This window comes from Calliopsis andreniformis, chromosome 9 (assembly GCF_051401765.1).
Source record: "Calliopsis andreniformis isolate RMS-2024a chromosome 9, iyCalAndr_principal, whole genome shotgun sequence".
In the NCBI taxonomy this organism is placed as follows: Eukaryota; Metazoa; Arthropoda; class Insecta; order Hymenoptera; family Andrenidae; genus Calliopsis; species Calliopsis andreniformis.
The window spans coordinates 16,817,146-16,889,234 of NC_135070.1; the positions used below are offsets into that span (position 1 = coordinate 16,817,146).

A 72,089-nucleotide genomic window follows, 5' to 3' on the forward strand; every position below is an offset into this window, starting at 1 on the left:
ACAATTTGAACGCTCTATCTTCCCTTCGAATCATGTTGAACAACCGCTTGTCAGCCTCTAAATGCTCAGAAACTGAAATCATTTGGATTAAATCGTTTTTAATTACTCCTTACTCCTTGATTCAATTTCTACTTATTCCTCTTTACTTTTCCCACCTAGGATAATTCAATTAGTCATTGCGCATTTCTCAGATCATTAGGACAACAAAATTCAGAGAATCGATCACACTATTCGAACCCTTCAGCGAAGTAGCATAAATATATGGACTTTAATAAAATAATCAAGCTTCGTCATAAACACCCCAGTCTTTCGACATCGTTAGCACGTAACCCGATTTCCATAAGAATTCCATCAGACATGTAGGCACTCTCCTCAACGAGTTAACGTAACATGGCTCCTTTCATCTCATTATGTCAGCCTCGTGATCCAAACAATTTCATCAATATTAATGCACAAATACCTTGTTCCGAGGGATACCCACTGTAATGACACGTTCTTCTCGCGGTCATTAATGCAGACCTGTGATCATCGCGACCCAGCTGCCACTTTGTCCAGAAACGAATTTGCGGCGTTGCCCTGTGTCTTTTTGCCACCTCGATCCACCCTGCTCTTCCTCGGTGCATCGTGGACGAACAAGCCTCTTTTTCGTCCTTGCGAACACAGGCATCAAAGGCACCATGCGTCAGCCTACCACAGAAGACGTTCTCGAGGACAACCAATTTGCTCGGCAAAAACGAATCGCATCTTTCAAAAACATACTTGAGAGACAGAAAAAGCGTGGCCAATTTCGAAAGGACGAAACGACGACGCGTTCTGCACGTGAACGCGGTGTCCTGTCCGACTGGACATTTAACACCCCCTCCCTTTGATCGGCGGCCGAGCAATGGGAAGGTGTCCTATAAATCAAGGGGTAAACCGCGGTTAAAGGGGCCGAAACACAACTGCTGAGTTCGTTGACTTCTTGGATACCTGCCTCACGATTCGCCGAAAAATTTGATAACTTTCTGTAGTTTTTGCTGTTAGGCGAGTGTTTGGCGATGGTTTAGAGTTTGACGGGATAATAGTTTTTGATCTCTTCTTTAGGTGACGAGAGAAGGCGATGTTGCTAATAGATATATGTGTACATAAGAAAAGTAGGGGAAATTAATATTTTTTATTGGAAAATCCTACCTCCAAAGATAAAACGAAGGTTGCTATTAAACTCTAAACCCTATTGATACCACTTTACCAATCTTCAATTCTTCCTCTCAGAACTCAACACAAAAGAGAAGACGGAAGAAAACCTCGGCCGAAGATACATAAGTGGTTAATTCACATGAACCACTTACTCCATACCCCGGTAATTTCATGTAATGAATCAAGAATGAATGAACCTATTGAACGATCCCCCCATTGCGCAAAACAAACTTCTGGCAGCAAGTACTCGAGGCTTATTCTCGATTATGATCGTCTAAATGAACGAAGCGTAATTCCAGGAACATTCAATCACGCGATCGATTCCTCAGACAGACCAGCCTGCAATTTCTGCGCCTCAAAGTGGGCAACTTCGACACCTGCCATCTAAACGCAGACTCTACGATTCTCATGCAAAGTTGAACATTCTCAGGTAGCAAAAAATCTCTCGATACAGGCTTACGTGGCTCATTGCTGCGCTTGGAGGGGTCTGCTCGTGCCTGAGCTGCAAGTCGATGATGAAGGCGATAGAAAAGAAGGAGATAGTGCGTGGCAAAAAAGGGGCGGGCAGAATAGGAGCAGCCAGGATTCGGTAAACGCCAGTTTGTACCATCCTGCACGCTGATCTGGCCGGAAAGGCATCGACGGGGGAAAGATGATTACATGTGTCTTTTTAACACAAAAGGCTCGAAAACCAACACCGTAATACGGCGGGGTTGAGGGCGCCCTGTAATTCTCCGCGTCGATGCCGAGGCCTGCTTTCGTGATGAGACAACCATTCTGAAAATTGCGGATAGTCGCCCTGAAAATAAGGCAAGATTGGGTCCGATGGTGGACGCTAACCAACGGTGCCCCCTCCTGTCCGAGTTATTATTTGTTTTTGCCCTGGGCGACTATCACGGTGCTTATGGAGTCACCGTTTGCCTTGGCTGCATGGCTGCGTCACGCCCTATCCCCTCGGAGAAACAAGAACAGAGGGTACTGATCCCTGGAAACGCGTGGATGCTGCGATAGGACCCACTTTCGAGCTGTGGGTGATGGACACGTGATTTGGGAAGAGATGTGGCGATAACACTTGGAATTTTAAAGTCAAGTTAGATGGAAGAGGATTTTGTATAAGAAGATGAAATTTGCGAGATTCTTGGTATCCTGGATATTCTAGGATCTAGGGTCTACGGATCTACGTATGTAAATCGGAAATGAATAAGTTATTTTCACATTCTATAATATTTCACCCCTCTCAAAGTTCTGAAGTCCAATAGCGTCATGAAAGTCAACTGTGTCGACAGATGAATATCAAAGAATAGCTTCGTTTGCCAGCATCCGCTGAATGGAGCATCCATGATTCATTGAATGGCTCGAGCAGGCTAGAGAAGCCCGCAAAAAAAGTAGGCGAAGGCGCGAATCGAGTAAATTGTTAGGGCCAAAGCTGAAGCCCTACTGCAATTTTGGCCCGGGGGCAGCGGCGCCTCTCGAACGATAATTGATATCACCTGCCATGTAAATATCGGTTATCGGCGTGGTCGGTGCCTGTCGGAGGAAAAAGAGAGCCGCCAGGATAAAAATTACCGAATAACTGGCGGCGAGATAATTACGTGTTGGTTTTAGAAAAGGGAGAAGCACCGGTTAATTCCACACTCGACGACCCACGCGAAAGGCCGCCCTTGCTGGTGGTTCCTGCCCCTCTTTTTCGCTGGAATCACCCAGGCGATCACGGGAGGAATCTTCATTCGCTTTGGTTGTTATAGCATGGCTGCAAACTACTTGACAGATTGGGCAGACCTTGGCGAATTTAGTGAAGGGACTTATATCACGAGCCTGAATCTTTGAAGTGAAAAAATGAAATATTAAAAATACAGAAGGGACTGTATCGATACAGAATTAGCTCAATGGAAGCTAGTAAATTAACTAAACAACTGATACATTAATCAATGCTAAAAACGTCTTGAACCGCAAAGTCTTCACAGTGAATAAGCCCAAGATAAATATTCCTCTAGCTTAAAGTTACTTTGATAGGCTTTATAAAGTGACTCTCCAGAGTCAGAGAATCCTTTCAAACGACGCCACCGATAATCATCAAGCTAGCCGATCATCTACTACTCCGAACATACACGCCACACATCTCAAACGCATTACGTGATTGCTGGCAGTGAAATAATCATAGGCTAGAGCCTCTACTCCTATCTGTCCCGAGCCTACGCCACTTGGCATCATCGAATCAGACGAGATCATCTCAAGATCCTCGACTGGTACGTACAGTCTGACGTATCGCGATGATTTGTGCCTGGTCGATAAAGAAAACCGTGTATTACGAACGCCTACCGTTACGTTTCCTCTCGTGGAACGCCTATTCATAACGCGGTGCCGCTTAACACCTCGCAATCGTTGGTATCTTCGAGACAGCTCGCAGCTCGTTCGCGCTCTCAACACCTTCCTTATCGATGCTCCCTTTTACGCGTCTATAATGACACGTTTCTGGATCGCTGCAGGCAGTAGGCTGCACTGGAGAAGTAGACTGGGAACATGCCGTTTGTTTAGTAGACGAGATCGATTCTGTCGGCAACCAAGGGTTTAGGCGGACACCTACTAACAGCGTGAGAGTCTGAATTGGAGAATGGAGATGGAATCTACTGTGTGTTTAACGTGGAACTAACTTGTGTTCTTTTTTATAGTAGGGTGTGCAGTTTTGTAGGAGATACATATTTTTCTGTTCGGTTGTTACAGTTCTTTTAAATGGATACCTCGTTTAATCTTTTGACTTTGTTTTGGGAATCCATAACTGAAGGAGTACTTATAGGATACTGTATATGGTCAGACATGGTCTACTATCGTAGATACTTGTGATTCGCAATATCCATTATGCACATTTTTAGTGTCTCCCCTTCAGTGTTCAATAAATGCATCAGCAGGTAATTTGCTGTTACGAAAATGAATTTCCTGATAACTTAATCGCGAGACTCCGTACAATTTCCCCTTCAGCCTCTATCTAGCAAACCAGTTGACACTTTAATAATACAGCAAGTGCTTTGTAACGATGTAACACGTAATTAAAAACAGAGGGAGTAAGTTTTGCTTTATTACTTTTTCCGAAGAAGATCCATCAGGATAATGCTGAGCAAACTTCGTTGATCCGTAAAGCAGGCAATCGATGGGTATCTCTTGGAGCGTGCATGATCCAATGCAATAGGTGGAAAAGATCTCCTGGCGTTAGCTTTGATTTGGGTCGACCGAGTCGATACGAAGGCTCGATAACGAAAGTGCTCGAACGGTAGCCTATAATTAACAGCGTTATGGAAAGAATTTTCGTCCGAGTCGCAAAGGTAGCCAGCAGCTGCATTGTGCGTTCTCACGCGCCTTTCCACCGTACGTGATAAGCTGCAATTAAATTGATTGGCTCGCAGAATTGAACTGCGGTGAGCGCCTGCTGGAATATGCATTTATGGCGGGTTAAAGGTGACCACGAAAGGAAACCGTGATCGCTGGCAACGTAAAAAAAGAGGTTGAAGCCTTGAGTAAGAGCATATGTACTCCAAAACAACCAATCGTTGCATACCAGTACTTGCTACGTACTCATTTTTCCTTCGAATGATAAATAGCTGCGAGACTTTCTCTGCAAATTCTGAATCAACTCTGTAATTTTGAAACAGTGGCAAAGGGAAGTAATTTTTTAAAAAATCGTGATGTATCTTTATAATACCTCAGTACCTGTCAAGTGTTAACCGTAAGGCGTTTATGGGACACACTTCCTTGCGGAGCTTTTCAATAAGAACTGCTCGAGAAGGACTTGCAATCTTCGATCAGCCAAGCAGTACTACATCCATTTAGTGGGTTCAGTAGGTGGAGCAGGTTAATGCAAACTTTCGATGGTCCAAGCCTTTCTGAACGGTTACTTGCAGATTGACCAGGAAATCGGTAGAGGGATTGGTTCGCGAATGGAGACCGAGAAGGGAGGACCGTTAATATATTCATTGGTTCGTTACGGCGTTGGAATATATTCAAGCGCGCGTTACGTTACATCGTGAAGTGTCAAAAATCCTCTTTCAACAAACACGCCTCCGCGCGATGTCCCGCAGGAGAGGGAGGGATCGCCCGAAAGGATCGTCCCCATAAAAAACCGGGAGACCGCTATTTATGGCAGTCTAATTAATTCCTATGTATTCCCGGCCACTTCGCATGCAAAACATCCCCCTTCCGCGCGTGTCTTTATGGCTCTTCATGAGATATAAATGATCCGATAAAATGTTTAAGCGGCGACGAACACCGTGCCGGGGGATTCGTGCTGCCAGGACGCTATTATTATAGAAGAATAAAACTGTCGTGAGGCCGCGGGAGACACGTTATAGCCGCCTCTGCCCCGACCTCATGAATATTCATATCGAAAGGAACATTCTTAGAAGCATGGACCGATTCGCTGTTTATTTTACCAAACTCCTGGGTCCAGGAGGCGCCTCTCACCTCTCCTCCCACCTGATATCACGATCCTGTAACTTAAAAGCGGGACCACTAAACGAACCAGCTTGACTCCTTATTTTTAATAAACACGTGGCTGTACCCCTTTCTAACTGAAATTTTGGGAAGATATTAAGGCGATGACGTTCGAACGTTAATCAGGGAAAAAATTGGCGCTGGTAGTTAGTGCTTGCTATGCTTCAACCGTGGATGCTGTTTTATATACGTTTTGCGTTCCCTGTAGAGATGGATGTAGCTTGGATTTAGGATGAAAGCCGCTAAGGGAAGACTATTTACCATTTAGTAGGCTATTCAAGAGGGATAGTATAGTCATTAAGTATTGACTATGAAATCTTAACGATTTCAGTCGTTAGGGTTGCACAGCAGAAGAAAAGAAGTAGGCAGTGAGACTGAGTTGGGAACTGGTCTTATTGATCAGAATGCAAAGTCAGAAAAACAGTGTCACCCGTAAGCTCTTGTCTCATGCATACGAATGACCAATAACGACGTGTTGCACAGAAATGCTTCCTCCATTTAAGAAGCAATCTTCCAAGCTCGTGGTATCTTACTGATACAAACTCAACTGTCCCCAATTGCCCCTTCGCGCAATCTCGAAACAGCCTTGCCCAAAATGTTCATATCACAATACGTCAAGCAGCTTATCATAATGTCAAACCCACCAACCCACCTTCTGGGTACCAGGAAATGTCAAGCACCACTTCTACCTTGAACATCTTTCTCTAACCTTTAGCGAGCACCATCAGGATCCACTGAAAGTGCGTTGGCAGCGGTAAGGATGAACCTCTGATCCCCGCCAAGATATTTGCCGCAAGTGGAGGGTTCCCTCGCGTACGTAAATCCCATTAGACGTTTCGCGATCAGTGGGCAGAAATTAAGGCCCCGTCCATTCAGTGATGGCGTCGTGTCACGCACAGGCTAGCGTGTCTCGTACGCGCGCAGCGTGTGTCACAAGTACATGCAATCGAGCGGAGAGCGTTCTCACAATTATTGCCGGTTTTATTGCGTAACCACGTTCCCCTGCGCGTGGAGCGGCGAAGGAATCGCATAAAATTAGCATTTCCATCGGCGTACGCCGCTTCCCACGGTGCGCGCGTACGTACAGGCCGCTTGCCTACATGGAATAATAAGGAGCATCCACGTTCCTTCCCTTCGCGAACCGAGAATTCACGGATCCGCGAGAGGATACGCGGACGTAGACGCAGGAGAAGGGAAATTTTGCATCCGTGTCAGTTCTGCATCGTGTTCCACGGATACGAGCGTGCATTTCTAACGGAGCTCATGTCTCGCCGATGAATTACAAGCTGCTAGGCCATTTATGGCGTTAAGTACCTTATACTCTTATGTTTGGGAGCATAATTTAGTATTACTTTCAAATATATCGTTAAGAAGTAGTTTGCTTCTTGTATTGAGTAGTTTGGTTCTCACAAAACGATGGAGGAAGTTGAATGCAGTATCTTAAAGCCAAAAAGTGGTATTGCAAATATTTGCAGAATGATGTCTGCCAGCATATGTTCATTTTCTACTGGGTTATAAAATATTCTATCGACCTGATAGTAGTAAAATAGATACTGGATATATCTCGGGGGTACTGTCTCTATGTTGATAACATACTTTTTAAGCAACACGTCGCCTACTCAAATTTCTTAAATTCTGCATCTCCAAGCTGTGCATATGATTATAGATTTGAGAAAGTTTATGGTATACCTGTTTCAAGATATCTATCTGCATTTTTAATGAAATTTTTCAATCGAAAATTGTGAGGGCAACCTGTTTCTCAGACACGCAACAAAATATGTTCAAGGAAAGCAGAAGAGGAAATTCTGCCACTTGAAAAACAAAATAAAATAACTCTTATCTTATCCACAGAAAGCACTTAATTTTCATCTTTTGTCCGAGTAGTGAGTCTCATACCACACAGCATATGCATCTTATTAGTGTCTACTGCATTCATTGGACCGTAACAGCGTCAAAGGTAAGACGAATACAAATTGGAGTCTCCCGCTGGGTGACTATAATTAAGGACACAATCAGAATTGTTCATTTTTCCGAGGAGCGAGGACGTTTGGTTGCACGTGAAGCCAGCCGCCGCGGCCGCTAATTTCGCAATAATTCGCGGCGCACTGCGATTTACGAGCATCCCCGCAACGTAGACGCGACGTATATTTACCTGAGGTTCCAGCCGCGCCGCTTACCTGTTACCTCTTGCCTGTTACCTCTCAGGAGGGACACGTGACACACGCGAGTGGCACGCGCGGCGCGCGCTCGCCTCTTCCAATGGTAGAACCAGTTCTCCGTGGAATAGAAATAACGTTCTCCCTCTTTCCACGGCGGCACTGTGTACCGATGACCCCGCTGGCCCTTGCAATCGGAATCCTAGGTACTTTAATTAAACGAATTCCCTGTTAGCGATTGCTATCGCGGTGCTGGATTATAAAGTGAAATAAGGGACGGGGAAAGGATATTACGAAATGCCTTGATCGAAATTGTACCGAGGATGTGAGTTCAGACAGGTGGGGGCTGAAGTTGGAACGAAAACACTTTGCTTAAGGGAATGGGGAAAGTTCTCTCGTTTGGACCGTAATATGTAAATGCTTCTGATTGCTGTTTTCTTATTTTTGGGAACTTTCGAGTTTATATTGTGATTGAGAGATAAAGTTAAGGAAGGATCAGATGTTGTTTTTAATTGTGGCTACTCTTTGGATACGGGATCGAAATAAACGAATATGACAACCCTTCAGTAATTATTAACTTTCACGTATTAAAATTCAACGTCAGTGTCTTAATAGTGAACGTTTCACCTCATTGCAAAGAGGAAAATAAAGCTATTGATGTAGCAGATATTCTTTTCTTAAACAGATTTCCCTTGGTGGTTCACGGAGGCCAAAGTCTGACGTCTGGAAACAAACGGCGCGGTCACCAAGTGGCCACCGAAAAGATTTTCATAAGAATACTCCTTATTGTTCCGTCGCTTAAGGAAACACAATGGCTTCAGGGTTTCCTCAATGGGATACTTTAGAGTAACTACAAAAAAGAAATCCCGCTTTCGGTCATTACATTTTCGTACATCGATGCTCCATGAATAAGATTCACGTGGCTCTGCCTCGGAAACTGTGAAGCTGCTGCTTGCATTTATCAGCGATCTTCGTTTCGAACAATACCATTGAGCATAGTCGGCTTACGCTTTTCTGTTTGCCACAAAAACCACGCACTATTTCCTTGTTTTTCCACTTTCCCGACATGTGGCACGCGATGCCCCGACCATCTCTAAATCTTGATTATTGTTCTTTTAGTTTAATAAGCAACTGTGCCACAGGGCTGCTAGCTGTTTTTGCGTTTACTGAGAGGATGTTTGGAAGTGTTCCAGAAAAGACAGAAATCAACCCCTGAAAATAATCTTGTCTTCCATGTCATGCTTCTTGTTTTGGATTATTGATTGCAATTTGGGTAGTGGAATTATAGAATGTATAAGTCTCCTCTGATCCTATTAGCGATACAAAGGAATAGTAATCATAGCAATCACTGATCAATTTTCTCGATTGATTTTTGATGGATATTCTGATTGGCTTAATCTTCAGTTGGAATTGATTTGTTTAAAACAATCTCCAGCTGAAATGAGTCTCCGAAGATTAGATCTCTCAAAATGGAAGATCTGTCGAGTCCTACATAGCACGCAGTGCATTGAAAAATGAAGAGTCAATTAAATATCTAAATTTAGAATTACTCAAGAACCTACTTCCACCTTAAGCTGGCTCATTGAACTCCTCATAATTTACATGATCCAGCGATTCAAATCATATTCAATGCATAGAAAATTACATACCAAGTTCTCGACAAAACTAACACCTCTGATTTCCTACGAAACGATCTACCTACTATCGATATTTTACAGCCAGCAGTAGAGCGTCTTCCTTAAAACGAGGAAAGGTTAGACTCTCGCGATTTCGTTGCCTGTGGGCGTGCAGGAACACAATGAACGCCCTCGAGGATCCTCAGGCAGCATTCTTGGAGATAAAACGCGATACAGGACTTTCTCTTCCCTCGTCGCCTGACACTTTCTATCGATAAAACGATTCGATTAGCGCCGGCGCGAATGGAAATGGATGACGGTGAAGGGGATCCCGCGGATCTCGATGGGAACATCACGATGCCTTTATCAGATACGATATTATTATACAGGAACAATAGCACCTCTTCGCGTTCGGCGATATTAACAAAGCAAACAGTGGAAGCGTAACGAGAGCACTGCTGTTATCTCATCGAACTAATTAACAGCGAACAGAAACGAAATTAAAGATGTGTATCGATCAGACGTCTGTTTAACACCCTCGAATTAACACTTTCTCGCGACGTCAATTAAACGATCCGGGGATAAGTTGATTGGCGAATTCAGCTCGAGAATGAGGGGCCAGTTTGTGAATCGATTCCATCCTATTTTATCTCGATGATTAGGCATATGTAATTATCGGGACATGATTATTTTCGTAGATAGGATAGACACGGATGAGCGTGCAATAAGCGGTCGGGATTGTCCGAGGGATGGTGAATTAGGTTCTCATGATGGGATGGATTTATTAATATTTCTTATTTAATAGTGTTGGATTGCCCTCCTGAATTATGAGTGACAGTGAAACTAATACAGAGCGAAGTTCTAGTATTTTACCTATAGTTGTGAAAAGTAAGATTCTTTCATTTCCAATCAAAGTGTCATTTGAATACACCGCAATGAATCTTGAACCACCTACGTTTCAGAGAGTAATTAGCCCAGAAATCTGAGAAAAAGTTTTTCCCGATCCGGGAATGCAGGTGAACGTGCAAATTAATTGAATGCACCAAGTAATCTAGCACAGGCTGTTCGCTTCCCTCTGAAATATTGCAAATGAAACTCCGTCCACGTCCAGGCCACTTGTTCCCATTTTAATTATTGGAAAATCGAATCTCGTTAGCGGAATTCGTCAAGGGACTGCGAAATACGTGGCCGCGTGTAAATTATTCGTCCAAGGCCGTGTGCACCTTCTTCAGCGTTTCTAATTGTCTCATATGCATACGTTTAATTAAGGACTCGGTCACGTACGCGCCTTTTGATGAATAGTCTCGGTGGCGAAGGTCCAAGACCCTGTGCATCGATTCATCTCTGGCAGGCAACAACCATCGCGGAATATAACCATTAATTTAAAGCTTCCGGCCGAAAGTCCCAATTACACGAATTGTCGAATACTGAGGGTCAGATTTTGATGGGGGTCGTCACCTTCGATTACGAGGCCGTTGTAGCTTGCGTGTTAACCCCATTTTCCACGCTCTCTCCTCGAACCATACTACACCTGATCTCTGACAATGTCGAACTGTCAATGGCAGCGTCGATCAATGTCTGATGGGAATATTTTATTGGTAGTCGAGAATGTAACGCCAATTTTTCTGTCCCTTATAACTTTAGCGTTGTTGGTGCTGCAGTAGAACATCACGTTTAATTTTCAAACTTTCAAACTTTCAAACTTTTAAATTTTCAAGTTTTCAAATTAACAAACGGTCAAATTTTCAAATCTTTGACATCTTTTTATGTATTTAGGCTATTCTTCAGCAAGTTTAAAAAGAGTCTTGCAGTAGGTTCAGCAACAGATCATTGCCAGTACAAGATCTCCCAATATTTTGGAGGACCTATGGCCCTCTGTCGGAATCCACGACAATCGCCAACACCTTTGACAAGAAACTCTCACGAATCAAGAAGAAATAGAGCACCATGTACGTTCTTCCCACAAGATGCAGGAGCATCATTTTTTTCGCAATAATATTAATCGAGACTCCGCTTCGTCAGAGGTAATCCTCAACGGCTGTCAATTTCGAGAGGGGTAAAACGGATCTGGAAGCACGTGGGAGTACCGAGTGCGCGACCCAATTCTGTATATCGGTAACTTAAGATCGATAAATCTCGATCTATCGGAGCTATCCGGTTACGGCAGCGTTGGGATTAAAAATATATAGCCATTCACGATAATCCCTTCTTGCCCGTGGAAATAATACGGAATCATCGGAACACGAGAGCCTCGATCGAATATTAAGTTTCCTGAATCGGCCCGAATGTGCTTGATATTCGATGAAAAAAGCCGAAGGTGGATTAAAAATATTATGTTCCGCGACATTATACCGCGGCTCCCTCGACCCGTCCGCCACTTTGCCAAGCAATCTTCCACGGTCCTCGCGGCGGATCCTCTCGCTCGGGTTAAGTTTGAAATCCTCTTTGCGAGCTTTTTCACGGTTTTACGTTTCATAAACACGACGCTGCCCGGCGGGGGGACGATCGACACGGTGGCCTGGGGCGGGGCGAGGCGGGAAGGGTGGACGTCCAGAAACGAAGGGCTTATCATATTTTCGTGCTACGGGACAAATCCCTAAATCTTGTTTACAAGCAAATTCCACAATACCCGGTATAAGGGATTTAATGCGACTCGTGGCCGATCTTCGCGAAAGCCTCCTTTAAAGTGTAATTTACTACGAAAGGATTATTCGCCGGCCAGGATCGGACACGGGAAACGCCTTTTGTTGCGGGACGACTGACAAACTCGTTCTTTACGCGCTCACGAAAGCGCGAATTATCCTAGACTCGGACGTATCGACTGCTGTTTGTCAGCTTCCGAAGTCGACCAGGTGAACTTACTTTATGAATGGCTAGTGTCTTGTTTCTGATTCTCTGGAACTACATTAAGCAACTGAATTTTGAGTCTACTATTTGAAATTTGGATGAATTTTACAAGCTCATGTATGCCGTATGGTGTACCCGATAAAGCAATATTATTATATTATCTCAAGTGTTCAGTATAGTCATTATCGAACTGCACTCCATGGAATACATGACTCGTAGGCCAACTCGATGCTAGTTACCGTTGGAAGTGAAGGAGAATCTATTTTGTGATAAATCGAGTTGGCTTGGTCGTGGGCTGAGATTGGTTGGAGCAGACTGAGAGATGGCACCCCCTTTTTCTGTTCCCAGCGGGGTGTATTCTGGCCAGCGAAGCGTCTCCTAACAGGATTACTATGACGCGATTGTATACGCGTCAAGGAAATAGAGCGGCATTGTGGATCTCGACGACTCAGATTGGATGCCGGCCAGACTGAAAATTAGGAATGTGGCCCTTTCAGTCCTGTATGTTAAATATTTCTTATGCCCCCGTCGTTTGTCGGAGGACATCTGCTCCTTACCTCACTAGACTCTAGATTATGTAACCCTGTAAAGAATATTTCCTAAACCCTGTTGTTCGTGGAGGAATGTGCAGATACGAAACAATTCTTGACCTCATGAACATCATTATCTCAATTTTGGAATACAGTGCCTTCAGCCTTTCAATTTTTTCCTAGACTGAATCCAGGTTTTTTAATTCGAGATAATTTCCCTTTAATTATTATTCTTCATAAGTGTATATAATTTATTTTTTAGCAGTGATTATTTCTCCTCGGATAAAGGCAATAAGTATCCTCATCCAAGAAATCTATAAATGCAAGAAATAAGAGGAAAAGGGGGTCCAAGGTGTGCAGCTAAGGTGCCTTAAAAGGCTCCCAGAATAATTTCTCCATTTTTCTTCTTGAGTTAGGCAATTTATCCTTTCGATTCGGAGCCTCGGCTTTCCGGTGCACGACGACAGCCAAAGACGACGCCACCGCAAGGAGACAAGCCGCATTTCAACGCCCACCACCGCTTAAGGAACATGCCTGATTTAGTCGCGTCAAGAGTGTCCCATGATAAAGCTGACGCGATTTTTCAGACTTGCCGCGCGTTGATAGGGGATGATAGGCTGCGAGGCGGGCCATAAGCGCGAACACGAGCGTGCCAGACGTTGCTCGATATAGCGGGTATCAACTACCCCATTTGTCGCGATCCCCCTCAAGCCATTTATAAAGAAGGGTTGGAGACGTCTTTCGGATATAAATACACCGGAAATTGCCAGCCGTTTGTCCGCCTCTCCGACACGTTCCTCGAACGAAGTCGCGTTAATGGGGGTAGTTTGCCGCCTATACTTGATATTTATGTGGTACACAAGGTGTTTCTTGATACGCGGGGACAACTGTGGGCGTAGATTTTGGAAGAGGAACTAGATGAAATGTGCGTATAAACAGAGGATGTAACCTGCCTTCAAGACATTACTCTTTCTATATTTTAGTAGATATACTTCTTTCTCCTGTTTTCCATGGAAAGAAACATGTGTAAATGATATAAATTTCATTCCCTCTGAGATATTGTCAAGGAAAGAGCACTACAACTGGTCATCCAGCTAATACTCGTATATCCATCCCCAGAAGATCAACATCGTCCATAGACCACAGTTCTCGCGGAGACCTCACAGAAGCATTGTCGATCCCTGTTACAAATATTTTTCTCAGAGCCAGCCGGGGTAAACATATTTTTCGCGAATTCCAGAGGAATTTAAGAAGCGTAAACAAATTCGAGAAATTTAACGAGGCGTGTTGCGACGTTGGGACGTCTTATTAGACCGGATTTGCTGCGCAGACGGCGTGTGACTCCTCCGCCACCCACGCATTCGATCTTCCCAAAAGCACGAATCCAACACCCCTCTTGTCCGCCAGTGGCCCTCGTTTCTCGCAGTTGCACAATGTCCCGGTATGAGGTCCAAGGTGTTCCTTCCACAATGGTGAAAACGCGCCACGAAGAAGGAACCCTGACGAGACGGCTTGCGAACGGTGATCCCATCGATTCACGGTTCACTTAGTTCGAGCCTTCGTTCGACATTTGTCGTACAACTCACTTCGATGTTGTTACATAACAATCACCGTGTCTCGCGCGAGCCATCCGACCAATGGACTTTCCGCGCTTTTCTTTGAGACTTTGCTGGTAGAAGTCTTCGTTCGCTAGTTTGTGTTACGCTTTCTGACCAAATGCTTGAAAAGGATTTCAAGCTGCAATTCTGAGTATTGATAACAGTTGTGGCAGAGATTGATGCTAGAGAAATTGTAATTCTTATTATTTGCAAAGTGATTAGTATTGAATTTAAAATTTCTAAATGCTAAATTTTGTAAGTTTAAAGTATTCCATACTATTGAGGGATTTAAAATTCGTTGATAACTTTGGAGAATACATAGTTCCCAGGAAATGTTTATTACCTGTGAAGTAACATGTGAGGACAGCGCAGGATGTCCAGCAATTGTGAAAACACAGAGACAGCTGTAACAACGAGAGGCCCTAACGAGATTTCGACAATTAAATTTCGATGATCATCAATCATCTCTCATTTCAGCGAGAGGGCAAAGTGTGAGTCATTAAGAAGGGTGAATTCCTCCTGATGAATTTAACACGCTACAGGTCTGTTTTCTTAGAAAGGCCTAAGGAAACATTTCGTGGCTGACTTCCTGAGGCAATTAATCAATCTCCTCCTACATCGAGGAAATCCTTGTTTAATTTTCGCTTTTTTTCGCCCGCAGGAACAACACTTGTCAGTAAGGAAAACTTACAAATTTCTACACTTCACATACCCTACTTGCACTAAAATAATTTCATTTATCATTCAGACAAACTCTTCGAGAATGGTTCTCCATCTAGTGCTAAGGTTACCCACTGAAGCAATCAAGGGAGATTCTCCTATAACTTAAAGGAGGGCAACATAGAAACACCTTAACGTCACGTAAATTTATACCTGTTCACGGTGAAACGAGAAGACCCTTTGAGTATAGGACAGCGCTAGCAACGACATGGAATCACATTTATTCTGAAACCGCCGTTCCTCCAGGACCCCAACGAAACACGTGCAGTCACACGGCAATAACTCTAAAATTTGATTGCACCAAGCATCTCCCGGGGTAGGTCCGCCACCCCTAAGGCAACGATGGTAATAGGCGCTCAACCCTTGCATCAACACCCACGTACCCACACAATGGCGGTGCGTGCCCGGTCCAACAGCACCCACCACGTCGTAAATAAAGCGAAAATTGTTGACCCGTTGCCTTTCGGCTTGGTTTAAGCGTTAAACAAAGGCCCCAACGGTGATGTCGGGCCCGTATCTTTGATCTCTGTTTGCCGAGGCATGCATCACCCGCGAGATAATCGGGAATAATTATTTGTTAGATAAATACGATCCCAGCCGGCGATAGGAAACCAAATTTATGATGGACCACTTGCCGCTTGTAAATGACGCAGTGAACTCCGTTCGCGACTAACTAGGATCTCAATGCGTGAAAGTTCTCCTAATGTATATTGAGTGATTGTTAATGGTAACACTTTGGAAGGGGCAAATAAAAAATCGTGTAATAAAAAAATTTGAAGAAGACTATCGGTGCTCCATATAGATTAATGATAATATGATTCGTGATAATATGAACATTGTAGCATGTACAGATTTCTAAAAAATTAAAGCTTGAGCATCCCGTATATACTTGGTCAATTTGACTTCGTATATTAGCATTTACCTGTGGGTCCAGCAGCCCGCGATCCTCGAATTCTTTATGGCGCCGCGGTCTATGACAATTTGAAATTCTAATTAATCTGCGCCCTGTTAATGATTGCTCCGGCGGATCCTGAACACGCGCATCTCAGAAAGAGGTTGGGGGCTCCATGTTGGAACCAAGTGTTTTATTTTAATTTCATGTTCAAATTTCTCCTCAGGTTTATTTTGTATGTTGAATGTAATTTTATATTTTTGGAGAAGATATATGAAACCTCGATTGCCATGGTAAACACGAAATCAGGAGGGGAAAAATTTATCTGCAATCTACCGAGTTAAACTCTTACCACCCATAATTAATAAGCGAACCTTCAAATTTATTAACTAGTATCATATAACCGCATAAATGAAAGTACTCGAGAAATCTGGAAAAAGTTGCAATGCAGTGGCAAGTATCAAAGAACGATTTCATAAACCAAGAAAAATTGCGCTCACTCCAAGTCCCACTTTCATTCGTCCTCCCCTCCCAGATCGATCAGAGTCACGGAGCGTAGAACGAGCAATTACGGAACACCCCGTAATTACGTTGTATCGAGGATCGTAACAGCGTATGAAATTCACAGCGATAGAGGCCCCATAAATACGTAAATCTGCGCGCGTGTAGGCGCTAGAAGCGTTGCGTGCCGCGGCTGACGCTTGCGTAACGACAGGCTAGCCTCGATCAGCACCCTCTCGATAATCGAGCCTCTCGCGAGAGGATCTCTAGATCTTCGCGCCGCGTTCTCGGCGTGCCGCGTGCAATCGGCCGTCTGGATCGCGTGCATCGTTCCATCGACGGGATATTTACGCGGCGTCCTTACGATCAAGCGCGGATGCGGCTCCCTCGCCACGTTATGAAATGTAAATTGTGAAAGGTGGAACGGGAGATGGTTGGTTTCTCACGGGACTAGGTAGCCTGGAGACTTCGTTTGAGTAATTGCTCTTTAAATCACCGGTCCCGCTTTCGATGTCCGCGTCTTAATTAACGAACCGAGGAGTACGCTCGCTTGAAACAGTTTACACTTTGTACATACCGGGGAACGCTGCTTAATCGCGCATCTAAGAAATTAAGAACGACCTTTTTGCAGAGCAGCAGAGCAGGGGAGCTCTCAATAGCGCGATCGAATGATTTAGATACGAGAGTTCGAGTGTGAGAACGGAAGAGATGGTTTTTAGTCGAACATCAAAAAAGTTCCTTTGCTCTGTGGATGTATTCGCAAGCTTTCTAGAAGATTCCTCTGCAGACTTCTCACACTGCTCGCCTGAAGCCTGCCACCATCCTCGCGTCGAGGTATCTCATTCTCCCAACGTCTCTCGCCCTCTGCAAACAAAACTCCTTGGAAGGCCGAAGGGAGAAGGGTATTTTAATTTTCAGCGTTTTACAGGTCGAAAACAATACACACGAATCGTCGAACTTTCACGCGCACGTCCGGCCCGGTGCACCGTGTCGTACATCAAGTTCCCGCAAAAGGTGGGCGGACGTCGCGTCAGCCGCTGACGCCCCGCGAAATTGAATCTAAGAGTCCCAGAGTCTGCCGTTCCTTCCTTCCTCCCTGCAGCCAGGTTCGCTCCGGGGAGGTCGCAAATCATCACCTCGCTACATTTACAACGTTAGATAGCCCAAGATTACGGTCGTTCGGTTTCAAGCCTGAGAAGAGACGAGGAATTCCATCCACCTTCTTCCCTCCTTCCCCCCTCGACGGTCCAGAGCGTGGCGGTTGTAACGCCTTTCGCGAAACCGATCCGTTCGGCACGCTGGATGTGGCCGCTTGCGCGAAACAATGTGGCTTTTGCCGGTTGCCTTCCACAGGAACGCCGTAATTCATCTGCAGCTTGAGACTAATGAGCCAGTGATTGCAGAGACCCGGCGAGAAGAACTTCCTGCGAACGTGTGCGAAGCCTGGCTGCGCGTGTCTTCGAGGATCGCTGGTTCGAATCATATTATCGCCGCCAGACGTCCACCCACCCGTGTGGCAAGAGACGCGAGGTTTCATTTGTACACGAGTATTGTTTCGCCTGGCTGGTTCGGCTTGATTGAGTGCTTAACGGTGACAGGGGTCGACAGAGCTGGGATCATTGAAATGCTGCGAAGGTGGCGGCGTACGTGGGGTGTACTAAATGTTGTGGACTTTTTCTGTGATTGAGATTTGTGGTGCAGAGAGTTTTCTGAGGGTTTGGGAATCTGGGAGAAAGATAAGTGAGGTAAAAGTACCGTTCAAGGATAATCTGTGGAAGAGAATAACTAATTGGGAGTAGTTTTCAGATAAGCTATAGTCTAAATTCATTGCTCCACATCGACATTTCCTGCTAAAATATGTTAGGTAATTTAATAAATCTGAATCGATCGACCTTAAAGATCTACTTCTTCTCATATCCCGAGGATTTTAGTGTCACAAAAAATTCCAACAGTTCTTCCCAGAAACCTCTTCTCGCCACCGATAAAGGACTCATACATATTTTCTCGCGCTTCCTCAAGCGGTTCCTGCGTTTTTACACTCTCGACGAAATCCTCGCGGATTTGTGCCCGGTTTATTACAGTCGCCGTCCAAATGATGTCATTAGATATACTTAGGTGGAACTTTATAGGCGTCCTTTATGCCCGTCGAACGGCTCCCGGTGAAACGGATTTCATGAGCGGAGAAGTTCACGAGTCATCGGTTATCATGCCGAAATATTCCCTTCTATCCCGCCTGGATCTCGCAGCCATGAGAGAACCAGCCATCTTTTTATTGCCCCCATACACTGGTTGGCCATTTTGCGGGAGCTTTCCGTGTGAAACTCGTCGTCCCCGCGGGCGTATACACGCTTTTATGGTAATCTGCCTTACGACCGCTCTGTGGCTTGAACTTTCCGAGAGGTGAAAGATCGGATTGACCTGTTTCGCTGATCGCATGGGACGTAACCGAGCTGGGAACTCTTATCGCGGAACTCCGCGTCGATTACTCTTTTATCAGTGTTATAGGCGGACGCACAGTGGTCTATGAAGCTGCTTCGAGCGATTTTGTTGATAAATTATTTTGATAATGAATGCAGCTTTGTTATTTTATTTAAGTAAATAGTATTATATTTTTAGATTATCGATTGGTGCAGAATTATAACACAGATTACTAGACACGGCGCTACATGAACTACTGTGACGAAGTTTCAAAACATTTTTCCATTTAAACTGAGAAATATTAAAATAAAATATTTTCGAGACTTTTTGCTTTTTTATCTGTGGCTCAATACGAAAATAAAATGAAAAAAAAAAAATTTGGCCCATGGGGGGATCGAACCCACGACCTTCGCGTTATTAGCACGACGCTCTAACCTACTGAGCTAATGGGCCGATGTTGTATGTTCTAAGTTACAGGTATTTCAACCAACAAAAATTTTTGTATATATAATTAATAAATAATTAAATTATTACTAAAAAATTATTTTAAAAATCTAGAAATGTGAAACATATAAACTATGAAAGGAAGAAAAAGAATTTAAGGTTTCAAAAGAATTTCTAAGAAAACAATTGACAGATTTTTTTAAAAAATGGACTTCTGATACCAAAAAAATTTTTTTCGTAGTCAAGATTTTCAAGTATAATTACGGAACAAAATGCCTTCTGCGCCACCACTTGATGATCTAAATGACCCTTTGAAAGAAATAGTTTTTAGGACAAAATATTCGGAGAGATTCAAGAGATTGGCACGTCACACCCATTTCAACGTAAGAGAAGTTGAAGGTTATATATTTATAATACCACTTTATTTAAAAAGAACTGTTTAATATATAAAAATTAACATATCGATATCTATACTTTCTCACAGCCTTATCAATTATTCATCGCAAATGCGTACAACTGTACGGTCCCATAAATAGAGCAAAATTGCGAGACATCTTTCAATCGGGTCTTGATTTCACAGAGAATATTCGTCACTTATTAATTGACAGAGTGTTTTCTGTAATTGACACAAAGAACGCACTACAGGTAATGATAGTAATAATATTCATAGAAAAAGTAATTACTGAGAGGTACAATTCCAGATACAACTTAATCAATGGATCGAAGGTCTATCAATAGTCCTTCGTGGCAACTTGGATGAAAAAATACACTTTGCCTATCAGGTATACTGACATTACTTTTCCCAATTGAAGTCACTGCATTTTTACATTTTTGGATATATAGGTCTACGACAACTTAAGGACTAATAAACTCAAAAGGGAGAATATATTTCCAATAATGCGTGGTTGTCTGATCAAGCTACAAAACGATGAAAATCCAGACGAATCTGTCAAAGTAAGAATTAAAAAAAGAAATGAATGTTTCTACAATTACCAAAGCTATGACTATAACGAAGCCTCTTGTTATTGACAGGACTTGATAGATATGTTAATAAAAAAGCTGGACGTAGATCGCGACGGGGTCATTTCGGAAGAGGATTTTAAGACAGCCGTGAAAGAGAGAGACGAACTCCTTTTGGAATCCTTTGGGCCTGTCTTTCCATCGAGAGAAGCTCGTCACGTCTTTCTGAGCACGTTCACGGATCGCCTCGGAAGATACTAATATTCCAGAGAAACGGGTGATCAAGAAACGATCACGAAAGAAGGGCGTCATTTCCCTCAAATTCGTGCCAGGAAGCGCGCGCGCCTGACGAACGTTGCCAAGAGCAGCGCTCATTGAGAAGCCAAAAGCGCGCTCTCGCCATGCCAATAGGGGAGGAAAATGTGCCAAATCAGACAGAAGAGATCCGCCTAGACCGATGAACGCTCCACTAAGTTTCGGAAGTTACCGATGAACCTGAGGCGCATTTCTTACGATTCATCGAACGACGAAGATCGACTCACTTCTCCTTACAAACAATCGCTAATGGACCGCGATAATACCATCGCCTAATCGCATCGGATGCAATCCGTGACGCAATCGTGAATGGAACGCGATCAACTGCTCAATTGAGCTTCGTGAGTGCAATAAAATGTGTCGTGCCCTTTTTTGGGGGTTGGAACTTATTGGAGAGGGCTCGTCGAAGGTCTCTCCTTTGCAGAGAATAGTGGACAAGTATTGCTTCATGGATTCTACAATGGCTCGAACCGCGAACCACTTATTCTGAAACCTGAAACAGTCCTAAGTTCATTTCTCAAAATTTTCCAAAAATTCCCAAATATGTGACACGTACGATAGAAGACATTTTATAATATTAATTATCTATCATTCTTAGAACCTCATTCTGAGTGTTCACATTTCACAGTCCTTGCGCACAATACCCTTCTAAGCCAGCCCAGCCCTCCGATTAATAGAGACGGTTAGCCGTATAGTAGTAGCAAATATAGACCTTAGACGCGAGTGCAGAGTAAACACAGAGCCGCGGAAAAGCCGCAATTCCGGCCTCGCGCGAGCCGCCATGGAATCGTCACAGTGGATGTGTTACGAAAAAACATAATGAATGTTTGAGGATCGGTAGGGTCGAGCGAATGGCCCGATCCGCGTCTCAAGCAGCTATAACAACAAATTAAACGAGAAAATCTCGAGGCTTTCGTCGAAACGTCCACCCTGCCTTAAAGGCTCGACCCACAATGCGTGGGCGTACACATATACGTACACGTATAGCGGCGTGTAACACCAACACGCGCATGCCGCTTGCTCCGAGTTCTTTTTTTCCGTTGGCCAAAGAGGGAGAGAAGGTGGAACGATATTCTGTAAAGAGTATAATAACGTGCGTATGAAAGGGCAGATCCTTTGTGGGTAGCCGACCGTGTCTTGAAAGGATCCACCAGGATCTGCCGTGTGGCAAGGGGGGGCAAGGAGGATCGTCGAGATCGAGAGTTAGGGCACCAGCTGAGAAAACATGCCCGTGGCGTGTCGACAGCGAGACGTTCGTATTTGTGTCTGTGGCCGTGGTGGAGATGCGGTACATGGAACGGGGAAGAAAAGATAGTGGTAGTCGTCCAGGATGTTCGTAAATTCGTAGATCGTGGCCGCGGGAAACAGCCACGTGCACCTTCCCTTCCCTCCGATCGACGGAAGAAGCAACATTAGCACTAGGGCACCCTTGGCTGGTGGTTCGAGTGGAAATTTGAGAAATGGAAACTGGAGGGGGAATAATTATATTCTGGAGCTACAAATTGGATGGTACATACACGTGACTTTTTTTAATAAAGCTATTCAGCTGACAGCAGGTGTTTCAAGTCTATTGGATTGGCATATATTAAATTGCCTTTGTATTTAAGAAAATTCAAATAACATTTTAATGAAACTGAGGTATACAAATAAAAAACGGAACTGTACAACTGTACAAATAGTACAAATATATCATCAATCTAACCAATTGCGCGCAGGTGGAAGATTCATTGGATTGGTGATGCGTCTGTGGTGGTATTGCATACATACGTTTACGTCGAGTGTACGAGGTAGGTGCCTCAGTAAATAGTAAAATACACCAAGAGAATATAACTCTGTCTGTTGCACGCGGAGCGCACTGAAATTGCACCTCGCAGTATATCATAGCGCGATCTTGAAGATAGAAGCTATTTCGCCGACGACGGAAGTGTTTCTACCAGAGCAGAATAAATTATAATCAACGTCGAGCGCACAGGGTAGCCCAGATTTCTATGAAATATCCTTACCACGAGTTGGATTACCTGCTACGATTCATTGCACCACCAAGAAGGATGATATTGTAAGAATCATGTGAAGAAGCAAAGTAGGGTTGCAAAATGATCCAGATAAAATATGACTTCAATTCGCTTATGAAATACAGACCAAATTTTATCGTAGTTGTGCCAAAATACAATTATTTAAATTCCTGACGAACTGAACTTTCTTTAGAATAAAAGAAGATTTATTTAAGCCGAGAATAGGTTAAGACTGAAATTCAGTTTTTCATTAATCCTACATTTTATTTATCCGTGATCGCTTGAAGACCACGAGGTCACGTACCACGCGTGCAAGGATCACGACATCTCGTTTCTCACCCTCCCTCACCTTTCATCCTTTCTAAGCTGCCTCAGCACGCGTGTTCACATGTATGAGCGCGATCTACACACTGGATCCCATATGAATCGCGCCCCTCCACCAATTACTCGGATTTATCGCTCGAGAAAAAGGCTGGTCGGATATTCTGGTAATCCTTTGCCATGGACCAAGGTGCCGGCCCCTTTGATGCGTGGGCGTGGGCCGCGCAAATCGAATCGGTCGGCGTCTCATCACGTTCCATCGAAATCACGACCATTCCCCGTGATCGAGTCTGATTATAATTTATGCCTTTGTAGACCAGGATGCCGCTTCCGTCGGCTGACGAATATTCCCGACCACCTAATAATCATTTAAACAATTGAGCCGTTATGTCACTGGTAGGAGCGAAGCCTGGTCCTAGCACCGAATAAAGCAATTTAGCCAAACCTTTGATAAAGATACTCGGTTACGTACTAAGACCATATAAGCAAGGCAAGTTCAGTTATAGTCGTCAGAACATCATTCGTCAGTAAACTCATCCATTGTAATCGCAGCCTCGTCGTACTTTAACCACTTAAGGTGATAAAACCGAAACGTGGTTAGTCACCTTACTATTTCTCTCACAGTTGCTATCTCCAAGAGGGTTTTCCAATCGCACAAATCGTTCTCGTAGCACGGTCCCCGTCTGACCACCGCACAGCCCACTTCCCTCACGAATTCCGATCGATCGACCGATTGCAGAATTTAATCGCGTCCATCTGGCCTCAATCATTCCCTCGCAGTGTCGAGACACCTACACGGTGTCAACCTGGCAATCGGTCGGCCGATAAATCAAGCATCCAGAAATTTATTATTGCCACGAATTCCTGCGCGCGAGGGGCCAGTGTCCAAGCAGCGTGGAACAGGCGAAAGGTCGTTCTCCGCTCGGCCAATAAATTTAATTAACGGATAGGCGAAAGCGTCAAAGGCACGGGGACCGTGGCCAGATCGTTCCGTTTGATTCCGCGGGGCGGAAAAATCGCGCCGGGCCGCTTCGGGTGCCGCGATCCATAAATATCGATGCCGCCGTTCTGGTCTAGCCGAGCTGGCTTGCGCAACGCTCCACGCGCGCGGAATGTTCAATGAAGCGTGCAGATGCGCGTACCAGCGGCCTCCACGAAAGGGAGGAACGATGTTTGCGGCGGTCAGGAGAGAAGGGACCGACGGCAGCACGAGGTCACCCGTTCGAACACGACACCGCCTTGTCGAAACAGCAGGATCTGCCCTGACACGGCTGCCGGACAAATGGACTCAGGAAGATTCCGCTAACGAATCCGCTGATTTATCGCGCTCGAACCTAGCCCCGTTTTCTCGGTACCGCGTCACTTTCCACGTACGCCGATGCCAGGCCAAGAATTATTGCGTTTCGGTCGAAGGGGACGGAAATACGAGCGCGGTTTGTTCTGTAACAGGAATCACCGTGTGGTAAATAATTACGGAGCCAGATGGGGGAGTGAAGGGTAGCAGGGATTCTAGAAGTAATGGGTAATATAGTTGGAGTTAGAGATGAAATGTAAGACTTGACGTATCGAGTTTTAAAGATGTTGACGATTCTATTTAGTTAGGGTGGTGAAGTATTGAATAGAAATTTTGAAATTGTGTATACCTGCAATTATAGTATTTGAGAATTGAAGATTTCTTGCAAATGGGATTAAAAAGTAACAAAAAGTTCCAACCTGTTTCGTGCAGGAAACATACAAATTTAAACAAAACTATGTTCCTAGTGCATGTTTCCTCTCATTTGCTTAGTTTGTATGGTCAACAATTCGTCGAAATACACTCGAAGAAATTAAACGCAAGCAGGGGCACATTCAGAAATTTCTCCTGAATAGCTGCTCCAAAATTTTCGTGTCAGTGAAACGAAGCGTGCTCCTCATTTTCTGCTCGTGAAGTTAATTAGCTCGGAAGATGAAATAGAATGGGGATGTCAAGGCAAAACGATAGGATGTTTGGAAGACGCGCTGGGTAACGCCCGAACGACGTGCCACGCGACTAGACAGATTTCCAAGAGGAAGAAGTCTGTCTCTGAATGACGGACGGCCACATTAAATCATCCGACGGCTCTCCAGCTGTTTGTTTCTCCGCCAGCCAGATTCAATTCTCCTCTCGACGTTTCGCAAATCGAGGGATGACCGAAATTCACGTTGCCTCCGAGCGCTGCTCGTACATTTTGCTCTGATACCACTTCTCGCTCGAATTACGGAAGATTTATAGTTCAGCAGTCGTACCTCTGATGACATGTGTTTCAACGAGAAAATGATGAGAATAAATTCGCATGGAAAAGAAGATCGACTTGCAACCGCGTCCCCATTGCGAATAATGCATTCTGAGATGCAATTTGAAAGTATCGAACGAGAGTTGCTCAATGTACCATGGAAAATGTAAATTGAATCGAAATGACTGAATTTTGTACGTAGGACCATAAATGTGAAACGAAATTGCGGTCTTTCGCTTGCAACTTTGTTGATTGTAGCAATCATCAACACGAATCAACGGTGGATCTGTGATTATGAAAATGAAAAGGTCTGTAGCAGGAGTGCCTTGAACTTTCCAATTCACTTGAATTATAAAATAAAATGCAGAGGGTTTTGGGAATATTGTTGAGTAATTTATGATGCCCATTCAAGCTAATACAGTAAAAGCTCTCATACTTAACATTCCTGTTCCCCAATGAACTCACCGAATCCAATGAATCTCAATTCCCAAAAATCCCCTTCGCAACTTCATCAACATTCTCCGTCACGTCCACCCATCCAACGTCTCCGCTTAATCAATTATCGCCGGCGAACAATAAACGCAACAAAGTGAACTCGTACGCGGACAGACTTTCCATCAAGATAGCCCCAGACGTTTTTTACAGAGTATTTATCAAATCCGGCCGCTCCTACAAAGGAAGATTAATAACGGAGCGAATCAAAGAGGCGCGTAAAAAATGAACGACCGATATCTGCTTATTGAACGTTCGCCCTTGAGAGCCGATTGCCATCCGCAGATAGCGAGCCAATTAATGGACTGGCGAAGGACGCGGGGTGTTCGTATCGATAGAGGCGCCCCAGCTTCTTCTAAGGAGCAAACCATCGAGACAGCCAGCGCGAGATAATAGCTGCACGCTGGCCAGAGATCGGGCCATCGCCATAAACTATCTCAAGGTGTCGAGTTTGTCACGGTCATGCGAGACCGAGTTTTCAAAACAGGATTAGGCGTCCGCCGGATCTCACCGCCGTATCTCTTCGTCCTGCAAAACGTGCATCGTCCATTTTTCAGCGACGTCCTTTCTCTCCTTTTTTTCTCCAGGTCTCCGTTACGGCTTCCAGCCGTGGGTAACCGGGGGGATTATCCACATCCGGTCATTTCTAATTTTTTTTTTTTCTCTTAGGATCCTTCGTCGCTGTCGAACGTCCGAGACGTGGCATTCAGGGGTATCGAGTGGTTTATTGATCCGCGCTGCCCTTCATTCAGCAGACAGATCAGCGATGCCTTCAATGGCTTTTCGCATTGTTCGCTGATGTAGTGGATGATCGCTCTTGCGATCTGATTCGGAGCAACGAGGTCCTCCTACTTTTTTGTGCTTCCTGCACGATGCGCATTTCTGCGAAGCAGTTTCGTCGAGAGCCTGTCTTTTTTATCATTAGGCTTCTGGGATTTCTACGGGATGCTGGGGAATTGTAGGTGGATTAAATTTGTTGGAAGATGCGAATATCTTTTTTATAGTATTTTTCAACATTTTAATATTGCATCTTCTGAGTTTCTCGTGATACGATATCAATTCGTTTTTCCTCATTTCGTTGAAGGTAATCTGACGCTCGCAGGATGGCTCATTATCCTGTCAGGATACCCCCAGGGAAATGACAGGCCTGCTTGAAGTAGGTCACATGACTAGCGTGAAATTTAAAATACGGAGGATTAACATAATGATGAGGGATAGAGAAGAAACATTTTGACTTGTCCAAAGATACGAGTGACTTTTCTTTTAAAAGCTTGATGTGCACACGAAACGCAGCTGGCTTCGATAGACTTGACGCTCGATTTAACAGCTTACTGTGTGAAGTAGCGGCACGTTATCTCTGACTTCTATCTTCTCTTCGAAAGTTTATTTCGCGTAGAGGAACGGCAATTGCACGACCAAGTGCTAGTGAAGAGTATTTGCATAATGAACGAAGTTTCTAGTTTCTAATAAAGAAAACTTCAATATTATTAAAGGTAATAAAATATTCCAAGACGTCCCAACATCCCTCTCAAAAGAATTATCTGAACTGCAATTTTGTAATTTGTGTCCAGAGGAGTAACAAGAATTAAAAAACTCTTAATGCCCTTTAGAGAAAGTCAGAGTTCCTTAGAACTTTCTCGCCTACCCACACCTTTCAGGAACCGTGTGCTAACATCGACATTCCAAGATAGCGACAACTGCCAACGACAGTCTTTGCTCCGAAACAAATGTCCTTAATTATTCCCATGGGATCTCTTACTTACTAGAAGTTAACTATTCTTCGCGTAGCACGCGGTCGTGGCCACCTGTGTTTTCGCCTCCGCAATATTCCCGCCGTCATTTACAATAAAGTACAGCAGGAAAGCCAGTTTATCCATCACGCTGACATGCAACATCCTTCACGCTAAATACCAGAAGTACGTCTGTTCTTTTCCTTGTGTGTCTACTCGGTTCGGATCCGGGATGAAGCTGTAGGCACATTAATCGAGGTTGATCCTGGCGATAATTATTTAAGGACCTTGACGTCAGATGACGAGGACACGACTACTGCACTCCGACTGTTGCTGCTTTCATCAGGGTTGCTTTGCACGCTGTACAAGATAATTCATTCACTGTCGATGTTAAGAATTTTCTTCTTGATTTATTGTTTCTACGATTGGCCTATTACTCATATTCTGTACTGCGTAAGGTATTTAAGGACGTTCAATTGTGCTGCACCCTTGAAGTGTCTTGGAAGAAAGGAAAGTGTTACTCAAAGTTAATTAATTTCAGGTGGCTTGAAATGCAGGCTGATGCTTCTGAATGTGAATTTCTTCTTTTGTACTTCTCAATAGGTGCAGTGATTAATGCAGTGAAAGGTACCTATATGATTTCCTTGTAATTTCCTATAAGAATTTCAGTCACTGGAGGGAGCTTCTAAAATCAGTGAAGTTATTAGTATTGGTCTCCCACCTAAATTAGTAGAATCAGTAGAATATATTCAGTTTGTAGCAATATTGCATCTATGATAAGCTATTTATATGCCAGCGTGTTCCGTTGCAGGAATTTCGTTTCACCCATTCTTTCGTCACCTCTTCCCCACCCAGAGCCTTTAATTGGTCTGACCCCGCAGCTGACCACTCCGCAGATGCGACCGCTTTGAATTTGGATCGGACACAAGGCGACCACGATCGTAGGAAAGTATAATTTTTCACTTTAACGACCCGATGACCACCGTCTTCCTCCTTTCTCGAGTGAATGCGTCTTAGCCACCCTTTGAATCCTTCCCTGCAATGGTCACACCTCCTCTTGGTGCTCCTTTGCTGGTGCACGTACGCGCCGCTAATGATGCAACCGATTTGCATATCAATCGCGATTTACCATCCTTGCATTATGGTCCCCGAATGGCTTTCAATGTAGCCTCGATGGGCCCCTGTTTGATCCTGCTTTCACCGTATTTAGCAGGCGCAATATGGAACGCTGCGTTGTGCCTCTATTTTTGGATATAACTGTACTTCACCCTTGAGTTTCATCAATATGATTTGAAAACTGGAACGAACCCCTCTATTTTTGGTGGGTCTATATTTAAAAGCTAGTAAAGCGTTCTCGTTGATTTTTTGCTGAAAGTAACAGGGTTAGCTCTATTTTTGTCTAATGGTCCTTTGCTTCAGTGATCCTTCGGTATTCCAGAGCAGCTTCCTCAAGAATGTTAACTTAGTTGAGAAACTACGCTTCTCCATTTTCTTATACTTCCTCTCTGTAAAAGCTTTTCTTCGTTTGATGTATGCCTAAAGTTCAAGAAAATAAAAACTGTGTCACTTAGATGAAAACTTTGCTGCAGTTTCTCCAAGAAAGCCATCCCAACAGTTTCGCCAAAGTAAAAATTAATCTTCCATGATAATTTACTAAGTTACAGAATTCAGACGTATCTGTATCACGTAGAATGTTAGGAAGCGACCGAAGAAGTTTCAAAAGTTAGACGGATCGTGCCTCTCTCCGCGGGGAAGCGTCAGAGCGTTGTCCGTCTCGAACAGCTAAGCAACAGATGTCGAGTCGTTAGCGAACTATTATACGAGTGTCGTCACGCGTTTCAAAACTCGGATTTCCATGTATCCCTGAAGAAATCCACGAGCCTCCCGCGCCGACAATGGATGACGTCGTTTGCAAATATTCCTGTAAGGCCATTGTCGCCGCCGCCGGGTCTAATGCACAAGGGACAATCAAATCAAAAGGGCTCGGCCTGCGAAATCCGCATGGAACGAAGTAACGTTTTGAGGACTCCCCGCCTTTCGAGTTTAATATTCAAAACGTATTTTGGAAATATTTGCCTCGCCGAGTCATCCACGAATAATGAACGACGATTCCTGCAGCATCCAGCGAATCGAATTGCAACCATCAACCACTGGGCGTTTCGAATTTAGGTAATGATACTTGAACTATGATTCAACAGAAACACGAAGAGTATGTTGCATTATTTAAACAATGTAGAAATATGGAAAGAATCTGAAGAAATAGTTGGTAGGTTAATTAACCAGCTAGCCTATTGATTATGATAATCACGCGTCGACCTTAATTGATAATCAATTTCCCCAGGTAGAGAACCAGTTTTACAAGCGCAACGCGACGCGCGCAAAAATCGAAGGGAAGGAGTTGTAGCGCAAATCGCGCATTGATTTTGCATTAACCTACGACCCCATCGAGCCGCCAGTGCGGAAATGATCGATAATCGTTACGACTAGAGGCAGGGAGTGTACACGTTGCCGGATATCGTGTTTACGTGGGCAGCTACACATGATCGATTCGTCCTTACGCAGGTTCGAGAGATATAGTTTGATATTCTCGGTGAATCTTCGGCAACTTTGCCAGCAACCGATCCACTCTTGTGGCTGTGGGCGATTCGTACCGCGCGAATTACTTGATTACAACACACGATCAATTGCTCTATCGTACGGTCGTTATTTAATGCTCATTATTACCGCTGATTTGCCGCTGATTCATGGTTACCCCTGAGTTACGACCGGATCAATTTCCGGGCACCAATGGAACGCTGACAGGTGCGTGCTTAGAGGTAAATATTTATGGCAGCAGCGTAATGCGCGAGTTCATGGGATATTTGTGCCTGGTTGAAGCAGGTGAATCGTTCATTACTGTGATCAGGACTCATCTACTTTGCATACTCGACTTTCAAGGATTTATGGATTTACGAGATTCTTTTTTATCTTAGGATGAACAACTTTACTCTGATTGGGAACTGCAAATGTTGCATTATGAGAGCAAGAAGTTGAAGTCCTGAAATAGCTGATAGTATAAGACCACGTCCCATAAATTTGGAAGAGGTGAATATTCAATGACCCAACACTTTGTACTTAATATAGTCACGTTTAATTTCGATAATTTTCCAGTCGGTTAATGCGATAAAATGAAATTTTAATTATTTTACGCACTGTGCAATTTAAATTAAGTTTTTTACAGCACTTCCTGTTTCTTCAGTTCTGCCTTGCCTTCGCCGACGAGGACAGCTTTCACGGGTCAGCGAATGGTTGTACCCATTCTCAGGAAATTTTAATAGATTTGCATCATGATTTAGCCCAAGGGGAAATTACCGGTTTGGGTAAAACGGTCTTGCGCTCACGATCACTTGATACGTCGTAAATAGGGGGCACAGTGACGCAGGTGTTTGCTCGGAGGGCGCGAGTTCTCCACGTGTGATCGTGTGACTTTATTAACTGCTCTTTCATTGAATTACTGAAAATCGATTGATTTAAATTCCTGGTTACAACCTATGGTCGTAAAGAAGATCTTATTGCGCTCATATTTCATACCTCTACGACCGAAGACATGGCATTATCTCCTCGAAAGTCTGTTTCAGTATTGAGGACTGATTTCATGGTACAGCAATTTTTAAATACATATAATATTGCAGCCTCTAATATAGCACAATCTCATAAATTCCAAAAAAGCAAATTGAGTAGCAGGAAAGCAATCTAGAAGTACTTTCCTTTTCTCTGGCTGCAGCAAAACATCACAGAAAGTGCATAAATTAATATTCACAGAAAGAACAATGCAGGGAAGTGGTACAAAACCTAAGAACCCTATCAATTATCTTTCCGAACTATTTATATCCATTAATTGTTCCGACCACTTTAATTAGTCAGCTAGAGTTACAGGTACTTTCACCAGCAAAAACGTAACAGAAAAACAACAAGAAATGAAGGGAACCGTAATTACTATTCGTTCCCAATGAAATTGAAATTTAATTAAAAACGTCAAAAGCGCCGAGGAGAGCAAAACAATAATCGGTCTGATAAGCCGCACGAAAATCCTCCAGGTGTCTATCGATCACCGCCAATTCCGCCTCGGCTTTCTCGTGTTCGCGCGAAAGTCCAGAACTGCGCCCATTCGCGTAATTTTTAGTCCACGGTTAGCCAGGATGCGGTTTCCCGCGGATTACACTCCGCTGCAATTACTTGCAGCCTGGCCAGTAAGCCGAGGCGGGACGACCCTTAACCTCTGGGCAATGTCTGCTGCCACGGAGGCTGTTGGTAATCACGTATCCTACCGTGCCCTTCGAGCTCGCTAGCACGAGGAGTGAAAGAGAAGACCTGGGTCTTGCTGAGCTAAGGGAAAGATGTCGAGGTGGATAGGGACAGAGAAGCTGTGGTAGTGGTGGAGAGAAGGGGGCCAGTGCGTTGAAATTGAAAAAGGTAAAGGAGATTGAAAGGTATGGGCAATGGAAGCTGAAAGGTGAGGGAGGGTTGTTGGGAGAAGAGGGGGTGAAATGTTGGACAAAAGGAGAGAAGAAATTTTGGGGGACTAATATGAATCTTTTCTAATTTTTAACGCTGCGATATAACTTATTACACATAAGTTCCTCATGAGGGTCATGGAGGGGTTAAAAGGTACATATTTTTTCTTGCTATTAAGTATAGAGAAGTTGTGAGAGCTGTTCAACTTTGGCCACAAGCCGTACAAAGTGGAATAAGGAGAGACAAGGCTGAAAAAGGACAGGAGAATCCAGAGATCGATAGGAGGAGACGAAGAAGATACAAACGAGGGAGAAGCCAAGAGGTCATGCGCCTCCTTCTCAAATGGGAGAAGGAAGGGTGCAATTTTCTCAGAAGCTCGAAAATAATCGGGCTTGGGATTGATACTGCATTCCACGATACTCATACGATATAAATCACGTGCATGGCTGTCTTGCAGGGAGGAGAAATTTCGTAAAGTTGATGGAACGACTTAATCTTGGCAGCAGTCTTACGATAAATTACCTGCTTGCGTTTAGTGGATCCAAAGTGAGTCCCTTAGCAGCTTATCTACGGTGTATTAATTTCTTTTTGGTTGTAGCTTCTAAATTGTCGTGCATTCCATGAACTTTCTGAATGAAATTTCCACAATTAAATAATCTCGTCAAAAAATGTTAGTACCAATTATAATATAATCTTTATCACCCGCGCAACTGTTTTAAGAAAGTTTCTCAAGTGCACAATATTAAGTACCTTTTCACCACACGTTCACCGCAATTTCACCTTTTGACAACGATTTACGTTTCCTGTCACGTTGAACGCAACAAAATGACAAAGTCAGGGACCCAGCCGATTGACCATCAACTTTTACGGCGTCGCCCAGTAGAGAAGAGAAGAAAAAGTACTCATATGCTCATATGTTTCGCGCCTCCACCATCCGCGATTCCTGCCTCTACCATCGGGGTCAAGCGTAAATTTACGCCCGTGCGAACTTACGCGAGTGGTTGCCGAGAGTTGGGCGACTTCCTCATTGCTGTTCCGCGGTGTGGAATAGAAATTCGTTATCGATAATCGCAATACCGAGTTCCAGCGACGGTTTATTAAAGGTGAACATTTTCGCACCGCAATGGACTGACACTTCACGGCAAATATGGAATTTACTCGTAGTAGTTGATCACTGATGTGAACACGTTACTACCAAAGGGAAACTGTGACTCTTGTGAGCACCTTTTCGATGCACTCAGTGTCCTTTGAAAATTCCTCACATCATTCGTAATCGCCTAAATTCTAAATTAACGTCATTGTGGTACTCCCAACCTGCGCTGACAGCGAGCTACCCAAACAGCATGGGTGCGTTAGAGCCTAAGGTACTACAGAAGCATATTGTATCGCGAAAAAAATGAAGCCGAAAACCTGCCTCGAGGGAAAGGCTGATTGTTCACGCTAGCTCGGCACAAGATTTAAGTAATGTTCGGTTATGTCAGTTTCTGGAGGATGTCTTCTACTTCATGAGGAAACACAATGCTCCCGTGACACGTGACAAGAGGGCACGACATATTTTTGAGCTGCACCGATTCACCGCGCCCCGAAATTATGATCTTTCTAAAGGGAGAGCCGAATGGTCGTCCTTCTAAACGGGACAATAATGGTTATTTATGAAACAGTTGAATGACGATTGGGACCGATGTCTTCGGGCGCGGAACATTGCTCAATATAGCGGAAAGGGAATGGGAGGAGGACCATTACGAGGCATTGATCTCGAAAGAAAACTCGCGGGGAGATGGAAATTGCAAACTTATGGCCGGCGTGTTTTGATACTGTTACCTGGCCGCGTCTTGGAATCTCGGATCGCAGCTGTTTTACCTTAACGGTCTTTCTTCTGGCAAAATATCAGGTAACTAAGAACAGGTTAATCTATTTATGTGTCAGTGGAATCCGAAGAACTATGCAGCAATCGTAGTAATATCTATAAAATTTTATAGTAATGAAGTTTCACTTTCAGAAAAATTTAGAATTGATGTTATTAGATTTTTCAGTCTACAGGCTCGTCAAACTATGGTACTCACAATCACCAACTAAGATAGATATAGACTTCACATGACTGTCCACTTTAAAGTGCAAAGTGATCAGCGTGTTAACTTGAACGCCCCAAATTGTTACATACGCTTTAACGACCTGCACAGAATAACAAGAATCTGATCGTTCAGTAAAGTATAATACATCACGTGGGCTTAGCAGGAGACTCACGTACTTCATTAGCTACCCCGTAAAAGTGGAGCAAGGCCTATTCGAAGAGTTTTGGGTGTAATAACCCGCCACTTCGTTAACGCGTGTCGATCAAAAGCGAGACAAGAAGAGGGTTATCAGGGTACGAAAATTATTCACCGGTGGCAGACAATGAATTACAAGGCGCGGTAACAGCAGTACGATCGATCTCGCGCCTTTTCCTCTCGAGAACCGATCGTTAAGATCGAACTGGATCACGATCAGCTTTCGCGACGTCAGCGATACCGTGTATCGTAATTAAATCGTATTTCGTTTTTATTATTATAATGTATTGCGAGATATTAAGAAGTGTTACGATCCGATTCGACCGCTGGCGATTGCGTTTCCCAGTCTCGTGCATCATCAGCTCTTTCAATAACCATTTTCAATCTAAAAGCAATAAAATTCATTACGTTCGACGGGACGGAAACGCGTTGATTCCCATCATACAGAATTGATTTATTCCGTTTAATAGCCATGGACCCGTCGGTATTCGGGTGTCTGCTTATCGGCTCGAGATCACGCACGATTTACCATCGAAATTATCGTCGAAATTACAGTCAACGGTTAATTTATTAAACGCGCAAGTACATACGAAAGTATTTCAATCATAACGTTCATTATTTTATGAATTATTCGGGAAATTACAGCCTAGCTGGACCATTTAAATTCACCCTCAAAAGAGAACGCCGTCCGTGGACGACGATAATGATGATTACGATGATGATGATGATGGTGATCATGATTACGATGATGAGTGTACTTAATTGTACATAGTGCATAATTATGGTAATAACGGAGCTCGTCTCGTGCTCGTCGTATAGGCGTCGTCAGGATTTTCCATCGAGCCAACGAATAGATATCAATATCGTCAATGATTCACAAATGCTCATGATAATTGTAATCAGCACGTGCTGCTGTGAGGTTATATCGCTTAAGCTTAATTATCTGCACTCTGCATCCTGTTAAACGATAAAACCCGTGCATATATTCACAACTTTTTAATTGAAACAATTAAACAGGGAAGGTAATTATTACCTGGTTGTCTGCTTGCACTGGCGATTATTCAGCTGCTTTCAGCCTCACAGAATATCCAGGCCAAATGTTTAGCCCTCAACTCAATCCATTCAAAATTACGAGTAATTTTTCAGCAAACTCAGGCACTGAGGCTTCTTTCGGATCGATCAGACCGACGTGCACGTAGCAGCCAAGCATTTCTGTTTATCGTGTCTGACTTTCCTCGCAGAATGATCCAGCTGATCTCCAACTTGTACTCAACTGTAAGGCTCGTCGAGGTCAGCCATCGCAATAATGCCTCGCGGCGGAACAACGACCGCACCATCTCGCGCTCCCATTACACCATTATAAATCACGGCTCCTCTCATTTTCGTGATTCGAGATTGGGCCTGGCTCGATGTACTTGACGTGTAGGGTCACAGGGTCGCCTGGCCAGGTGAAACGTTCGGGAACACGGAGTATGTCGGCGTACCGTCGATCGATTCTGGACCCTCACATACGATGCGATTCAGAGATATCGCAGACAGGACGCTGTTGCTACATTATATATCGCAACTGTGGTTGCTGCCAAACTGGGGATGCGGTAATAATGTGACACGTGAAGCGATGTTGGACTGGATCAAACGATGGAGATTGCATTCCCATTTCAATGTAGGTTAATGTAGGTTTAATGGATGTAAATGTTCTGTGGATACAAATACTGGAACTGCTTGTTGTGAAGATTTTAGTTCATTACGAATTTAGTGGTCGGTAATCAGAATATGCGGAATATATGCGAAAATGTGAATTTAAATATCTCGAAATTCTACGTATCGCGTATTTAATGCACAGAGTTATAATTACTCAAAATAGCTCTGTATTGCTGAATTTTTCGTAGAATTAATTTTAATGTTTAACCAGTGTTTGCACAAATTAATTTAAAAATTACCTATTATGTCGCTGAGTGTCGCCTTTGATCTTAATTTCTTTGAGATTACCACAAACAGATTTCCCTGCATAAAAGGATCTCGTTTCTTTGATAAACAAGTATTGACAACATGTCGCTGTTCAAAGAGACCTTTCATAACATCCAATCATCCACGGAACATTCTTCCTGTACAGGGTCCTCTGAAGGGCCTTCACGTGACGTGGATGCACCAGTGTGCATACGGTTGCAGAGAATCAAGGCGATCTACCTTGTTAGCTATCTGACGAAAAAGGACCGAAAGCACAACAATATCGGTAAATGCAAATTTCAACATGTGCAATTAAAAGCTCACAATTTTTCTATATATTTATTTTCATGGAACGAAATGAGACTAAGTAGTTTGCAAACTTTTAATTGACGTTAAGACAGTTAACACAAAATTTACGGAGCGTGTTTTTGATAAGTATTCATGCACAAAATTGCAGTTGGCAAACCATCGGTTCGTTCTGGTTGTACTAAATTTTTATGCGTGACCTACATTTAATGTTGCACGAGTTGGCGAGTATCGAGTAGCATGTAACTCGGAAAAGAATACATTCTGAATACATTTCGACCACTTACACGGAGAAAGCGAATCACGAAATGAATAGCAATGCTGTTTTTTGAAACGCGAAGCGCATGTTAGGATTATTATAGTCCGATAAAACAGGATGCAAATTTGAAACCTTCTTGTTTTGTACGATGTAAGACTGTTGAATTCCTTGGATGCAGATACACCATCGTTTTTACATCCCTGTCACGCGCAGCCAGATGGAAATTAACGGAGATAAAATTTTAATTAAGATTTCCTAATCCAACGTTGTGCTCCACCCGTTAATTACAATGAAACGTTTAATAATCCCCTTGCGCTGAGATTTACACTTTGAGTCAGCCCCTTGTTCCGTAAAATTTCAATCACCATAAACCGCAGTGTTTGCATCTATCGACAAAATCCGTTGTTTCCCGCGATTTTTACGAGCCTTCAAGGCTAATTCACGTGCCATCTACCCTCAGGTTAATTGAACCTATAATTTCTACAACTCGACTGTTTTTGAATTATTGATCCACCTGTAGAATTCCTCCATAATTTTCTTTGGTTTAAGTAATTAGAAGGAAGCAATGAATTAAACGATTATTCATGGGAAATTATTAAATTTTCTACTACTCAGAAAGAAGCTATTTTCTAAAAGCTATTTGTACACTATCCTTTAAATCATTGAGATTTTTTTACTTCACATCCTGTTATCTCCTTAATTGCTTTATAAATTATTAATTCCAATTTCCTAATTAATTTTGATTTTGTTAGGATGGAGATTTAGAAACTTTATTATTTTACTTGAGATATAGATGAAATCTTCTTGGTGGATTCAATTTCATGGTTATAAAAGAGAAGACACGTTTTCCTGAATTCCATTAGAGAAGAACTACGGAAATATTAAAGTGGCAATGTAACTCGAGTAGTGTAGCCGTAGGTTTAATCAATGAAGAACGTTTCATTACCGTGTAAACCTGCCGTGGGCAGGAAACTAATTTATTTCAAACAAATACCACTGCGTCACCTATAAATTACGAGTTTCTTATCTACGAACACGTCGGGGCAAGATACTATGCAATCATTTTCTTTGGAATTTGTTTACTTGAACATGGACCATCCTACAAATTAATCGTTCCTTATTTAATTAATTCCCCTGTCTAGAATTAGATTTATAAAATATTAGATGCTTATACCTGTTGAATATTTTATTCGCTATTATTTTCATCTATTCATAAATCCATTAAGTAGAAAATATTTCATTCATAAGACACTAATTCACAATTCATTTCATAGTTCAATATATCGCCTCTTATAGTAACTCGACAAAATCTATTACTTCACTCCAATTTTCATCAAGTATTCCTCCTTTTAATTATCCTTAAGATTACGTTTCACAGAATCACTCACAGAGTCCATCCTGCTCATCCCCTAAAAAGAAAGCTTTCCAAAGGAAGTTCATAATACACGTACTCGTTAACCTCATCATGCACAAATACTATTCCCCATGCCTTCACTTTTTCTGCCTCTCATGAAAATTAGATTCACAAAATGCAGTTCCGGGACATCTGGTCTTGAATACGCATCAGCAAGAATCCGCTCGCGCGTTTTACGATCACCTCATCATGGCCTGAACACAACGCCCTTTGCATGCCCTCCCGTAGGATTCCAGGAATTGCATAAGCGTTGCGTAGAGGCGCGTGGGCAGCGTGCATCGCGTTGCACCGCGCGCGAATGCACGTGGCTGATCGGGCGGAGGTCAGGCAGGTGCGTGCCGTGGGGTCATGCAAGGAACATTCACTGTCACGTTGCGGATATCATGAGCCGACGTGTACGCACTTTCACGCGTTTCGCGTGTACCCCGTACATTCACTTCACAGGCTGAATCCTTGGAAATTCCGCGAAAGCAAACGAGAAGGGGCCAATTTATTTAGTCACCATGGAGTTTTAATTACGTGGGGCGAAGGCTCGATTTATTCAGTCACTGCGGGGGTTTAATTATGGGCGGTAATTAAGTGGTTATCGATGTGTAATTTAATTTGTGACTCTTTCCCTCTTTCGTGCCGATAAATTGAGATGTTTGCAGAATTTTATGTGCTGGAATAATATCTTTTATATTAAAATTAGTACCAATGTTATTAATGACTTTTTTAAATAAATGATACAGAAAATATGTTTGAGATAAGAGTAATATAAGGAAGCTTCTCAGTGATATAAGTAAGTAATAAAAGAAACGTACGTGTACAACAGTAATAAACTTCTAATTTACTACATCTTAATTTTCCATTCCAAAAAATTTCTCAATGCTCATACTCAACCAAACTGCAAGCGTCTTGAAAATGCAAGGCTGATAGTTGGGAGAACTGCATTCAGGGGCCTCGCTGCATCAAGGAAGCTAAAATATCCTCGGCGTATGATGAAGAAATAATAGTTCTAGGCACAAAAACAGAGGTGGATGGAATTCGAAACTGCATTATGCAATTGACAATGTAATGTAATCACAGGTTAATTTCATATCTTTTTTTGACTGCTTCAATAAACTATTTTTAAAGAACGTTAACGACCCTGTATATTCTACCAGCAGACAGTTCTACGAAGGTCGTACGCCTTCCTCGAACGGAATGGTAGGATTTTATTGGATGATGGCTAATCAATTGCCAATTAAGTGCCACGAGGAAGCTCTGGAGAGCAGTTAACCCCAGTCGACAGCTCACTTACGCCGCAGCCTACACTCTACTCGAGCCTTAATACCAGCTTGCTAGTCATGGCTTCGTGATCTGTGAGTTTCGCTTCCTCGTTCCCACACCGTTCAAATGTAATGGTCAGCGCTTCGATTAATCAATCGACGTGTGCAGGAACGTGATACCGATTCGGTCTTGTTCCGAGCAGGGCTAGCGGACTGGATCCTCTCCTCGTTTCCGTCCGCTGTAGACTCTAACCTTCCAGAATACTACGACTCTCGTCATTTCCGATTAATATATTAAGTCTGTGGCGAGGAATTAATTTTTTCATAAAATAGTCTCGAGATGCAAATTAGGTATGTTTAAATAGCCATGGATTCCTCTTGTATCCATATGTATCCAAGGAAGTGTTGCTGTGATTGCAGAATTATTCCGTAAGTGGAGGATTAATTTAATCCTTAATTTATTTACAAAATTTATGAATGCTTATTTTTAAATCTTGCATCTGCAGAATTCCAAGGTTCTGGCGAACGTTTTAATTACAAGACAGGACCAGATGCAACACTGGTAAATTTTAATAAGGAGGTAGCTCCAATTTGATATTCAACAGCGCAAACGAACATATTCGAAGACAAGACAATCGCATGGATGCACGCGAAGCAAGCTTTAATAACAGAATCGAGGCTTGCTCGTGTTTCAGGTTCGTTCTCTTAATCATTAGTCTCTTCTTGCAAAAAGAAAGAAATCCTACCGAAGGAATGTACAGCGGATCACCGTCTGCCCTTATAGCCGCGAGTGACGAATTAAATTAATATTAATCTGGAGCACAGAGCCATCAAAATTCCGGGTTACGGACCGCCATCTGCATAATTTCAGATTTCACAGAGGCCCTCCTTTTATTTCGGCACATCGACCGTTCTGCATTTCCTCTGATACAAACAAAGGACTGTGGCGAATGGAAATCATTTCTTCAGGGTATCTGACAATGATGTGATCGGTAAAGGGCTATTTCACAGAATTTAATTCGAATCAATTTTTTTTATTACGACTAACGTTGAGAGTATGATTACAGAGAAGCAACAAAGTCACGAAATATTACAGAAATTATAAAATACGATCGCAAGAATTGCAGAATATTAATGGAACGAGGAAATCGTTCCAAATATTCTGAAGACCAAAAAAAAGCGCCTACTTCTCCTCCATAAATTATGATTGCAACATCCAGTCAAGAGATTCGCAATTTGCTACAACTTTCAAGAAAGTTAACGTCAGCGAAGGAGCAAATGTACATATAATTAATTTGCGTAATTTCTTTAAGCCATACAGAACCTTTCCCCTTGATTTTCTCAATTTTTTTTTTTGTATTTTACTATTTTCTAAACACTTTCACAAAGATGGCGCTGCTTCCGTTCCCTCAGCCGCGAGGATAAGAAAGTCGGCGCGTGTTTGATCCATTTTAACACCGTGACAACACGTTGTCTCCGCGGGATGATTTGCAGCCGGTACAAACGCGATTCTTCGTTTTCTAATGCTGTGGCTGGAGACTGGACGATAAATTAACGGCGATACAGGCTGCGATAAAGCGGCGAGAACTCGATCGCGGCGGCGCGCGAGAATGAATTGCGGGCGCGTGTTCTTCGTGGAAAACGAAGAAGGATGAAGCGCAGGTGTAAATGCCGATAGGCGTAGGAAACTGGAGAACGCGAAATTCGTTTGTAAATCTCCGCGCCGCGGGGTTCCCAGGCGACGCTAGCCTGCCATATCGATCTGCAATTATAATTTCGACAGGGGACAGGGCGCCTAGCCACGTTGACGTCGACCTGAACACGATCTTGAGGATCGTGCAGCGTGTTGCTTCGTTATTCGGCGTGGGCTGAATTTATTGCTTTGACATGCCCTGAAAATTAACTCATTGAACTCTAACATTGAGAAAGCTTGTATCCTCTTACGTCTTGATCTATAGAGTTTGTCTCGCTTTCTATGGCTTATCGAGTGTTCGATCCGCAAAGGTAACCGAGATAATTGGATCAGAATTGGTTTACAGAATATTCAAGTTTCTATAGCTTTTTTAATGAAGGTGATCTCAAGTCCCGCTGTTGGAAATATCTCTATAGCAGACAGAAGAGTTCTTCAGCATTAATCCTTCAACCAAGATAAAATGAGTTGAAAGCAAATGTGGAATACGGACTAATTTTTCTTCAATTCATTATAGCAATATATTCGTTCTATCGCTAGAGACCAGAGATTTACATATAACGAGGACTCGACTGTGGTCCGTTTAGAATCTCAAGCTGAAACCCAGAAGCGATCACAGTCGACGTGAGTAATTAAAGGATTAATGAATAGCGAGGTCTGTTCTTTTTCTCTAGATTTCGTTTTTCTTCTCATTTTACCAATTAGAATAATTTGATATCAGCAGTTCCACGTTTTCCATCCTACAAGACCTAGATTTTTCATCCAGGCAGGTTAGGTCGTTCAACAACCTCGTTCGAGATCGCCGATGCATGACCATACCAGGACCACCAACATCCGTTTCTTTTCTCGTTGAAATCGATTCGAAGCGTCGACGAGCAATTTTCACGAACCTCGTGCTGACACCGTGGGAGAAATAATCCGAGTATTGTCATGACTCCGTTGCCTTCGTTACCGTGATTCCGTTTCTCTTTGCTCGATAAACCGAGTTCGATCGTCACGGCGCGGGCGAACACTTGCACCGAGACAATCGCGATTCCAAGACCTAATTCGAGTTCAGTGGGAGATTCCTGGCCCATTCGTGCTTCTCTAATTGGGAGACTTAAATGACGATCAGACTTCTCAGAAGGCAAGGCTTAAAGTGAAGAGTCGAAACAGACCTCATATATAGCGTACACAATTTTTGTTTAAGAATACAGCACACGAGATCAAGACTATTTATTCAGAATATTCCAAGTGTCGGCTATGTAAATTTGAAGTACATCTTGCCTCTCATGCATAATCTAATATTTCAACAATTAATGAATATAGTCGTGGCCCACGCCCGTAAATAAATACCAATTATCAACCGCGTTCAGAGGATCAGCGTGCAAGGCAGACGCAGTTTTCTCAGAATCGAATCGCTATCATCAATTGCGAACAGCAGGCCGTAGAGAGGCTCGTTCCTTTCGTGCCCTGGAGGATGGCACTCTATTGTATCCGCTCTTCTACCACGTTATATCACCGTGTACCGAGCCGAAGGAGTCCTACATCGCATACAGTCACGTCCACAGGCCACCCGCCTGCTCGCCGGACCAACTGCTGCCCACTCGTGCTCAGCGGACCGAGTCGTGACTTTAAGCTCGCGAAAAGTTCATGCCGCTCGACGAATCGACCCCGTTCCCCCGACGAAACGCGCGATTGCGTTCCGCGTGAAATGCTATCGGCTGCAATCTCTCGTCGAACTGTGTCGAACAGCCGGGTTAAATGTTTCGAGGACGGTTAAGAGATATAACTGGCTTGTGGGGGTGATAGACCTAGAAATTCAATGGTAATTGTAAACAGCAGGTTTTTGATTAGACCAACAAATTTTGAGAATTTTGGGAGGTTGTTCAACTTGCGATGAGTGGGAGATGAAGCGAAGCACTGATGAGCGACTTTTCTACTGGAAGTGGAATAAGTACTGTTCATAGACAGACCAATTTATGTACTCTACTGATCACTTGCTTGAAATCGTTTTCTGAGTCAAAGAACGTGTAGATTACTTCGTTAAAGACACGACGTTAGTACCTGAAGTCAGTTGCAATCATTTTTAAGTTGCATTCCACATTTTACCAAAAATGCTAACCTTTAACCAACACTATACCTGAAACTCAAAAAATTAAAAATCTCAACCTTCTCAGATCACAAGCGAGTCAGTCTTGCAGTCTCAGCATAATCTCTTCCACAAAATTATTACCACGAGGACTTCACGAAGTACTAAAAAGAAGGTGCAACAACGTTCGCGAGAATATATACTCACCCCTAAAATTTCAATATACCGACGACTTGCGTTATGAGGCGCACGAGCACGAGGGAATGTAGGATGGAAATAAAACGAAGTCCATTGTAATCTGGCGTCGCAAACGAGAGGTCCGAGACTGCGGCCCTGAGGGACCAAGAGGATCGAAGCGGGGCCGGATTTGTTTTTTGCAGATACCGCGTTGCGTGCCCATAATGTCCCGCGAGCTGTCTTCGTACGAGCATGTCGAGCAGTTTCGGGATTGTGGCATCGTTCGTCGAGCAGTCTCAGCGTGAACTCGTCTTCGGTGGATTTCTGGCCCCCGGGAGAGGGAAGCGGCCCATAACCTGACGAATTAATCGCGAACGTATGCGACTGTATCTTGGCGCGAACGTGGGACGACCTTTTTTCGTGGCGAGTTTACGGAGTCATCGCGAGCCGTGCAGCCCGGCGCAATTTCACGTAAACGTGCCAGCCTCCTTTTTCACCCGTGTCTTGTTAGCGTAACCCCGCATAATGAGGCGTAAATTGGCCGCGGTGAATCCTACCGACGACCGGGCTTCACCTCAGAGGCGTAGCAGCTAGCGAAGTGTGGACACTTCTGCACCACGTGTTACCTGGACGGTCAAATATGCAAATTACCTGGGCTCTGCTGAAAGCGTGAGTTGTGATGGCAATAGCGAATTTCGGGGAGGTGAAAGTTATCTCGGTTCTGTTGTTTTAGTAAGTATTTGAAGTGTTTCATCCGTGCTACGTGTAGAATTATGGGGGCATATAATGTTAGAGGATCTTGCAGCTGAATATTGAATTTGACAACCATTTATGTGCAGTGCACTTATCGACAGATGAATAATTGCCGTATCAACATTGGAACTACGTAATTACTATTCCGCTACTATCAGATTGTACGATCAGTTTCATGGTGAGTGTATATGCTCTCATGCTTACATCAACATATGAACGCGTGAGCTATTTGCCTTCGTAGGAATTGCAAAACAGCTACCCTGGAAATACCAGAATTCCAGGAAGGAACATTAGGGCTCATTCTGTCACTACCATGTCTCCACTATTAGTTCACACGAAATTCTTCTACTTTGAAATAGTTACCTGCGATTATGTTCCATGCAGAGTTGAAAATTACTGTCTGAACGATTTAACGAAATTACCTTTTTTGAGGAAATTCTGGAACCCAGCATCTTTTGGCGCGCAAGATCAAGGCGCGGCGCGAAAGTTGCGCAGATTATCCAATTTCGCCGATTTATAACAAGACAAACGAGGTTGCCGTGTGCCAGATGTCACGAGTCAACGTGGCGATCGGTCGAAGGAGGCGGCGAAACTTTGATGCAAACTTGCCTCGAGTCTTTCCCGCGTCACGCACGCGCTGCCATGAATACTTTAACACAAATCCTTCCCTCCATATAACATCTCGAAAGTTAACTAAAATAACTTTAGAAATTTTTAACTCCAAAAACACTATTCGATCACTGAATTCTATAAAGACCTGTGTTCACCTTTGAAGATAAAAATAGATACCTATGATATTCGATAAAAAACAGATATTCATATCACAGGAAAAAATGTTATATATAAATTCTTTTGTATTTAAATTATGCAACTTGTTTAACCTCCGTTTATCTACGAGAAAGAAATCGGCGTCTCATCACGACAGTGCGTGCGAAGGCAGAGCACCTTGAAAATAATTTCAGAGAAGCTTCTCTGAAGGATAACACGAGTCACAAATTAACCCGGCACCTCTCGCGTGATTCGGACGTTACCTTAATGGTCGATTGGTCACGCACCACAGACATGCCACGACACACGATTTATAATCCCACGTCTTAATCGTGACCCGCAAATTATCACTTTAGCCGCTGAATATCTGTCCGGACAATGGGCTTAATTCGCTGCAACATGTTCTCCCGTTTTCGCTGGTCACAGCCTGTGTTCCTCGCACGGAAACGATCGCTTCGGGTCGTATCCCTGCCCACACGATCACGAATCCGTGGAACCTTGCTCGAGAAGGAAATCTGAGGATACTGAATCGCTTCCTGGAGAAATACAATCTTTTAGGAACTGATAATTAAATGTAAATTAAGGCGCTTTCTCCAGGAGGAGAAGAGTAATTGGAAATTAGGTGTAGGAGAATAACTAAGTAGTGGAATAATTATAGAAACACTGAATAATTGTACAGTAACCACATGTCAGTAGAAAATTCTGAAATTATTCGGACAGTATAGGTTTCTCTGATTATAAATTATTTCTACCATTTCCTGCACTTGGTTAGGACTAGGGAGTGTTGAATATCGATTTTCTATATTTTGTGGTACACCTGACACAATGATCAGTGAGTGGAAGGTCTGAACACAATTCGAGGTTCACACGCCCCAAGCTCAATAGCATATAATAGATAGTAATAAATAACATCAATGAGGTTCCCAAAATGCGAGTATCTACTGTGCTCGGCTAATTTCCCATACATCACGGTACCCTATAATCATCACTTCGAACGCTGATTCCACAAAAGATTTCCGATATCGTTTGGCCTTCATAGAATCAAAGGTGGTATGTCGGTGCCTGAAGCAAGAACCTGCAGCAGCAACAAGTAACTTGGCAAGATGTTGGCTACCCTATGCATACAGAATGCTGCTACCAATCTGCCTTGGAGGGAAGAATTTATTATGTGATCTAATTTCAAGTCGCCGTGATATATTGAGGCGCTCGTCTTTTCACATAACTTCGGCAGCGTGGAAACTTTACCATTCGTCGAGATAGCCCGCGAGGCTTTCGGCCTTTCGATTGATCAGACTCGACTTTTAGCTCCCCTTCCTTGTCCCGAAAAATTATTCCATTTATGCTTTTCGATGCGATAAATTCTCTAAGACGCAAAATACTGTAAAAGAGGAGATAGGAATTTGTTAGACTCAGCTATCTACTCATAAAAAAATCAGCAAGTATTTCTCTAAAAATACTAACAGCAAATTCAGTACGCTATTTACTAAAGGCTCCAAAGATTGAAGCACCAAATATTCACTAAAGAAAAATGATCAGAAGAGTCCAGTCGCATCAATCAAAATCAGAATCATCTATTCCACGAAGCAATTCAAAACTCACGTGCCCAGCAGACGATCAAGTCGCCAAGTGGTCCTCTCGAGCGTATAATTTTCCAGAGAGATACTTCGATATGAAGGTTCATCGTTACTTTTATTTGCTTGCACCCTTCTATCTCCTGGAAGCCACGTAAACACGGGGTACGTAAGCGGACATTCGGTTTAATTCCGTCCGTAAATTCATGAATCCCGCGGCGCGGTGGCCAGAACGGGGAATCGGCTAATTCAGAAAATTTGCGGCCAGCCCAGCAAATTCGTACACGAAGACGTACCTACGGCCGCAGGGAGGAAGGCACTTGCATTTGGCGCGCGCATTCCGCAGCCAACGTGGCCGGAAACGTTGCGTAATTGCCCCGCGCACCTGAACCATTCAGCTGAAAGGAGGATCCTCGGTTGGGCCGAAAGAGCTACATAAATTTTCCAACAGCGAATCTTTACAACGCCGTAATTAGTTGGAACTCGAAAAATCCGGTAACAGGTCGTCGCGTGTCAAAGTGAAAAAGGATATCGACTGCAGGGAAATGTATCGGCTGTGCAGCCTCGCGGAATAACGTTGGAGGACACACACGGTGAAGGCTGCTTTCTTTGGACCTTTTCGATTCTCCGCTCGTAATCACATACAGTTTCGTACAAATTGATATTGATATCTTTGGAGAACTACGGTTACCTTAAGTTTTAATCATTTAAGAGGGCCAGAGAAGGATTTAGGTGGTCATGGATTTAGGACGTAATTGAATATGAGTTAGTGTCTCTTAGATGTAGATTAGCTATGACATTAGAGAATATTGCAATTACTATCCTGTGCCATGAAAATGTGAGAAACTTAATTCGAGAGTAATTTTGTATAACATACTCTAGTAACTCTGAACTATTCACATACAGTGATTTAATTGTCAGTTATTCAGAGTGTAGGTATCATTGATTTTGGGATCTCTATTATAGCTTCTCCCCTTGGCAATACTTGGCTACATGAACGGACGGGGGAGCATGAGGGTTCAATAAAAATATCACGAAGATCGCCGTGCTCAGAGGTCTCTAATCGGTCGGGCCTGGACAGGCGCAGGTAATTTGCTTGGAACGGTGAGTAGGCCGAAGCCCCGCGGATGGCCGAACTCAAAAAGTAATTTTACGCACTGTTTACACTGGCCTCGGTACGCAACGAAGCACCGGGAGTTGCGTACCGAAGATCCAAGAAGCTATCAACGTAAATCAATAACGGGAGCACTTTGGCGGCGCATCGGCCAGCTGCTGCCGCAGCTCAGCCTGGCATTCCATTGGCTATTGCCTTCTCGAGGCTTCTACTTTACAAGGAATCATATCGACGACGCTGTAAATAATAATCCCGTGTAAGTACAGGGTTCGACTTTACGGCCCTTATACTTTCACCAATTAACTGACATTTTGTCGGACGCGCTAACCCCTTGTGTACCACTGAGAAATATCCTTCGATATTACTACTAGTACGACGATAAATGTATTCATTTACGCTGACAGTCTTATGGGTTACAAATTCTATTAGCTGGATCATACCTACTAGTTTAAAGAATGAGGCTCTGGTAATAACTAGGTCATCTAAGTGAGTAAACTTTTTGATAGTGAATTCTATAATTTTTAAGGGAAATAAATGAATAGTGTGTGCACCTACTTTATAGAAAAAGAATCTTTTAAATTACAATTTTATAAGCCCCTCCTTTTTAGTTTAAAAAAATGTCTGACCATGAAGCCGCTGGTGCTTAATCTACTTATTTCGCGTCTGGCATTCGCGCCAAAATAACGTCGGCAATAATTCTCATCGAACAAAAGTCCGAGTTCCGGGTAATAAAGAAACCGCCACGCGACGCTTAAAGTCAGAAACACGCCACCCAAAGGCCGATAGATTAAACCCAGGCCCCCCGAAACCGGATTGCGTTCATTTTATCCTCAGGATCAAGAATGGTGGGCAATAAGAGCACGCGAGCAGTGTCTTCTTCCCAGTGCAAACAAAGAAGTTGGAAAAAGAGATAAAAGAATGGGGTTAAGCATTGAAAAGCTGATATTGAAATTACGTTAATCGATAACCATAAAGCATAACCAGGGACACGCATCTGTGACGCCGGGCGTAATTTATCTTTCGCATCCGCGAGAATATATTCAATGATTCTGCATGCTGGTTCTCACGTCCAGCTGTGCAAAGAACGGCGGCAAACGAGATCGGGCAAAAATGATTTAGCTTCGACAGTCGATGCCCGGGACGATAAATTGTGGCTCGGTTTTCTTGTAACAACAATCATAACTCGCGATAAAATACGAGACTTTTTATCGCTCGACGCTTTGACGTCGGTGAATCCAGCGCTTGGCTAACCCTAGCAAAACAATCTTATCCTTCTCCTCGGCGTCGCTGCTCGACTCGAAATGCTCCCTCGTCTCGTATCAAAGTTTCAGTAAGTGTTGGCGCAATATCACGCTGTTTACGACCGTCGCGAGAAGGTATCAGTCCATTCGCGCAGGTAATACAGCGGCGAGCATTAAAATTCCTCACGACGCAATCGTGTACGGGGCACGGAGTTAGAAATCAGCAACGTCGTCGGCTGATCGAGTCCGTGGTGGCGCAAAGCCCTTCTCGCGGCTCTTATTGACAGGAACGGTGTGTCGTTACAACGTGTCTGATGCGTAAGGTGCCCACCGCGGATCCGAGCGATAAAATCAGCAAGCGACGCGCGTCCACGCGTGTGTCACATAAAGATGCTAATACTATGGTATTACCATGGCCGTCTGGGCTATCGTCTCGCTGTGTTTAAAAGCAGTGATTACTCTCTGACAGCAGCCACCGAGCAGTCGGTAACGCGACGAGATTATCACCGTTTTACGAAAATTCCTGTTCGCACGTAACCACAGCTGTCGCGAACAATTCAAACAATCCGAGTAAATGATGTGTGGAATTATCCCTGCAAAGTGCGCAGTCCAGCTGCAGCAAAGCTGTTCATTGGGGGGATCATGAGGATACTATATGCAAGTACATGCATTGGCTGAGATGTTAAGCAGTTGGATGTAACTGAATATTGTGATAATTTACTGACTGTGGTACTCAGAACTGTAATCGAGGAATGAGTTTGAATTTATTCTTTATTCAAGTCCTCAGATAAGAAACTAAACTCTGGGTAATACTTCTCTTCTCTAAAAGAGAATTAGGAGACAACGAATAGCTCCAAGGAGATAGCAAAAGACACAGACTGTCTGTACCCTGTCTGACCCTAGTCTGTAATTCTAAATATTAAATACCATAAAGTGGAGGGAAATTAGATTTGGTACGATCCCAAGTCAGAACATTCACACCAAATTCCCAAACCCACAGCCTCTACCCTTATCACATAAATTATCATACATAAAATCTTGGATTCACCATTAGTATTCCACGCGACTGAACTCCAGTCTCTCGAGTTCTCCAGAATTCCATCTCTGGACAGACACACTGGCACGAACGCTCATTACACACGCCTCCACGTTTTGCAAGAAAGACGGAACAAGGGAAAAGGGAGCGAAAGTACTTATGAAGCGGAGCGTGCCAGCCGCAAGCGAGTATCTCCGCGAAGAGAGCCGTCTCGAGGGATAATTGTCTTCCACGTGTATTGTGAGTTTAAGGAATTTTTTAATTAATCCCGAAGCTGCTTGAAACGCGTGGAAGGTACGAAGGGTCGTCTTGCAGCATCATGGACCGATCGAGGGCAGCTTGTAAGGGGACCTGCTCTCCAACGTATTGGTGAACAGTGGGTTCGGTGTAGGCGGAGAGAGCCTGTTGCCTCTCGGTAGGAACGAGAGGGAAGAAAGAGCAAAAGAAACGGGACTAGGTGGAGGGGGCGGGTTGGTGGAACCGAGAGAGGCTTAATTAATGAGACGTACGCGGCAGCTGCAGATACCAAGATGCATTGTAAATACACCACCCCAGAAAAACTATTGTCCCCGAACGAGATTTATACCTGTCCCAATTACACTCGCGTCGGCCCGTCCAATTTTTTTCGTTCGTCGGACAATTCGTTGAGCGCCCCTTTTTTGCATGAACCTCGACTCGATAACGTCCAAGACCCGATCGTTATAGGCCAGCACGTACGCGGGACAATAAATGCAGGGGCTCGTAAAGCTCGCCCACGCAGCCTCGCTCTTCCTATCAGCGTTTTATCAACCGAGCCGAGGATGCGCGAGCTACGCCTGTGTATTTGCTCGCAATTTGTTTCCGAGGGATATTGGGTAATGACGGGGTGCGACTCGCTTTAACAGGTGTCTACCACGTCGTTTGCCTCTGGGATTTAAATAGCGTCGGATATATTGGCGAGCATGAACGTTGCTGGAGCCGAGAGGGACCTCGCGTGCATGAAATCGTTTTATGTGAATATTCTCTTTGCTTTTGACTTATTCTTCTGTCTTTCATCAAGTGAATCACCTTGAATTAAGCTGTGGGGTATCCTTGGAACAAGATCTTGAGGAGCCTTGTTCCTTGGATCTCCTTTGACAGGTGATTTGGGGTATTTAACATTGAAAGTCGGCAATTTGCCAAGTAATCTTCTACTGATGACGATATATGCGTTCCGTAGTGTTTAATGTCTAGTGGATGTATCAGATCCTGGAGGGTACATGGGGCAGCGAATGTATCAGTACTGAACATTGAATATCAAATGTCACTTTAAAACAAGTACTCAAGTTCACCGCAAAACGTGGCAGAGAAAGTGAGCTGAAATTCATCGCCGCTAATATGCAACCGCTGGCAAATAAAAAGCTGAAAGTGAATACAACGCATGACTGAAGTATGACACGTGGATATGAAATGTGACAGATGATCCGCAAACTGTGCAGAAATATTATTTACTCGTAGAATGAAAGGGATGCAACAAGGTCGGGCAAAGCTGACACATGGTCGAGCAAGATTACAACGAAACCGAAAGAACTTGTTAATCCCATTCAACGCGGCCGGAGCCCAGAGCAAATTCGAGATTAAATTCATCAAAATCCAATTCTGAGCGTGTCCCCTTCAGGCTGCAGTGCGAATGAATAATGCATAAGTAGCGTGCAACGTCTTTTCCAGCTCTTCTCCTCATCATTCACGGGGTCATCCTGACGTCGACTTATTAGACTTAGTGGGATGCATTTTAGGACTCTGGCGTCAGCTTCGCGAGGGTGTTCGTAGCCGAGGAACAACAAGTGAGAGCAATAAAAAGGACGAGCTGGTGGTAGAATCAACGATTCAGAGGTAGATTCGAAGTGAGTGATTGTAATTATGAAACAGTAGCGAACTGTGAATCAAGTCGACCCAAGACTGGACGAGGAAAGCTGATACTGCTCTACGAGAGTTCATCCTGAGGCGAGCGTCTGCAATTCGGAAGTTAACCAGGTTGACTGCAGATTGCTTGCATTTTATAGCTTACAGGTGGCGAGTTACGGGATTGTTCCTTTTGGAATATTAAAAAGAAATTAAGCAACTTTCGCCTTGTGTCTTAGTCGACTCTTTTTGAGAGACCTTAGGCACATTTCAAGAAGAGATATACGAGAACTAACCTTCTGTAATTTCAGAGCAGATGATAAAATCTACTGGACCCAATGTAATCAACCTTTCAGTGACACTATCGATAAATTCTTCTCTCACACCAAGAATACCTAATTTCTTTCAAGGCAGTACTCCATTTATAAAATATCCCAAACGACTTGCCACTAATTTCAATTTGTCATTCTCTAGCATTCCTCAAATGGGCCTTAAAGACCGGAAGAAATAAAAAAGCAGAGCTAGGCCATCAAGTGGTCCAATTCGCCTTGTCGAGGACTCGGAAACTCGAGATACCATCATTTCCACTCGACTGGTAATTGACGTAGCACGCGTCCGTCGAAATTATCGAGGCCAGGTTCCGGTGGACGCGGCGCAAGGCGAAGGCGCTCCCTTTCGACGAGGAACGAGGCGAGTGGGTGCCTTTTGCCTTTCCTCTTCTTCCGTCCCGAAAGTCGAATCAGCTTCGGATTGTATGCAAATTGCGGTAGCGGCTACTTGAGCTGGCGCATTTAAACGGAGGAAGGGCAGCAGCTCGTTTCTGCCCTGGCAGAGGCCCGCGGTGTCCCTGAATAAAACATCTCGCGAGGAATTCCAGACCTGGACGAGGGTGAAGAGAAAGAAAAGGGACGAAGACGCTCGCGGCTTCTCCACGACGAGCCTCGAGTTGTTAAGTACACGTCGCACCAGCTGATGCTAATTAAAATGAGGCTCACTTTGGCTGCGCGTTCTCTCGGTTTCTTTTCGCCTCTGACGCTCCCGCGCTGCCCTCGTCTCCTTCTTTCTTCCTTCTGTCGCTCCGCTGACTCCTTTTCCTTCGGATGGTCGTGTGTCTACCTTTCCAGAGTCGCGGCTCGCTTCCACCGTGGCTCTGTCTGCCTCACGGCTAGGAATATAAAGATCCTACTTAGCCGTTATTACGAAACTACCTACGTGGGCAGATCGTTTCGTGCCACCGATTCCTTTTTGCCTCTTTCGAAGCGGCGTGGGCTTATGAGACGCGGAAGGGAACGGTAGTCTAGATGGGCAGTTTCTAATGCACGATTTAGTGCTGTGCCAACTTAAGGGGTAATTGATCGATGGTACAATTATGTGAGATTGTCTAGAGAGCGGAGAGAAATTTTCTGAGGAGCTCTTTATTCTAGGGTAGACTAGATATCAGTGTATGAGCAATTTGTCTGTGAACATTAGGTTTATAGAGTCAAACTAGCGCTCAGGTCTAAAGTGCTGGCGCTAAACTCACAATCAGAAGTGTTAGATAATGTAACACTATTAATCAAGTCATCAAACTAGTACAGAGGTAGCTCAAAATCATGAACGACTTCGAAAAGGTGAACAGACTCAAAAGTCCTCGAGCCAACAGTTATCGATTTCACTTCGTTATTTCCGCAACATCCCTAAAAGGGCAGCGCGGTTGGGCCAGCTGAATTAATCACATTTGCAGACGGTATCGGAGTTCGCAGATCAGGATCTCGACGTCTTCCGCCGCTAATCCCTTTCGATCGACATCAATCAAGCGAAGAAAACGAGCCAACGAGGCGACTCGCTCCCATTTATCATCTCTCTTCTGATAATCGATCAAAACGCTCCTCCCGATGAGATATTCGAGATCTTCGATCCATCGTACGGTTTCGGTGCCGGTAGCGCCGTCACTGACATCCCTATATGTCCTTGCCTTTGGTTTAGCATAATTGACGGTGGATCGCCGAAAATACTATCATTCACCGATCTACCGGTCCCCGCGGTTGACATAACCGCTTATTAGCGGAAGGGAGGCACAGGGCAATGCGTCTTTCCCCCGACGAGGGCCAGCCGTGACTGACAGACACGACGCCCGTTAGCGAGCGTCCACGTCACCGTGGATTAATATTTTTCACGCGTGATCTTGCCGCGGGACGTCTTCATGCGTGTTGTAACGGTTTCCTCATATTGTTGGTGGCTCCTTTTTTAGCACGCGTTTCGCTGTTCCCGCCAATTTCTAACCATGACTCGTGGTTTTGTCCCTTGAACACTTCGGGGAACAACTTCAAGGTTGTGACCATGCTCAAACACCGTCACACAAAAGAAACTTCTCTTTTATGTCCAATTCTTCGGCTAATTCTAATTAGATGGAGTCTGCTGGCGATACTAGCTTGTAGTGGTTACCTTAAATTGACCCCTAGGGTCTGACAATGGGGGAAGTGAAAAGTAGAATATCCTGTGATCTTTAGAATCTATTTCTTCGCTTTTTGAAGAGGAAGTCAAAGCTTGGCTGAGCCTGAGGGAGGTTCTATGGCTGTGGGACCGAAATGAGTCATATCTTTACGTTGATAATGAATGAGTTCAGTACTAATGGGATAGTTGAATGATTGATAGCCACTTCTGGGTATCTGAGGCATCCATAGCAATGGCTACAGGTACTGAAGACTTTTACTTTACGATTATATCATGCCTGGAGTTCTGCATATTTAAAGGAAGATACTCTGCAAAAAACCCAGCTCATACCCGGAAGCCTCAAGTACTCCAAATACCTACATACCCAAATACTTAAATGTATTACACCTGACTGGCAGATTGCAGGTTGAATTACCATTTAGGTGCCCCTATCTTCCAAATATCTCACTTTCATCTGATCGGTCAGTTTCTCCCTTCAACCCCAATATGTCCCACATCTCGTTGATAAAGGCTCGCGATATTACGATGCAGATTCGATCATCCCGCTTCAGCCTCGATTATCCCTATTCCACGTCCGAATGTATCGTTCAGGTGGCTGATCAATCAAGAACACGACGCGTCATCGCACGATCCCGCTCTAAATGGAATTTTTTGCACTTGATTATCAGAAGCGCCCTAGACAACGTAATGGTTGCTAAGGTGGCGAAAAAACGGAACGGAACGTATCAGGGCCAAGTTCATTAATTACTCCGCTGACGGGGTCTATTACACCCGCCTTCCCCACCCTCATTCGAATTTCTGATCCCAGTCGATGGCTATCTAAATTGACCGCGATACGGAACGCGATGCAACCCCGATTGAACGGTTTCACGGTACTGCGCGCCCTTTTTTTGTGCAGTTCATTAATTAGGTAGGCAGTATATATTTAGGCGCCGCGATGTGTCAGGTGCATGGGTACTTGCGAGCATTGCATTATCCCCATTACGGTTATCGGTGATATGATCTGCGAGCGAGAACATACGCTCTAAATGAGTGGCCAAGGGTGCCTTTGGTTGTATACTGTCTGCGCATAATATTGTAACAAAGTGTTTAGTATGATTTTCGCTAGAAACGAAACTGGTAGTTTATATGCTAATAAATTAGGGTTTAATTCCTTGTTGGCGTTTATATAGGGTTACTTTTGAGACAAGCGCTTCAACAATCTTCTATCCACGACTGACCCTTTTATGTACACTACATACTCTTAAATTTCACTAATAAGAAGTTTAGAATTCCTCGTCTAGAAAACACCAGGCCTCCACACTACCTGAACAGAAAGCCTTATCGAAACGATCTGAGCCCAACGAAGGCAAACAGCAACTTTTGCTAAGATTAAATGCCTACATGCATCAGAGTGGACCCGAAATCGCTCAGTGGTTCGGTCTTGTGGGTGTTCGGCCGAGTCGTCGTGTCCGACAAATCCTCTCGGGACAAGCTGGGTGGTGGTAAGGTAGAGCCATCCGGGGCTTAATGTATGCCGTCCGAATGGAAACTCCTTAGCGCCTAAAATCGTCTTATCGGCGATCGATAGCCGATCGATATTCCGCGTCGGGGTAGATGGGATCGCAGAAGGCCCGAAAGCATGGAGATCGGAGATCCCATCGCATCAAGAGCGAAGGAGGACCGAGGGGGGATAAAGAGCGGCCCTATTGTTCTTCCACGGAGCCACGCCTCGTGTCTGTAATTACAGACAGGTCGCTTCGAGGGAGCCCTTTGATGTCCGCGCCCGAATGTGCGCGCCCTTCGCATAAAAGGGACCTCGTACGATCTCGTCCGCGATCGATCCTAGACGAAGGGGAAGATCGATCGATCGGAAATTAAGGATTCGTGATAGAGTCGACTGATCTAGCCTCCTATATTCTTGCTAGACTTCGAATCTATTGGACGTGAAAGGGAGATTAAACTTTAGGACTTCTTTCAAGTAGAGAACCATTTACTTTTTTTCGAAATAGTGGAATCATTTTATTTTTAAGAAGTGCTCGAAATCTATGGATTTTTTTATTTTAAAGAAGATAGTATCGCTTATGGAATCAGATACGAAAGGTAACGACGGAAGATCGATGGAAGATTAAAAATTTGCGATAAATTGGTGGGCTAAAGCGTGTCTAACGCGAAAACTTCAGCCACCAATTTCCGAAATTAAAAATTCCTGATCCGATGGCGTTCCAAAGGAGAGGGACGATCGCGACGATCTCTTCACCGAGAGATTGTGTAAAACGAGCACGGACGGGTCCAGAGATTGATCTTTCAGAGGAGTGAGATATTGGCTCTAAATCGATCGACTGAAATTAAAGATTGATGATAAAGTCACCTGGCTAGATCTCCAACGCAGCAGACTTTTGATTAACGTGTCACTCCTTGCGCCAAAGAAGTGTCTCTCAGCTAGACGAAGATAAAATCTGCTACAACTAAAATGAAATTATTTATTTTGAAACTTGACACCATTCTAGAATTAAATTTAGACCTCTAGCTCCAACATTCCCAAGAATGAAGAGAATTAAAAAATGGAGCTTAGATTAAGGTACCATGCCCCATCTCTTTCACAGTTGAGTTCTGCTATTTGATAACCGGAAGAAATTTACTTCTGGCCTTAAATTTATAGTTCATAGATCACATAGATCCCATAAAATACAACAGACAATGCAGAGAAAAGCAACTTCCCTCGCAAGAAAGCAGACAGACTTTCGCCCAAGAGGTAAACTTTCTCCATCAGACGCAGATCCATCTGCCGCGGATTATTTTCCAATAATCTAGCAATTGTTAACGGTACGGCGATAAAGTTCCCGCATTGTTCTCCCGTGGTCTGAGTTATGTGACGTAAACGATATGTTTTCATGGGCACGGTGCCGTTCGGAAAATTAGAACGGCCCCAAACAAAGCGTTTCCATGCTTTATGTGACAACTAATCGCTGTGGCTGCGGTCGAGCAAAGGCGAAATGGCATATACCTGCTTCACCAGCCGAAATCATAACTTTTCGGCGTAAGTCAGTTGGCATAGGCGTTACCGGAGCCAGTGGAAGTTATGTGCCCCGAAAAGTGGTGGGCAACCAAAAAGTAGCACCGAACTGGCCGCGTTAAAGCGTGGCGAGGCGTTTCCAGTTGGACAATAGACTGGCGTTGCTCGAGGATCCTCCTCGTAACTCACGACACCGTGGATCGGAAACGAGTTACGAATCCTTCGGCTTCGGTGTTTTCCTCGCAACATCTGTGCTGCGTCTCCTTGCTCTTCGAGAGTTTCGTTTCGTTCGAGAGATTGGTTTCGCTAAAGCACGGTGGTCCATTAGTGGATATCGTTGCGACTTGGAAGGAAGCTAATATTTTAGAATTAATTCTGGTAATGTAAGTAGAATGTAATAGGATTATTCTAGATTATAGATTGGTATAAATATTATTATGAAATTGAGAAAACAATTTGAAGAGGTATCTGATTTTATTTTTCTTTCATTTTAGTTAATGAGAATGAATTCCTGTAGGACGTTTTTGCATCAACGAAGATATCGGATTCAAGGATCGCTCATAACGAAGGTACGCCATCAGAAATAGCTTGGAAGGTATGGTAATGGCATAATCTACGACGGAGGGTGGCTTCGAAGGTATCGGCTTACCTTGACCTACCATCCAGGCTTCTATATGTCGAGCAATAACCAGTAGCCGTTGGGAGATTATCACCGAGACGAATTCTATACTAAAAACTCATTCCACCGAGCAGGCCACTGGTTCGTATAGTAAAAAAATCCCCTTCACTATAGCCCGTTCTCTGGCTTTTGATCGGACACCGCCAATATCCTATCGACTATCGCCACTAGGCACGCCAGTCGACTAATAGGCTCGTCTCCAATTTCAGTCGATAGTTTTTTGCGATCGTAAACGCGTCCCAGATTAACTTTCGCTCCTTCGCGTAGCGCAAACCCAATTAAGACTCAGTCGTATAACGCGTGCCCTGTGACCTTGGCTCGGTTTAGTGAGGAAACGATACAAACTGACCCCTGGAGAACAAAATCATTGAGAGGAATCGTTCGGCTAATTTACTGGAGACTTCAATGCCTATGCTGAGCTCTTTATAGCGTCGTGTTTGGCCAACTATTTGGGCCTTCCACTTTTTAAGCGTGAAATGAAATTTTTTAACAAACTATTTTTCTGAAGCAATCTTCATATATATTCTGTTTTTTGCTTGCAACTGATCTCTATGTTGAACTCTGAATTATGACCACGGGAAAAAATATTTAATAAAGAAACTGAATCTAGGGCGAGCTAATAGCTGGAGATTTTAATGTCCTGCATAGAACACTTCGAAGTAATGACGACTGTTGAAGTCCTCGAAGATTCGCTTCTTAAACAGAGACGTAAAGCTTTTCAGTTACAATAAACTGATTGATTAAGAAAAAATTTCTGTCAAAACATTACGGTATCAGTTACCTAGCTCCACCATTCTGAGTCAACTCTCAGTCGTCATCGAGGATCGCGGGTAGAGCGGTTTTAAAATTGGCTCGACCTTTTTGGCTGAATGGAATCATAAAGATCGGCGATCGCGAATGTAATGGCATTCCCCGCTGAGCATGCCTCGTCGTAATCTGTGGGAAACCGGGGTCCTGACCCCACCATGGCCGAACGTGATTCTGCGAGTGCAAAGTCCTCGCGATTCACGGTCCCTTTTCACGAGAACCTCCCCAGGAACTGTTTCGCAGAATCTTTACAGCCAATAAAAAGTGGCTGCAGAAAATGCCGACCGCTTTCCTGCGATCGAATGTAATCTGTGATAATGGAATTGAATTAACAGCCGATGGCCATGCAGTTTAAAATCGTGACCCCTTTAACGAGGAAAAATGGGATGCACTCATCAATAAAATCGCAAGATTATCAGCACTAATGACTAACGTTAGCTTAATATGTTATGAAATGGTAATTACCACCTAATTGAATGATGCAGAGATAAGATATCAAGCGCTGTTGTTATTAAGCCCGATACCTCGGATAGCGACGTCAGTGAGGCAGCGTTTGCAAATCATGCCTGCAGATTCGAATAATTCCTGCAGAATGGAGAACACGTGCCCTCGCGGTACAGAGGATTATCATTAAAAACCGCAGGGGTACGACGATCTTCATCTAACTCATCCTACGTTGGCATTGCGAGGCGAGAGATCCAAGGAAAAGAGCGCCTCTCGAGGCAATCTTTTTTAATTGCTGTAATTACGCTTCCCCGCAACGCGCACGTACCAAGGGATTGTATTTAGGCGAGTTTCGGATAATAATCAAGCAATAATTCCAGTGGCATTAAATTTTTCCAGCGACGCAGCCGGTGAATATCGTAATCGACGGAACCGATGACCCTTCTTCCCTCTTTAATTGCTTAACCAAGAACGTGTAATGTAATCAAGTGTCCCTTTCTTAATTACCCAAATCTGATATCCCTATAATTCCAATTAGTGCTTGAATTGATTACGTAAGGCTGATTCCGCCAATTAAGGTGGAACCTATGGGGATGCGATCACATGGCGGCCCGTCCTTTAAGAATGTTTTATTACGCCGGCAATCAAAGGTATGCAAATGCGTTATTTTCGTTCGGCGTTTACTCTTCATGGGGTGGGACCCTTTTCTACGGGCTCATATACTTTACTTCGTGCATTTCGTGCACCGTATATTATTGGTGAATTATATGAGGTACATTTACACATATTTTGTGGACTATATTTTTTTATGGAAACTCTGATGATAAAATTTATGGTAATGTATGAAGCGTCAGTCATGTAATACGTTACAAACTTCCTCTCTTGCTGCTTTAGGAGAGAATAAAATTTCTTTTACATAGGTACTTTACTGCCTGTTACGAGGAAGACGCATCAAAAGGAAGGAACGTGAAGAGTGTTCCATTTTGACAGAAAAATGGTATAACTATAAAGTTTTGTACTGTTTTAAAAATGGAATGATGCTGCGTGAACTCAGTCCAAAATTATTCAAAAAAGGTTTCTACCCATTCTAAATAGTTTTTTTTAAAGAGATGGTTCAGACCATTCATGGGAGTTCAAGACAAATTGAGAACCACTGACACGGTCAAAGCAGCCTAATTGAAAGTCAGTCAAAAGTGCCTACCATGTATGTTTGTATGTGCAACAGCTTCTATCTGCGGCCAGTGATTCGGCAGTACCTTCATTAATCGCGACATGGACCTCCATTGGAGTACGGTACATTTGACCACACTGTATAAAATAATTTCTTTAATGAAAACACGATTGAACGCGATAGCAGATGGTACAACTTGATTGCTTCACGTACTATGACGTTTTGTCTCTCCGCTTTAAAATTAGTAAGAGGTTTGACGAGTCATTCTTGAATTAAACAAGAATGAATATTCAACAGTACTTTCGGCATATTTATGAGTTGGATTTAATGTCTACAAGCCGAATGCTGACTTCATAATTGGAGGAATTTTGCATGATTGCTGATTAATTGGCAAAATTTTCACCAATTTAAAAAATTGTAAAACTTCACCTTCTCACCTGCCAAAAAAATGACGTCCTTTTACGAAGACTAAATGCACTGCAGCTGTAACAGAACATCATGCTGCAACGAAAACCATAGTGATTCAGCAACGCCCTGACTGCATCGGTTGATTTTCATCATCATACCATATTCAGATACACAATTTGTACCAGCATTCAGTGTCAGCGAATTGAATAATAAATGTGTCAGTATTGTTCTAGAAATATTAAAGAAAGTGATTGATGAAATACGTGCCTGATTCCTTTCCGCAGTCTTTTACTTGTACAATTACCAATAAATTTTCATGTCTGACCTACTTCTAAAACACAGAGTACTTATGACACCTTTGTGAAACCTATATCAAGAAATGAAAGCCATAATTATTGAAGACTACTAGATATTTAATGAATAGGCAAATCTGCAGATGCTTCAGCCTATTCTTAAGAGAAAACGCATAGAGGATCGCTAAAATCCTTCGGTGACGACGAGGAGAACGATGATGATCGTCTTATAATTATATGCGCGTGTGGGGACTCCGGTTTCTAAACTCGTGAGCTGCAAAGCACGGCGGTTTTGCTCTGCATAGAGAAGCAACATCTGTCCTCAGTGATCCTCAAATGAGCAAGTCGAATGTTAGCTACTCGTTCGCTAAATTTACTGAGCCCAACCCATTACAAGAGAAAACCATTTAATTGCATCGATAAAAGTCAGTATAGTAATCTATGGAACTCTAAAACTTGAAGCACCATATTTTTATACTTGAAGATGCAGTCCTGATTGAATTCGATCTGTGTTATATGCTATTTCATTTTATTGACAGTTTTTAAACAGGAGGTATAAGTGCAGAGTAGAAATCTTAAAAATCGAAGCTGAGGATAGCTACCACTGGGTCATTGGGAATATTCAGGATTTGTTATCTCCAACAACTGTCCACAGCTTTTGTAGATGTTGTGCCTTTACGATTCAACGGAATCGTGATTTCGAAGCGTCGAACGTGGTACCGTACGATGATACCGTGAGCCATGAAATCAGCAATGCATCGTACGTGATGCAGTAATAATGTAACTCGCGGAACGTTTCATCGGAACACGTTTTATGAGTATGCACCTGCTCTCGCAACGGGACGTGAAAAGAATCCAGCCTGTCCTTCCTGTGCAAATAACATGACGCAATTACTGAGATTTATGCCGATCGTGAATACGAAGTTGAACGATGGTACGCGATTCGAAAAGAATCATTAACAATTCCAAGCCCAGAACGAATTTGCTTGACCTGAAAGAGCTGCATGAATCTTGGCTATAAGAGCGAATATATTTTTGGGGTTCATGAGATGCATTTAAGACTGAAATATTTTTGGGACATCGAATTACCGAGGGATAACTCGGAAATAAATGCAGCAACCTCGTGATATTTACACGAACAATTCTACTTTCTAAGGAGTTCATAGTTTCTGGGTCTATATACTTGGGACCATGTGAAAGTTAAACCTTGGAGGCTAAACACAGAAAGAAGGATGAACTGTAGAATTGTTAAAAAAATTATATTTCTCAAAACTCGAAGATTCTCTTCTTTTTCAGCTCTACCAAAAATTTTGTCAACTTCAGTTTCAGCGAACAACAATACACTATCAATTGTGAGAACCTCTGTGCCATGTAGGTAAGCATCGCGCTTCGTGTGGTCCACATTGTCCGTGGTCAAATTACATGGAACGGGGTGCTTCTAATGGCAGTTCTCGTTCTTTTGGGGAACCAAGAGGGACGAGGGCACTTGCCGCAGCAGAGAACGAAGGCAAGAAGGAATGCTGAAAGGAGAGGTTGCTATCGTGGACATAGGGAAGATCCTGGTGGAGGAACGAAGAGGCAAATGGACTCACGAAACGCAGAAAAGAGAAGAGGCGAGCCTGCAGAGTCTTCTTCTGATGCTTGGCTAAAGACAAAGACGAAAAACGGGAGGAAAGGAGAGACAGAGCCGGTCATGCTTCGACTTTGCTTTGGTCTCGCCTCGACCCCGCTTCTGCCACGCGACGACCGTGAAGCAACCGAGTGGAACACCTGCCCACTTCGTTGACATGCAAGGAAAATTTTCTGAAGCTGTGTCGGCACCGCTGAAACAATGTGCCTGGTAATGCAAAATAGGTTCGAGGTATCTGAGGCGGTCTTAATCGCTTCCATTGTAGCACAAGTGCCTGTGTGGCTAATTGTAAAATTAGCTATTCGTTTAGCATTTTGAGAAATGGAAATGAGGAACCTATTTTTTAGGTAGCGGAACTCTTTAAAAATAATTTCTATTCTACTGTAGCGAGAAAGCAGTACTTCTCTGACAAATTTTCTACGAAGCGGTACCAAGGAACTGGTGTTTAGTAAAAAAGTTTTCGAATGTATTCTACGAAATGGAGGGGAAGCATAAAGCACGTTCAGTGCTGTATCGGCACGTTCTTCCCAGAACGATCGTCCTGTGCCACGGAATCACGGATATTAGGCCGTTCCACACGTTTTCGGCATCAAGGAAGGATGGGCTGATCAACAGTATTCCTTATTGCAATTGGTCCAGAAGAAACACTGCAAAACCTTTCCACTGGTAATAACCGTTGCTATCCGGTCATTACAAGCGTGCTTCTGCGTGCTATATTAACCTAATACGGTTTTCAGGGTGGTCCCTACCGCTGCAATTTCGACCACCAGCACTGGTGGCTTGAAAAAACGCTAAGCGAGGCTACTCAAAACTAAATCACCATTTTTTAAAAACAGTTTCAAGTGAATCAAATTGTATTTTCTTTAGAATATCAATTTTTCAAGGAAATCTAGATCTCTTCAAAATACATCACCTTTAGACCAAAGTCTTTTTATTGTCTTGCGAAATCAATTGTAGAATTCTTACGCATCCGACGATCGTCGAAGGGTCCCTTCAGTATTATTCTCCAAGAACAGACACTTTCAGGATACGTGGAAATTACTCTTCTTTCTTCCCTTGAGCCATTGCAGCCGCAGTCGCTTGTGCTTACTTGGTTAATAGGGCGCATTAATTTTGTAATTAAATCGTCGCGGATAATAACAGAGCGCTGCATGGCAGGCGTACCGATCAAGCTGCAATCCCAAGTCATGACGAGATTATTAAGGGCCAATTACCGCGCGTTTCATTGGCGGATAGAACGCTTGTGCACGCCGATCACCGCCCTCTACTTACGCTGACAGTGATTTATGGTGACGCAAACCATCCTGGTCGAATTGCTTCTTTATCAGCCGAATCCTATCGCGGGGATCTATCGAAATCCGCGCTCGGACCGCAAGGGTATCGCTGGCTGCTCGTGACGTTTGGAATAACGAGATGTAATTGCGTCAGCAAAGCATACGACCACTTCGATGCGCTGTGCATAAGTAGTCGACGTCTCATTACTGGATTTCCCGCGGTATCGTCCGGGAAATTTACGAGCCAGACGGTAACCGAGAGATGCAGATGCATTTGACGCCTGGAGCCAGGCCAGTGCTCCGATTCCCATGATTCTCCTCGATCGCCCGATCGAACGATCGTTAATCGCTTAATTGCGCAACCGCGGTGCGACGGGTTTCCTAGTTGTTCATCTTGCTGGAGAACTGGCGCGATACTGTGACTGGATTGCGTTGCAAGTGGTGTTAGTGTGTTTTAATGGGAAAAGGAGAGCTGATGGCTGGAATGAAGATTAAAAAATTGAGTAGCCTGAAGAAGAATCCTAAAATTCTACTGCGTTAAAAAGTCTATCTGTGAAGTTTCTTTTTGGAATTTGGAAATTACGAATCTGTTAAGTTATTGTTCTTCTGTTATACAGATTTTTGTGAAGTCATTCCTACGTTTCTTCAGCAAGCTCGAGCAATTATTTTAATTGAATAAATTTCTTTGAAACTCTGGTACCAGTTTATGGAATTAAACTGGTACTTCAACGTTCTGCTTAATCGCGTTATATCGCGTTTTACTGCACGTTTCAGCGAAAACTAAACGAAAACGATCCCAGGATCAACAGATGACGAGGGAATTTCACTTTTAATTAAGTGCCCCGTAATTACTACGGTGGCGAGAGTAAATTAATGGCACTTGTTGCGAAGAAGTTTTGTATATTTAACCGGAGCACGTGATTCTGGGCATCGATTTTACACTGATCATATCTTTCTCTGTAAAAACGTCTCAATAAGCAGGCATTCTGAAATCACTCACAGTTGCCCAATTACAGTCTTCACTTGCAAAATTTATCAAAGCTCACGCAACTTCAGAATCACCAAAAGGTTATTCAAATTCTTACAAATGAAGAGAAATAGCCAAATGAGTATAATTAAATTTGAAAAAAGAAAATCCCATGCAATTGAGGGCAATGATAACAAATGAAGGGAGAATTCGACGCTCGCTGTGCGACGTGGACGTGCAGCCATTCCAGTCGCGGTAGTCCAGCAAAAAGGTCTCGAACGGAACAGCTGGAGAACAAGAGGAGAAGGAATATCTTCAGGTGATCGGCGGACGTTAACAAGAAGGACAATTAATTTTAATTGTCTTGTCCGAACAGAGCGTAGGTACGTGTGGCATGGCGAAAACGGCTGGAATATTTCCAGACGGGTCGATTAAAAGACGGTGGTTGTAATTGCGCCGCCTACTGAACCCCGATGCGTTCCGTTCCTCGTTCGCCTTACCCGAGGGCTTCTTCAGATTTAAGTACTCTGACGGCATGTCGCATGGCCACGCTCACGTACTTGTTTTCTCTGCTTGGACGCGCCGCGTTCCACGAGCTCCAATTATTAAAACTCCACGGAGGATCAGGATGCTTCTCTGCCCCCGGGAGACCATTCGAGACTAATTGCAACTTCTGAATCAAATTCACAACGTTGGGTCGTTGGTAGAGCAGTTTAGTCGAATGGGCAACTGCAAATGGACCCTCAACAGTGGTGGAATTTTGCGTCGCATTTTCAGAGGGATGATAAATACTTTAATTTTAGGTATAAGCTTGAGAGGCGTAACAGAACGATAGTTCAATGGGTGGTACTTGGATTTGGGAATGCAATTTGTTTCTTGCACTGGTATTAAGGAGTTCAATGCAGAATTTCTTAGATGGTCGTTCGAGGATGGGTAGTTCTGAAGCCTGTCTGCAAAAGGACTTGCCAACAGACATTCAGCCTCTTAATTCCTCGAATCAATTATAATACCAAAAATTCGAAATATCGCAAGCAATGTTACTTCAGAATAAACCTATCTCCAAACCTCTAGAAGCAAATTGCTTTTCCAATTACAACCTCAGAGTAATCAAGATGATCAGTCTTCAAACATTCTATAAAGTAAGCAAGATATGAACTTCCTGCCTCAGGATTGATGTCTGAATTTGGGTTCCTAGCTATTCCTTGGGATCCCCCATAAGCCGATAGGAAAGGTAGAAAAAGGCTGAATTTATGTACGAAACGTGACCCAACCATTTCAGGGTTCGCTTGCCGAGTATGCGATAACGAGGCAGGAAACGCGGTATGCTGGTTTCTCGAAATCCTTCGAAACTGATCTTCTTAGGACGTGCCAGGACATCGGGATGAAGCCTTAGACGCGATTCGACGTCCACGGACTGTCAACAATGAGCTCTAATGACCATCTCTGGACGTGTCAATACTGTATTTTGTACACAAACGTCATCGTACAATGGCACCCCACGGTGACCGAGAGAAAGGGAAGCGAAAACATGATACTTCTGCGCGTCTGGATGCCTGAGCCCGAATGCATGCGGAGGATTATGCGAGGATTCGATGGAAGTTGATACTGCGACGCGTTAAATAGAGAGACGCTGAAGCCATTATGGTAATAACGAGAAATATTAACGCGCTTTTGAAGGGAGCTGAATCTGCGATACTCTTGACATATGAAAAATACTTTCGAGATGAAATGGGGCGAAGATTGAAATATAAATGTATTGTAAGGTGGACCACTTACAATGGTAGCCATCATTTAATGAGCCACTAATGCCCAAGTTATGACTTGTACTTGAATAGCTAGCTTGGATTTAACTTGATCTGTATCAAAGACTGATCTGATCTGTATCCACATAGACTACAAATAAAGTAAGAGATCATCGAATAAAAATATCAGCCCCTATAGTCAATCAACAGTAAATCATTTTATTCCAAGTTATAGAAAAAATTATAAATACCTACGTAATGAGTTCTACGCATAAGGGAAGATGCTTGATTAATTAATAGATCTGAAGAGAACGTCAAATGAGTGACACTACGTGACGTCGTAGTAACTAATGGAATGGGATACTGAAAACCCTGTAGCAAGTGGATGGATGGGCGTCCTGTATCCCAGCGAAAGACGGACAGCCAGGAATGATGGCAGAGACGAGGAATAGTTATGATGAAAAATTGTTTGTACAGGACAGGTGTTTCCCCGTGAACAGTCGTAAGGAACGTCGTTGTCCTACGACATTCTTCGTCTCCCTCCATCAGTCATCTCGGACACTTTAGGACTAGTTAGTTAATTTCGCAGGAAGGAAGATAAAAATACTTTATAGCACCCTTGGTGGAAGATTTATGAACCTACTGAGACTCTTTTTTTGGTACAGATTAGCTGGGTAAAAAATCCTTAGAGGAAACGTTCAGAACGTTTAATACCATTATCTTGATAGTCTCTTTCTCCACTTTCCTTAACATATTAGTATGGCATTCGGAGTCATGATATTAATTAAAAGTATATTTTCTTTTACCTACAGACCATTATGAAGGAATTATAGTTTCTCTCAAGTATGCAAGTTCGAATGCACAAAGGGAAACTGTCTGGAAAACCCATCCTGTCTCTGATCTTTTCTGATCTTTATCTAAGTCAGTGGATGGTGTTCGCGATGATGGCTAGCCTGAAGTCTCGAGACGTTTAGGGGTTCTATCCAAAAATGATCAGTGTTACAGCCGTTCCTACTCATCATCCATTTCACCCCCTGCTGCAGCACCCTTGGTCCAGCGATAACGATCGACGCCTCTCATATTATTCGACACGCGAGCCATAATTTTCGAATTAAAGATACGCCTCGTATCGCGTGATTTCACGGCGAAACATCAGCGTGCGCGGCGAAAAAAAGTGAAAAACTTAATTGGTCGCCAGATTTGCATAATTGGCGTAGATTGGCGACGGTACTGTCGCTGGTTTTCTCGATGCCCGCGGCGCTCGCGATGAGACGCCAGGATAATTATAAACGGCGCGGTGGACACTTTTATAAAAGGTTTACAGAATGCTGCATCTCTTTGAAAAACGAGGACACTCTTTTCGCGCGACCAAAAACACCTGCAACCGTTCAAGGTGTCGCTCATTTGCTTACAAATTCGTGACTCCCTGCGAAAATGAGAGTAATGAATGTCATTATAGTAAGTGGTTCAACGAATGAAACCTTTTCCCTAATAACAGCTGTTCTTACAACGATAAGAATGTTATTGCTCGTTCAACTTTAAATTAAGGCAAGAGTATAATTTAATTTTGCTTGAACGTATCCTTTGAAGCTAACTTTGTGCGATACTCGAAGACTTCATCTGCCTGCGAGACTAAAATAATAGTCTCTGATTTCGTCTTTTCAATGTAGTATTCAGATTATACAGGTAGGTACCATCGAAGGCTCGAGCGTCTAAACAAGAGGAGGTAGAAATTCCGACATGATGCCCAGAGGAAAAGTGGCCAAAGTATCATATTTCTGGTTGAATCTAATTTATTCCGACAAGGGAACAGTCGAAGATCACCAGATTCCGTTCTACCTGTAAGAATCTTAAATTGCCATGCCGGAAGATTTCTGGGAGGAGAAGTTATTACCTCCCAGCAGGGTGTCCGACTATTTCGTGTTACTGCTTCGAATAACAATTACACGCTGAGCAATTATATCTCTCCTGGTTGATGTCGGCTCTACGGAAGAATGACAGGTATCATTTATCTGTCAAAGGTGACATGAGCAATTATCATTCTCAGTTTCCAATTAAATTCGATTTAGGAAGGATACTCTTACGTCGCATAAAATTTGTAATATCAAGAAAAGGTGGCAAAGAAACTATCGTTGTAACTATGGTACCCTATTCGAATAAATCGCGTTCACAAGAACGCAGGTGGTAGCCTCGTCGTGTTTCACAGATGGCCTCTCTCTGGCGTCAACTTTCGGCAATTAATCAACGATGGAAGATGACTATCACGGCTGAATTATCTACGTGTAAACTAGCCGCGTGGCTTGTACCTTTATTGTACGAGCACTCAGCCCTTTCATTGTGTCCGATGAGAAATTGTCCGGTTTTGGAATCCGTGGGTTTTGTTTTACTGCCTCGTTCAGACGCGTGCGGACCTCCCGCTTCTGGCGTCCACGGTGTATCATAGCCCCGTACATAATAGCCAAGGAAGAAAACGCTGTTTGTCGCGGCATACTAAATGCTCGTAGGAATATCCCGTTCCTGGGTGTCCCGCCACCGACGCAGTAAATTATTGGGAATGAATGGGAGTCGAGCGTGAAACGTGATATTTACAATGTAAATAGTTTTACAGTCGTACTTCCTCTTCTTCTGTTGAGACCCGCGCGTTCTTCGGCTGTCGCGCGACGTGAAATTGCCTCGACTTTTGGAATCGCGGTACACACGAGGATGTGGCATAAATTGAGGGAGGCCTGGCTGAATAGTTCTTCGAGATTTATTAATTGCTTCATTTGTAGAAATTTTGTCGAGTCGTTTTGGTCAGGGTTCGGCTGAGCTAGAATCACTTGGAGTCCTTTAGTCACGTTTTCTCTCTTCTATATGTTCCATGAATCTCAACCACTATTTCTAAGCCCTAATTAAAGACAGACGCAGCACTTAAGAGGGTACAAGAATAGAAATTGAATTTCCAGCAGCAGACAATTAAACACAGTTAAAAACCTTGAATCTACAACAAAATCCCAGTGATTGACATTCCACATTCTTCACTCGATTGTCCAACTTTAAGTCCTCCTTTTAAGGTTCGCGTGTTTCACCCGGACTGAACCATCTGCGTGGTTTTCTTATAAAGGGTCTCTGCTACATGTGCCAGAAGAGTGATTGTAACAATTAACGCGCGAAGGTTGCCTCCCATCCTTACTCAAAGGCGCACCGTTGCTTCAGTTAACGATGGCGACTGTCTCGCACGCGGTCAGATTGATTGACGCCACATTGACTTGCATAAAAGTCGACGATCGGATCTCTCTCACCTAATAAGCAGGAACGATTTCGAAATCGAGTTCAACTTAACGATATCTTTGAGGCAACACGGCTGTCCCAACTTCCGTTTGCACTGACACTCCGAGACGTATGGGTAAATCGTTAACTGGGAATATTTCAATTAATTATCTGTCCTAGCTCGTTGATAGCGATCGGCGAGAAAGCAAATGAATCGCGCTACAGGTCGATTGACACTGAACTGATAAGAGATTGGATATTTCATTGGTGAGCGGTAGTAATTAGTAGCTAACCAAAACGTTATTTACTAACTCTTTCAGCTTGGCTAAATTACACCGGCTATTTACCACCACACCGTAAATCGATCTGGGATGGTGACCGCCGGTTGGTCGTCCCCTTGTGTACACGAGCCCTGGGTATCCTTAGCCTGATTTAAGACGCGTACACGTGGAATACTTTGGCGTATGTCGTTTGAATCTCTGTCACGGCGCTCGGCCAGTTTCGTAATTTACCCGACCGGTAGCCCGGTCATTTGATATTCAAATTAGTTTTTCAGCAGCCGATTAATTTCGTGGGTCAGTAAAAAATGTGCCGCCGTGAAATCGATTGAATACAGCGGCGATACGTCACACCCTGGATCGTCGATAACGAGACTGGACACTTGGGAGGAGACGACCCTTAAATAATAACGAATCCCTTGATACGGATTTTTAATATTTTTTGGGGGAAGGGTGAGGTGCTCTAATTTAGTATCTGAGGTTAATGTTTGGGAATGCATGAGGTAGAAAATGAAAAGAAAAAAAAGCCAAGTAATTAAGCTAATGCTCTGGGAATCTGAAAGGCCATGAATATTCATAATTCCTTGCAAAAACCTAAATAGGTCTGAAAAGAGTTTCACTGCATAGAAAACTGATCTCTGTCATCAATCAGCAAACACTGAAGTCAGCTATGAATTAATCATATCTAGGGAGCGCCACTGTTTAGCCCAGGACCATGGTGGTGGCTCAAACTAGACAGCCTCCAAAGTCTTTCCCTTTGACACTAATTGAACGAACGAAGATAATTCCGTGGTCCACGGATCCCTGTCGCGCGTACACTCCCACGGGAGCCAATCAGAGGCGAAGCACACAAAAACACGGATTTATGGGCAGTAGGCGGGTACAAGGATCGCAAGAGACCAAGAAACCAGGATCTTGGAAGATGGGGGCATCACGGCGGATAGATAAAGGGTTGGAAAAAGAAGACAGAGAAGAGAGGAACAGGAAGACTCGAGAAAAAGGAAGAAGAGAAGAGAAGAGGAGGAAAGAGTAAAGCGAGAAAGGTCTCGTGTTCCTCGAGACCTGCGCCCCTAGTGATTACTTCGCGGCTGCACCGAGGACGATTTTTTGCCTGCGCGCTAAAGTGTGTTCCTTAATTGAATTTAAGGTTATTTAATATGCTTTTAACCCGCTATCGTTGGGCCCCCTTACATACTCCTGGAAACGACGTCCGATCGATCGGTCGCTGGCGTTCCCCTCTCGTCCGACGCGTTTCCCTCCTCGTCGGCGGTCTGTCTCGGCGAAACGTCACCCATAAACCTGCTACGTCGTGAATTATGTTGAGGGCTTATCGAAAATACGGGGCTTAATTTCTGCCCGCCGTCGTTTCGATTACAAAGCGAGCCTCGCTCGTTCCCCAGGGAGAGATTTAATTGATGCGAACAGCCGGGCGATTGTCTTGGACGCGCGCTCTTTCGGTGAACACTCGGTGCTGCTGTAAATCTCGACGGAGTTAACGATTCCACGCGGACTTGGAATATCCCGAGAATAGCGCTTTCAATCCTACTGATTGTTTGAGAATGAATTTGATGATTAAGCGTCCTGTGAGTAGAATTGAAGCAGGGAATTCTGGAGTAAATTTATTGAGAAGTTTTGTGTAGTCTTCTGCTGGAGTAGATACCTTGGAGATTTCTAATTAGTTCTAGAGGTTCTATTCCTCAATTTTTTCAGACATCTCGTTTCCATAATCTGTGTGCTACCTGGAGCTAGCATCAGATTTTCAAAAATAGTATTCAATTTATCTGCAATCTTAAAGGAAGCCTCGATGAAGCTGGGTAGTAATTGCAGCTGGTCTGGAGCCGAGGGACATTGAAAATTGGATCGGTCAATCAGGTCGTGGGCACAAATTAGTCGTATTTCAAGGATTCAAGCAACGTCGTCCATTAGGCAATGACATCGATGTAGACGGTTCTGCAGAGCGTCCCTGATTGATTCCCGCGGGAAAATCCTTTGCAGCATCCCGATAGATCGTTGCATTATTCCGCTCCGCTTCAATTAGC

At 43.6% G+C, this 72,089-nt stretch overlaps 1 protein-coding gene and 1 non-coding gene across 2 annotated transcripts; one reads left to right on the forward strand and one right to left on the reverse strand.

Moving 5' to 3' along the window:
• Positions 1 to 19,315: 19,315 nt before the first annotated feature.
• On the reverse strand, positions 19,316 to 19,389 carry Trnai-aau (transfer RNA isoleucine (anticodon AAU)). Its single transcript has one exon. It is a non-coding gene; the product is annotated as a tRNA-Ile (tRNA).
• Positions 19,390 to 19,652: 263 nt separating this feature from the next.
• LOC143183886 (calaxin) lies at positions 19,653 to 20,601 on the forward strand. The gene is made up of 5 exons (XM_076385661.1): positions 19,653 to 19,779; positions 19,865 to 20,025; positions 20,082 to 20,162; positions 20,224 to 20,334; positions 20,413 to 20,601. Exons 1-5 carry the CDS (start codon positions 19,653 to 19,655, stop codon positions 20,599 to 20,601), a joined length of 669 nt encoding a protein of 222 aa, XP_076241776.1.
• The last annotated feature ends 51,488 nt before the right edge of the window (positions 20,602 to 72,089 follow it).

Bases quoted from the DNA above. Each gene is read 5' to 3' on its own strand.
- LOC143183886 (XM_076385661.1), top strand. From the start codon at position 19,653: ATGCCTTCTGCGCCACCACTTGATGATCTAAATGACCCTTTGAAAGAA. The intron at 20,026-20,081 runs GTAATGATAGTA...GTACAATTCCAG, and splicing joins ACACAAAGAACGCACTACAG to ATACAACTTAATCAATGGAT. The intron at 20,163-20,223 runs GTATACTGACAT...TTGGATATATAG, and splicing joins AAATACACTTTGCCTATCAG to GTCTACGACAACTTAAGGAC.